Source organism: Manis javanica, chromosome 15, assembly GCF_040802235.1.
Source record: "Manis javanica isolate MJ-LG chromosome 15, MJ_LKY, whole genome shotgun sequence".
Lineage (NCBI taxonomy): Eukaryota > Metazoa > Chordata > Mammalia > Pholidota > Manidae > Manis > Manis javanica.
This window is the reverse complement of record NC_133170.1, coordinates 41,614,634-41,686,722: the sequence shown is the minus strand read 5'-3', so window position 1 is coordinate 41,686,722 and position 72,089 is coordinate 41,614,634. Positions and strand designations below refer to the sequence as shown.

At 40.7% G+C, this 72,089-nt stretch overlaps 1 long non-coding RNA gene across 1 annotated transcript; it reads right to left on the bottom strand.

Annotated features, from left to right (window-relative positions):
* Positions 1-37,832: 37,832 nt before the first annotated feature.
* On the bottom strand, positions 37,833-48,005 carry LOC108396024 (uncharacterized). Its single transcript, XR_012125752.1, has 3 exons — positions 45,458-48,005; positions 40,633-40,865; positions 37,833-38,660 (listed from the first exon to the last, which is right to left on the bottom strand). It is a non-coding gene; the product is annotated as an uncharacterized lncRNA (long non-coding RNA).
* Between the last annotated feature and the right edge of the window lie 24,084 nt (positions 48,006-72,089).

Below are 72,089 nucleotides of genomic sequence, written 5' to 3'. Positions count from 1 at the left end.
CAGTCACTTAGAAGTGCTCCACAGAAAATTGGTGGTGTCAGAGAGGAGGAAGCCTGATGAGAGGAAAAGGTACAGACTGGAGTCTCGGTGCCTGGTACCTTTTACTCTTATTTCCGACTGAATTCAGTGAGTGTGGGACCCTTCTCTCAGGTGGGCTTTGGCCCATTATCCCCATTCTTGGTTTAATGGTGGTACAGCATTTGTGGCTTAAATAATTTATACTCATCAATGGGAGCTAAGGCAAGGTGAAATTGGGTCTCATTTGAGAAAAATCCTTAGTAATGACAGACAGGGGAGAGGTTAGGCCATCAGCTTTTAATTACATTCTGTCTTCTCTTGGCTGTCTCCTGCTTTCTCTTCTCCCCCTCCTTTAACACATATTTTAAATAAAGTTTAATTTTTAAACGGGAGGCACCACTTTGTACTTAGTGCAATTTCCTGTTGCTCTGGCTGTAACCCCTTGACTAACTCATTCCTGAAAGTCATAACACCGTTTCTTCCTTCTCATCAATTGGTACCAATTAGACACCTTCTAGGTAGAGAAATAATTTGCTTAACTACATAAGAAAATGGCCACTTCAAGCCCTTTAAGAATTTTGGTTCTCAATTACCCAGCCTTGCTTCTCCCGTGAAGTGATAATTAGAGTCTAGATGATAACTGGATTACCAAGGACATCTCTCCCGACAGTCGTTAAACACCTAATCAAGTGTTAAGGTCGTAAATTATGCATTTCTCAACAGCATTCAGACCCATTTGAAAACAATTTGAAACAGTTCAAGGGTTCCTAGATGGTCTTCAGTTTTACAGGGCTGTGAAGGGTCCCGCTTAAAGGAATTACCCGCTTAGAAGAATTACCCGGTTAAAGCAATCACCCACTTAAAGGATTCAAAGTGTAAGTAAGGCTCTCTCAGTTCTTTAACCGGCTACAGATCATCATTTTTTAAACTGACAGCGGAGTTTCCTCCCACCACATCAGAGAGAAGGCAGTGTTCCCCGCAGTGTCAGCGCACCTCCGGGAGCTTGGGCTGAAAGATGCTGGAGGGAAATTGAGAGAAGGAAGAGGAAAAGCCTTTAACTTTGTTTTCCTTAAGATTTTTCAAAACCAGATCAGCAAATTTAAAGTTCAGGACAGAAAACTACAGACAGTGTTTCTCATTTCTGACTCAGAGGCAGTTTTCTAAGCGGGTTGGGGTGGAGAGAGTGCGAGGAGAGGGGACGGTCCGCAAGAGGCCCCCAAGCCTGCCTGTCCGAGCAGAAGACACGGAGCCTCCACCGGGTCGCGAGCGCCACTGGTGACGCCGGCGGTACTGGGACGGCGCACCCCCGGTTGCCGCCATCCCCATGCCTGTCACCCCCTGTGACCCGGACTAAGGTCCCTGTCTCAAAATCCAGCGTTCCCCATGCTCATATTTCTCAGCACAATTCCATCAATGGTCCAGCGGCCCCTCGCGGGCAGGAATGCGGGGTCTTTAAAGGCACTGGGCGACTGCACTTGCTAGCACCTCCCTTCCTGCCCTGTGACAACAGCAGCCGCACTTTTTCCAGATCCTGACGGAGAATCTGTTTACCAGCTTAGTCTCTTCCTCTTGGACGGAGGAATGGTGTAATTGCAAACGCAGATTGCACCATGTAATTGTACTAAGATAAGGATCCATCTTCAGGCCAGCCCAACTCAATTAGTATATTTTTACTGCTTAATTTGATCTGAAGGGCCTCTCACAAAGAAGAGAAGAATCTTGTCTTCTTGGACTAACAGGTGAAGTATGGCACACATGGTTTTCTTCTCTCTCTCTTTTGCCTCCGTCCATCTCAGTAACGTTCCACACGCTGGAAAAATTAAGAACCAGAAATCCAAAGTGAACACCGCCCTTTTTCACCCCTTCTGCTATGTTTTAGGTCTTCATTCATTGGAACACTCTGAATTGTTTGTGTGACAAATACACTGAGTCTCTCCAAAATGACAATCCTTTATTTCATACATTTATTAGAGAAGAAAGAAATAGAGCAGAATTCATATACAACACATAAAAGATAATGTTTCCTGGGCCAATTTAAAAAGCTTGCTTGGTCTCCTTTCCTAGCTTCCTAAATCCAAGTAACCCATCAGCACCCCTCACCTGCTTATGAATCAATGATGGTTACCCCCAAACAGCTCAACAAAATCCAAACACCACCGGGAGACCTCCACAACTGGGCTCGTACTCACCTTCCCGCCCTTACACTGTCGTCTTCCCTTGCTCCCATCTGCCAAGCAGACAGGCACCCTTATCTCTGTCCCTGCTCCCACCATTCCCTCTGATTCTTATCTCCTCTCCCCACTCCTTGCCAAGTCCTGTACACCCACCGAGAACTAACTCAAACACCACCCACTCTGTAACCAATTGATATAAAATGAATTGTCCAGCCCATGGGCTCACCTGCCACTTTTCAAGGCCTCTGGTCTGCTTTATCACAGTCTTTATGTCTGTAGGTCTCCTGAGAGCTGTGATTATGTCCTATAAGTCATGTATACCCAGTATCTCTAGTACCCTGCCTAGAATAAATGTGTATTTTAGAAAGAAATCAGTGTCTTTTATTTTAAATGAGATTTTAAAGCTGTTTTTAAGAAGTTTCAAGCACTTTTTTAGGTTTTTGTTCAAACCCTAATTTTGAATATTGGACTCTCATGTAAAGCCACTATACTAAAATTCAGAGAAATTCAAGACTTGGTCTTAAAATCAATTTTCTTCTTCCTTTAGTCTTTCACACAGAGTCGTATGTATTTAGATATGTTTTCACTTGCAATCATGTTTGGCAGCGGGTTTTTGCTCTTTGTAAATCCCCGGTGTATATCACAGAAACAAAATATTCCCTCTCACTGGAATATTGGCAGAAATAAATCAGTTGCCAAGCAGACCCAGGTGATAACCTCCTGAATTTTGAAAGGGTTTCTTTTATCAGGATGCTAAAAGGTATATGATAAATCATGATAATCATGATCATTAAAGTGAGGTAGTTAACATATAAGTCATTTGACTTAAATGAAAGCAATGTCCCAGCTGATGTACAGATGAGATATTTACAGAGCTGGGTCAACAAATACATCACTTAAGTGGGTAACATTTCTATAATAAGTCCCCACTCTTGTGCATTCTCAACTCAGGAAGAACAGTTAGGGTAGAAGTTCACTCTCAAACGCTGAGAATCCCCCATGTCCATGTGAGATCTAAGTGCAGTGTGGACACCTTCCCCAGGCCCTGCTCACCTGGGGTAGAGCTCTGCTCCCAGACTTTTCAAGCAGCTCTACTTGCTGCTGCAGGACTGTCCTCCAGCTGCAGCCTTCCACCACTCTCCCCACATGAACGGCCAGGGCTCCAGTATCGAGATGTCCCTGTGTGAAGGCAAATCGAGCTCTAACTTCCCTTCTCAGCCAGCTTCCATGCAGGGCCTCAATCCTCTGGGCTCCCTGACTCTGAGACATCTCTGAAGTCTCCTTTCTCTCTATATCCTAGAAGTTATCATGGGGATAATAATATAAAAGTGTCATTAAACATGATGAACCAAGGAAAGTAGGGCTCGTGAATACTCAGAGACAGAAGCATGAGATGTGGCTGGCGTGGCTCACAGAGGAAAGGAAAAGAAAGCAGACACCAAGGGCAAAGCCACATCTGACATTTGGGGTCATCACATATGAATCATTACTTTATCACCATCCTATGTGCCCCAGACTGAAACCCCTCCAGCTGCCCCTACACCCTACGATCCTGTCCCAAGCGTCCTCTCTCCTTTGCCCCCCTAGAAGGAATGCCCCTAGTAGCCCTAGGGGGTGGGGTACCGTGGCAGGGTAGGACAGCTGTCTTACAAAAAGGAGAAAGGGGAGAATGGGACACGTCCCAGTGTCCTCCCGGTGGATGATGTGCAGTGGTTTGAGGTGGTAGACACCTTTAAGTAAGACTAAATCTTATCATGAGAAAATTATTCCCAAAACGCTCAGTTTCTTTAGAGGCCTATAATGTGTCAAAGCTAAGTGTCAGGGTGGTGTTACCAGGTTGTAAACAACTCTTAACACTTCCAAGTTTCCCTTTATAACAGAGAGGGCAGACCTCAAGCTCAGAGCCTTGACCAGGCTTCTGTCTGCAAGTAGATTTGTAATACCATCGGTTTGTGTATGACATATTTAATTTTGTAGTTTTATAGCTATTTATGGCAAGTGATATTTTCTATTCATTATATTCATATGATCTTCCTTTTAGAACGAATTATCTAACATGAAAAAGTGAGTCAGTTTAATGTAAAATATAAAGTAAATAATAGCACAAGCTTGCAAAATTATAGCAAAAGCTAGAAAAGATGCCTGAAGTTTGCAAAACATCATGACAATCATCAGCATATGGGATTACAAGACAAAAGGCCTGGAGTAAAAATCCCACCTCTGCTACTTTGCCAGTCCTGTGATTCGGAGCAAATGGCATAACCTCTCTGAACCTCAGTTTTCTCATCTATGAAATGGGAATTAAGGTAGTACTGCCACACATGACAGATGAGCCGAACACAGGGGATGCGGCTGGGTAAGCCAGTGGCCTGGTGACAATCCAACAAAAACCCTTGAGGTAAAATACTGTGAACTGTGTCACACATCATTATTGGCATAGCAATTCCCAGTGAAAACACACTGATTGATAATATATGAGTCCCTTGTCTGAGCTGCTGTGACCATCTAACTACTCTCCTGTTCCCACTAGGTCCCCCTAAAACTCACTGTCCACATGGCAATCCAACTGATGTTTCAAATACTCTCTGACCAAAACCCCACCTTAGGATAGAGTGAAAACTTCCGAGCACAACACCCAAGGTCCTTCATATCTGTCCCCCACTTACAGCTTTAGTTTCATCCCTCAGCACCCCTCCTCTTCCAGCAACATGAACCTTTCCCAGGTGCTCAAATGAACTGTGTGCTCCTGCCCCAGGGCTATTTCACCTGCGGTTCCTTTTGCCAGAATTCTCTTCTCCTTCCACTCTACCTGGTAAGGTTCCATTCCTCCGTCTACATGTCTGTCACCTCCTACACAAGGCCTTCCTGCCTCTCCTGCCCCAGACTAGATATCCCTCACAAGAGAATGTGAGCTTGCCCCATCTGAGTCCTCAGCCCGTTGCACAGAAACGGCCTGTTTTCCCTGTCTGCCTCTACCATAGATAGTGATCCCTTTTGCAGTGGTGGTTCTTAAACTGAAGCATAAGAATTATACTTGAAGGCTTAGGAAAACACAGATTCTGATGCATTAGGTCTCAGGTAAGGCCCAAGGATTTTTATTTTTAATAAGCAGTAGCTCTCAAACTTGTCTGCATATCAGGAACACCAGGGGAAGGATTCAAAAACATCTACAACCCAGACCCCATTCCTATGTTGATTAGATCAGAGCCTATTGGTGGAGGGAGTGGTGGCCCCAGTATTAGTATTTTTTAAAGTTCCCCAGATGATTCCAGATTTGAATATTCCTGATTCAGAGTTCTCAAACTTTAATGTGCACGCATGGAGTAGGTCTGTGGTAGAGCTGAGAATCTGATTTGTAACATGTTCCCAGGTGGTGCTGACACTGCTGGTCCACAGACCGTACTTTGAGTAGTTTTAGAATGAAAGTGAACCATTATGCATCAACGGAAGCCTGTGCTATATTTCTGGAGAAAGTCGTTGGCATCATTAAGTGAATACCTGTTACTGCTACTTACCCAGGAGCACCTATACAGAGTTGACCGTATCAGACACAGACGTTTCCCTTATGACTTTCAGTTTAGGCATGAGTTGAACCTCCCTTCTGTTGTCTCTGCCCACAGCATCTCAGGCATCTGGTGGGTCACGTGTCACTAACAGCCATTAGCTTGCCTAGAGGCACATGCTCAGTTTTCTGCTGCTTTGGAGGTTGACTGTGTGTCTCACTGTCATAATTTCCTCAAAGAGAAGTTCACATAGCTTATATAATGTCCAACCTTGTCCAACTTAACACCACATTTGGTAAAAATCTTTATAGCTGTTTCCACATGATAGTTTTTTAAAGTCAGAAATATGATTTTATGCATAGTTGTAGTAAAGCTACAACTCTCACAGCCTAGTAAAGCCCCTGACACAATGTTAGTGGGCAGTGAATTTATGGAGGAAGAAAGGAAGGGAGGGAGGGGAAAGAGTGGATGGCAGGCAATAAAAATAAAGAAAGGGAGGGCAGAAGCAGCTGAAAGAAATGAGATTGTGTCCTGGTTGCCCTTTATCTCCAGTAGCACCGCTGGGTGCCACCCTCGCCAGCCTCTCCTTCCTCCAAGCTCCTTTTTGCTATTCCCACCTGATCACACTCAGGGCCACACCTGGGCAGCCGCAGCCAGCCAACACTTCCTGCAGTGACCAGACACACAGGAGCCCAAAATACCCACCTCCTTCTCACTAGGCTCCTTTGCAGACCTGGGGGTACAGACTGGGGTTGCGGGTGTACAATGGGCCAGCTCTGTCCCACCCAATGCCATGCATATAATGAGGCTAAATTTCTTATAAGTTTGAAATAATTAAAGGTCATCTTCTAAGACCATAGACAGCGCATAGGCCAATACTTGAAAATGTTTAAATTAGTTACCCATATTTCAATTTCCAGAGATTTTCTACAAAAATTTGGATTTCCAGTTTCCCTCCAAAATTGGAAGAATCTGGCAACATGAGACCAGTTTTAATTGGACCTCAGGGGAGTTGCCCCTTCAGTAGGGTCATGTGCTCTCCCTTCTGTTTGCCACAGAAGGCACCTCTCTTTATCATCCCCTAGTTCTCTATCCAAGCACAAACGGCCATTTGTCATATTTATTTCATTTTACTTGAATTATGTTTGCCTTCCATTGACCATTTTCATTCACTACCATTATGTACCAGCTCTTAGAGACCCGAGAGTGTGCCATCTGCAGACCGCACATGTAGAACAAATGGCCTCCTGTACAGCACTTACCTCCATACCTTAAACTAAGCTTGCACTTAGCCATTCACTGCTGATAACTCATGTCCAAAGAGAAATGGGGAAGAAATCAGAAAAAAATCTGAACTAACCCTAATTCTCCAGAAATGGCTCTCTATCTGTCCTTTTTCCTGGCTACAGGCATGAGCATTTGCTATAATTATTCTCCGCTCCCATTATCTCCCAGGCTCTTTACCACTGCATGCAGAATTTGGCCACGAGGTAAACCTGTTGCCCTCCCAAGAGATAGTAGTACTTATCAGGACCTTTTGTAGAATTCTCAGACCTTTTGGGATTGACCCACAGTTTCTGCACATAAAGCCCTCCATTATCACCACTACTGTCATTATTGTTATTTCGGATTAGGCAGCCCTTTCAGAAGTCTTGCCAACCACATGCAGGTGCCACCTCCGAGCCTCACCTGGCCCAGCACGGTGATGCACCTGGCTGTAGGACAATAGCTCAGCCTGCCGAGTCTTGGGTTTTCACCAGAGCAGAGACCTGCCCTGAAACATTCACTTCTCCTGTAAACAAGGGCCAGGGCCTGGATTCCCAGGAGGGCCAGGGCTGAGCAGGTGTCTTACAGGGAACACAGCCTCTGGATCACAGAACTATAAAGCCCCAAACCACGCAGAAACCTGGGAGACCAGATTCTCTCTCTAGAGAGAAAGGGACATATAGTATAATTCAGGGTCAGAAGCTAGGTTCCCATCCCAGCTCTCACCTTACAGCTATGTGAATCTCACACAACTTTTTGATCTTTGCAGTCTCTAGTTCTCATCTGTAAAATGTGGGTAATTCCCAATCGATGATAATATACTGAGTTTTATATGTAAATACATCTGAAAGTACATATGTAATATATATAAATATGTATTTATTGTGAGTGTCAGGTATATAGCAAGCCCTCTATTCACAGTCAAAGACGGGGCTTCATCACTACTCAAGCTTATAGAACCACCCACAAGTTCACTGCTTTAGCTGCAGACCCAGAGTAAATAGAAAAGATGCCCCCAGGCAGCAGTGGTGGGTATAAATATCTCACCAAGAGAACAGTTTCCACTCAACAGCATTCCTGCTGTTCTTGTCTTATCATTCACCACCTCACTGACCCCCAACCACATGCCTTCCAAGGGAGCATGAGCTTTTTCTCTTTTTTGATACTCAGCCTGTGTCTCTGCTATGTGCATTAGACAAGTTTACCCCCAGCAAACGGTCTGGGCTTATGAACAACAACACTCTTTCTTAATCCCTTTATTTAGCTTTAGCTTTCTCACTTGGCACCCCTAAAAAAATAAAAGAATAGAATAGAATAGAATAGAATAGAATAGAATAGAATAGAATAGAATAGAATATTAAATTAAAACAGAAAACAAAATCAAACTAGCTCAAAACCAGCTTAAAAGACAATATATTGATTTTCCAAAGAAGAAATTCAGATGGCCAACAGACACATGAAAAGATGCTCCACATCACTAATCATCAGGGAAACACAAATAAAAACCATAATGTGATATAACCTCACACCAGTTAGGATGGCCAACATAAAAAAGACTAGGAACAACAAATTCTGGCAAAGACGTGGAGAAAGGGGAACCCTCCTACACTGCTGGTGGGAATGTAAACTAGTTCAACCATTATGGAAAGCAGTATGGAGGTTCCTCAAAAAATTAAAAATACAAATACCATTTGACCTGGGAATTCCACTCCTAGGAATTTACCCAAAGAATTACAAGTTCTCAGATTCAAAAAGACATATGCACTCCTATGTTTACCGCAGCACTATTTACAATAGCCAAGATATGGAAGCAACTTAAGTGTCCATCAGTAGATGAATGGATAAAGAAGATGTGGTACATATACACAATGGAATACTATTCAGCCATAAGAAGAAAACAAATCCTACCATTTACAACAACATGGATGGAGCTGGAGGACATTATGCTCAGTGACATAAGCCAGGCAGAGAAAGACAAGTACCAAATGATTGCCCTCACTTGTGAAGTATAACAACGAAGGAAAACTGAAGGAACAAAACAGCAATAGATTCACAGACTCCAAGAAGGGACTAGTGGTTACCAAAGGGGAGGGGTGTGGAGGGAGGGAGCAGGGGATTCAGGGGTATTATGATTGGCACACATGGTGTGGAGGGCATCATGGGGAAGACAGTGTAGCACAGAGAAGGCAAATAGTGACTCTGTGGAATCTTACTACACTGATGGACAGTGACTGTAGTGGGGTATGGGGTGCACTCAATAATATGGGTGAATGTGATAACCACATTGTTTTTTCATATGAAACTTTCATAAGAGTGTATATAAATAATAACTTAATAAAATAAATAAATAAAAAGAGAATGTATTGAATCAGTGATTCAAAGGGAGGGTTATACACAGGACCAGCAGAGATGGAGGTAAGTGTCAAGAAAAACTGGAAGCATGGAATGGAATCCTGCCAGGACCCTCTCCATTTCTTGTTTATCCTTCTCTCTGCACATGCTTTATTCTTTCTCATGGCAGAACAGCAGGAAACACGGCTACTGCAGTTGGGCGATCATTTGGGAGACAATCATTAGAGACAGACTTACATCCTTTCTGATACAAAATTTTAAAATCCCAGGAAGAGCGCTGAGCAGTCAGCTTTGGACAGGAGCCCACTCCCAGTGTCACTGGCTCTCACCGGTGTTGAAAAAAGAAACAATGGGCCCCAAATGGAGTCACTTGTGCTAAGCTCCATGTCACCAAACCAAGACTTAATACCCAACTTAATTATAGTTTCAGACTCCCCAGTAATAGAGTCTTAAAGTAGTTCATCTGGAATTACCTGGTCAGCACTAGTGATGCACTTGGCTTGGTAGGCCCCTGTCATCCCTTAAAGAAAGGTGATCTTGCCACAAAAAAATCACCTCTTTGCTACTATATCTTCCTTCTCCCACCCACTTCTGCTTATTAAAATCTCATGTTGTACAGGTCTTTAGAGTTCCTTTCTATCCGCTAAATGGCTTGCTGCCTGATACATGAGTCACTGAATAAAGCCAGTAAGATCTTTAAAATTTACTCTGTTGAATTTTGTTCTCTAGCAGTATTGCTGGCAACAATAGGATCTGAAGGAAGCTTCTGGTGGCCTCAGGGGCAAGAAGCACTGGCCCTGGTACATGCAAACACCCAGAGTTCCCTGTCTTTCTCACCACTGCCAAGGGCTGTGGGTAAGTTCCTCCTGGTTCAGAGCTCTGCTGTCTTTGCATCTAGCTTCCAATCCAACTGGCTTTCCTGTCCAGGTAGGGCAGCTTGAGCTACCAGACAGTTTCCCCTGGAACCTGAGCCCCAGCCCTTGGTCCAAACAGCAGCTCCCCAGGTGGCTGGAATCCTCAGCCTTTGGTTTGGTCCCCAGATTTCATGCTGGGAACTGCTGGCAGTCCAGTCTTCAGTTCCGTGTTTGACAAAAATCCCAGTCTGCAGTCCACACTTGTTAGGGTCTTGTGGTGGACTCCTCCCTCCAGTCCCCAGTTCCATACTGGTACTTACTGGTAGTGCACAGAAGGCCTCCTCTTAGCCAGTCTGAAGCAGCATCTCTTTGATTGCTGCTGCTGTGTTAACATGTGCTGTGTTAATGTGCACATGAAGTAAAAGCTATTGCTAATGGGAATCTTGGAACCTAAAACTGCAGAATTGGTGGGCACAGGTCAATAACTTAAAAGCTGTTAGAATGCTCACCACCTAACTTCTAAGATTCTCATGTTAGGATAAGTTGGTAATGGAACAGAATAAATATACACTAGAGCACCCACCAACCTCAAGAAAATTTCTATGCAATGAGGTACACCGTAAAACACCACACAATCCCCAACCCAGGGGCACATCCCCCTCAGGTATTAATTTTTGCTTTGTGAGACCCAAGGCTTAACTAAACAAATGCGATCTTCATGTTTCAAAGATTTGCACAATCCACCTTCCAGAACAACTTTTCATTTTATTTCTAAAAACTGTGGTCCTAGAAGCTATAGATAGCTACAAAAATGGCAAAATGTACAATGGCCTAGAATTACAATGGCCACTCTGGGGAACAGTCCAATGAGACAAGATCCTTCACTTAAGAAGAGCACTTGAAAGTAAGTGTTCCCAAACAAGCAAACAGAATGGTTCACCTATTTTAAGTGGCATGCAGAAGTCTCAATCATGCCAAAATAGCTTCATTGAAATATTCATCATTAAGTACTAATGAAGAATTAAAAATACAAGAGATACTTAAAACAAAGGCTAAGAGGCTGATGCAATCCCTACTACTCCCTCCATCCTCCTTTACTTGAGTACGCTTTCTGTGATCCTCTTTCTGAATTCTTTCCACTCTAAAGAGACTGTACAACCATAAACAAAAGCCCACCAAGTCAGTGGCTTTACTACTGACACCTCCATACCCACCCGCAGAGGTGGGCTCCCATACGGATCATTCCGTGGGTTGTTGAGACTCAAGGGACTTTCTGGTAAACTGCTATGTTATTCCTTTAAACAGCCAAGGGAAACTAACTTGAAATTAATGGAAAACCTTGCCAAATTCTGGTAGATAACATAGCCTGCAGACAGGATCCTGGAAAAGTTGGCAGAAGCCAATGAAGAAGGGTGGGTGAGAATTCTTACCGAAGTAAGCTTTCCTGAATTTCTCCTCTCTGTCGTGCCTTGTCAAGGCAGCGAAATAAAATTTTATGTGATCTCTTCCTTTCCAAATCCAGATCCATTGGTTTTTGGTTCTCTCTCTCACTTGGACAGTTCATATTTTCTTGTTCGTCTTGTTTTGTATCCTGAGAACTTGACTTGGTGACCATCAGGTTGGGGGCCCTCAAATACGGCCAAACATGAATGTGGGATGAACTCCATTTGTAGCGAGGGCCTATTGCCAGTGCTCAGAGGATTGTCGAAGTCTTTGGTTTTCTTCTGGCTATCTTCAAGAGTGGTTCTGGATATTGGAAGGAAAAAATCTTTTGCACCCTCTATGGGGACACCTCTTCAACCATGGAGTTGTCTAACCCTTCCAGAATATTTACTGTTTGTCCAGTCTGAAACCTGATAAGATATTTGAAAGGACTTTTTTGTAAGTAACTCTATGGTCAGAAGTTGTCCATATTGGAAACCAATATTTAGAGCCTAATAGGAACATATTTAGGCCTCTTCCATAAGCTAAAATGAAACTATATACCTAGTGGGAAAGGAAAACCTTCTGAAGCTTTTGTGGACATATTTACTAAAACATTCCAAAGACAAACAGCTCTAAATCCAGAATGTAGGAATCTTCTGATTTCCATCTTAGTTGAAGATTTTCTCCCTGACATAAAGAAGTAAATTGAAGATAATGTAGTTGGATGGGCAGATCAACCCCTTGATATCATTTAGGCTACAACCCAATTCTTTGAGGAATTAAAAGCAGCTGTCCTTATCTTAAAAATCTTTTCAAAACCAGAAATAAAGGTCTAAAAAGATTCAAACTCCACCTACCTTTACCATCCCCAATTCCTAAGTCTGAAATGTTTTTTAAGAAGAGAAAAGTGGATTTTTAAAAATACAAAATTTTACTGAAGCTTCCTTGCCCAAATCCAGTCCACAGCTTCCATAACATAACTTGTGATATTTTTCTCTCGATGATACTGCTAAAATTAATTCATAAAAGAACTTTATTTAATTGGCTTCAAAAACAAACAAGTGCTTACATGAATCAAGGATTCCTAAAGCTCCCAGAAACACAGAAACTAACCCAAATGTTTTACAAGTTCATGTAATCTGAAATATTCTTTAGTAAGTAAGCTAGTTAAAAAGTTAGTTCAAGTTTGTTGGTTTAATTAATATAAGCATATCCTTAGAGTTATCAGCATTAAGTATAGTACTTTAATTCTACCTATGTTTCCTAAAAGTCAAATAAGCTTATGTTATCTCTGTTACAAAATTTGTTAGCAAGAAAAATAAGATGATGGCTAACTGCTTTAATGTCTCATGCAATTTTCATGAGTAATCTAAGTATGATTGTTAAGAACAAGTGAATTAAATGTAAATGGAATAAGAATTTATAAGAGAAATTTTCAACAATAATTATATTTTATGATATGTCTATTTAGATAGTTTCCCTAATCTTTTAGGTAACTTGAAATCTTAGAAATTTTCTAAATTAAATGAAATGATGGAAATCATTGGATATCCAGATCATTTCGAAACAAGATAAAACACAGAAACATTACTGAACACATTGATACACTTGTCCTCTAATTACAGAGAAGCTAAAGATATTTGGATCTGTCAGTAAACATGCCTTGTGCCCCAGTAAATAAAATTATACAGTGAGAAACTGTATGATTCTAGAGGTTATGCAATGTATTCATAAACTTGCCAATCTGAAGAAAATGCTGTTATAAGAAACAGTTCACAGTTACTTACTTAGTTTTCACTGTAAGTTAAGGCTTCTAAAGGTTAAGAATTATTATTAATATATGTAATTAAAGCTACTAGAAATTATAAGGGAAACAACTCTGTATGCAGAGAAGGTAGAATGTATTTTTGGCCAAGAAAATGTATAAGGTGTGGAGATACATTGTTATTATTATTATTATTATTTTGATTACTGAAGAATGGGAAAGAGGAATATAAGGACAGACTATGGATATAGAAAGTTGGTAAATAAGAGAGAAAATTTTACTTTGTGTAACCAAGATAGCTAAAATTAAGTTACTACTATAAGAGTTTTAAAAATAAGCTTTATACAGTAGACTTATAGACAGTGAGAAGTGACTGGTGGTTACCACGGGGGAGGGTTTGGGGCAGATGGGTAGGGTGGGTGAGGGGGGTAAAGGGGCACAAAAATTCTCAGTCATAACATAAGTTGGTCATGGGATTAGTAGTACAGAATGGAGAATATAGTCAATGATTCTATAATATCTCCCTATGTTGACAGATAGTAACTGTACTAGTTGGGGTGAGAAATTAATAATATGGGTAACTATTGAACCACTGTGTTGTGTACTTGAATATAAGATTGTATATCAAAATATTTCAATGAAAAAAGCTTTATATCATATATATACTAATGATATAAAGTTTTTTTCTTTGAGATATATATATACTTACATAAAACTGGAACTTAATCTTCTTTCATTTGCTAGAAGGAAAGTTTTCTTGGTCTATTAGTTTATTCCTTATAAGAGAGTTTAAAAGGTTTTTCTTTACCTTTTAGGTAATCTGCCTAGAAAATAACAATTCTGTGTTTTATCAAAATAATTTCCTATGCTTCATGTTATCTTTACTAGATCTTTAATTACTTAAGAAAACTTAGTCTTCTCAATATTAAAAAAGAATGAGGCTTTGCTCACACTTATGTAACCTTCTGTATTTGCCTTTAACATCTTCTATCACCACTGGCTAGATGGATATTTTTAACAAACTTCCCAAAAATCAAATTCTAAATCAAGTCTTTTTTTTAACCTCAAACTAACTTTGGGATATTTCAGGGAACCCCTGGAATATCTCAAAAGATCTGTTCTCTTTTTTCATAAAAAAGAAAGATATTAAACTAATTAGGCTTATTTGATATGTTAAATTATATGGGATGCATTGTCAAATAGTAATACTAATCTTTTTTATGTTGTATTTGTATAAGTATATGTGTTTCAGAAATTGTGTGAAATTCTTAGAAATCTGATATATCTTAGTTTAATGTTATCAGTCATAATTCCAGTTTATCTTAAAATGCTGTGCTCCATAAAAATAACCAATTTTCCTTGTCAATTCCATTATACTGAACTCTCATCAGATCTTTCACCATGGGCTTTTTTAAGTCTTTTGTCCTTTACAGATAGTCACTACTTTACTCTGATACTTTTACAAAAGTGAGACTCATGAGAAGTTACTTACCAAGTGCTACTGGCCACTGACACTGCTGCAAAAATAGAAGACACTGACTTTTGGGTACAAATCTCACAGCTGAAGAAGGCTCCACCTGACATTTGGTTCTGTGCAGATGGTAGAGACCTCCAAGTCAAATTGATAAGGAAGAGAAGTAGCAGATATCAAGGTAGACTACTTCCTCTCCAAATGCTGGATCGAGACTTCATATTTCAACTAAACATGAAACCCTTTCTTCTCTCTCATTCCTTTACTCTGGCATCAGTCCAGAAAGATACTGCCATCATCTGTATCTTCCAGGCCACTGATTTGTCATAAAAAATTCTGATCTGTTCATGATACTAGAGACAGCTTTGTCCTCCCTGTGATCAATTTTTCTTCCATTCCCAATGTCACCATAAACTACAATTGATTTCCCTTAGAAACCAGAGTCCAACTTTCATGGCTCCAACATCCAGTGCCTTGTTTTTACTTTTTTCTACTTATAACTGTACTTGCCCAATTAGATGCAAATACCTATGCAAATCATGACACTTGTGCCCCCATGTTCTTATTATTATCTAAATTAGATCTACATCTAATCATGAAAAGACCTCACCAGCAACACCCATCTTTACAAAGAATTCAGAACAATTTTTTATTTCAGGCTATAAGATTTACTTCCAAATGTGCTGAAAACACAATTAACTGCTAGCTTGAATGGGCAAATTCAGAAATCCCTGTGTGAATCCACTAACAGTGCCCTGACCCCAAAGAGGCTTAGTGGGAGTGATTTCTGCCCTGACAGGATTTATCTTTGTCTGTGGCAGTTATCATTCTTCTTGGGCTTAGATGTCTGGAGCATATCCAGACAATGTCTCTTAGGTTATCTAACTGAGTTCCTAATTCCTCACAATCGAACTAAGATACCTCAATGGTCAACTCCCCTAAATTTACATTGTCAAGTTAGAAAGGACCTACCATGTGTTCATGACCCAGGATTCTCTTTCTTTGGTAGGTCCCTACTTCCCTAATTAGGAGTGAGTACAAAGGAGGCTATGACCAGAAACCTCTCCTTAACTCTTGAAAGTATTGTGGAATTGCCGCCGATACAATAGCTACACAGGAAAGTGCTTTAACTCTCTGGCCAAAGTTGCTCCCGACAACACAATAGTCCTTGATTATCTTTTGGCTGAGCAAGGAGGTGTCTGAGCTGTGGCCAAGATGACCTGCTGTGCCTGTATTAACACTTCTGAGGAAGTTGAAACTCAGCTACATAAGATCACCACTTGGCTTTGCAAAGTGGCTCTTTCAAGGGGCCTTCCTTGACTTATGTGACTTTGATTGTTTTGGGTCCTGGGGAGTAAACTCTGAAGTGTGCTCCAGATGTTGGGAATTATCCTTTTTATGACAATCATAGTCATCTCCCCTGGTGCGTTGTAGTCTCTCAAAAGCTTTAAATGCATGTTCACAGCCACTAACCACCAAGCAAATAATCTTCCTAAGATTAGAGGGTCAGAAAAGACAATAAAAGAATGACCAACTTTAAAAATATGAACCTGAAATCATGGCCTGTGAATTCCACAGACATTCACAAAAAGATGTCACAACCTATGAACACCACAGAGAGGATCAGCAGAAACTGTGAGAACTTCAGAGTGGTGTCTGGGAGTGGTGCTAATGCCTTAAATCTTGGTAAAATTTCTCAGTTTAGCTGAGAATCTGATCAAAAGGGGGGAATTATTTAAAGAAAGAGAAAACAGGTCCAAAATGGAGTCACTTGTGCTATGTCCCATGTCACTAAACCAAGACTTAACACCTAATTTAATTAGTTTTCGTCTCTTCCACAAACAGAACCTGGAATTACCTGGTCAGCTCTAGTTAGGTGGTTTGCTTGGTAGATGCCTACCATCCTTTAAAGAAAGGTGAACTTACCATAGACAACCAGCTCTTTGCTCATATAACTTCCTTGCCTGCATCCTTCTGCCTATAAAAATCTTTGATTTTGTACAGGTCTTCAGAGATGCTTTCTATCTGCCAGATGGAATGGTGCCCTATTCATGAATCACTGAATAAAGCCAATAAGGCCTTTAAAGTTTACAACATTGGATTTTGTTTTTTAACACTGGTGAGAGCAGAATACTGTGATTAGAAGATCCACTCCCAAGGCAAACCAATTTTTGGTCAGAATATGAGCTCAAGTTAGAACATGGAAGGCCCTTTTGTCAGCATATGGTAGGGGGAAGGAGAGATAATTATCAGAACAAAGGAGGCCCCTATGACAGAACATTAGAGAATAGAATTAAGCTACCTGTTTATGAATCTTTCTGGGTTATCAAACTTTTAGCTTCTCAAGGGCAGGAAGAGGCTAGTGCATCTGTGTATCTTAGTAAACATTCAGAAATATCTGTAGGACTGAACTGAAATGCATGTGACAACTTCTAAGGTTATGTGTCCATCCCGGGTCCTATATGTACAGAGAAAAACCTAAAGCAGCTGCAGAGGTGAGGACCTACTCTGTGTGAGGAAGAACTTTCTAACAAATAGAAATGTCTGAAAATATAAGCAGGGGCTTCAGGAAGTTGAGGGTCTCTTTCAATCGAGGACTTAAAGCTCAAGAAAATTATCATGTGTCAGGAAAAGAGAGGATATTCACACACTGATGTAGCTGCCTTTCCAAACATTTGATCTTATCATTCTGTAAACTCACCCATGGGAGACAAACTCACTGTGCCTAGACTAGGCATCCTGGGATGCAAAGAAAAGGAAAAATTGTCACAGCAATACAGCCAACACTTCTGATGTTCACGTCTGAACTCACCCTCTGATGTGACCCTCTCCTCCCCCCAGCAATGGTGGTCACCGAAGATGAATCAAAACACTCCCTCACCTCAACACCAGGACCTGCCTGCTTGCAGACCAAAGCATACCCAACTTGGAATTTCCTAATTCTTATTCTACCCTAAGACCTGAGAATCATTTAATCACATTAAGTGTATGATAAATAAATTGAAATTGTAAGCTATTTGGACACCATCTATTTTTCTCTTCCATATATTTTTGTTTGCTTTTATTTTGGTGAGAATATTCAAGCTCTACTCCTTTAGCAATTTCAATTATACAAAACAATGTCATCAATTATAGTCACCATGCTATATATTAGATCTTTGGACCTTCTTACCTTACAATTGAAAGTTTATACCCTTTTACCAATCTCTCCCATGTCCCCTGATCCCTAAGTTCCTGGTTACCATTTTTCCACTCTCTGTTTCTGTGAGTTTGACTTCTTTGTTTAGAGCCCACATATAAGCGATGCCATGTAATTTTTGTCTTTCTCTGTCTGACCACTTCACTTAGCATAATGCGTTCAAAGTCCATCTATGTTGTTGCAATGGACATAATTTCATTCTTTCTCATGGCTGAATAATATTCCATTGTATACATATTCCACATTTTCTTTTTCCACCAACCATTGATGCACACACACGTTTTTTCCATGTCTTGGCTATTGTGAATAATGCTGCAATGAACAGCATTATGGGCATGCACATATCTCCATAATATCCTGTTTTCATTTACATTGGATATATACTTAGAAGTGGAATTGCTGGATCATAGGATAGTTCTATTTTTAATTTCTTAAAGTAGCTCCATACTGTTTCCTACAGTGGCTACACCAATTTACATTCCCACCAACAGTGAACAACGATTCCCTTTTCTCCACATCCTTGCCAACACTTGTTATTTCTTGTCTTTTTAATAATATCCATCCTAACAATTATGTGGTGATACATCTCTGTGGCTTTGTTTTGCATTTCCCCTATCATGAGTGATATTGAACACCTTTTTGTATACCTGCTGCCCATTTGCATGCCTTCTCTGAAAATATACTTATTTGGGTCCTTTATCCTCTTTTAAATTGGCTTTTTGTTTTTCTGCTATTGAATAGCATGCATTTGGTCATTATTTCCAAAATGTTTTTCATCTGAGACCTCCCTGATAAGTTGATATCTTTGATTTTTATAAGCATTTTCATTGACCTATTTTCTTCACACAAAGTTCTGCATACTTGAGAACCCCCTGTAAAACAGAATCCTGCACTGAAATTACTTGAAAGAGGTTTTCCTTACTCTCCAATCACTGTAGAGGGAAATGTGATGAATGCGACCAGCATCACCTCCATGCTGAGAGTCCACCTGGAAATTCTGGGCAGGTACAGGAAGGAAGAGCTGTGGTGGCATGCTGGAGCCAGATCCTAGTGGATAGGAAAGCCAGTTGCTAAATTTTCAGGCATTTTGTGAGCCTGTTGTTAACCATTGGTACTCTGAAATTAGTCTTGGTGAGAAAATTTATACCTCAGAAGTTGACAAATGCCACAAATCAGGCTCCCTACCCCCACTCTGCACTCACCAGCTTACCATGGCTGGTTGGATCGCTGCACCGACTCTTTGTCAAACGACGGACTGACTTTGGCACCAACACTCAGCTAAACCATTCAACTCTCCTCATGCCTCCATCAGGCAGCTGACTGTCTTCTTCTGGCAATATTAATATTCACATTTGTATCAGGTTTCTTTTGATGCATTATAGCACACAAAAATAAGTAGGTTGTGACCCCATTGTCCTGAACACATTCTCCTATATTCTTCTAGGACTTTGATGCCTTCTATTTTTTTTTTAACTTCAACATATACAATTTTATTTAAAAGTCTTATGAGGTAGACATTTTTTTTGAGGGGGGGATATAGCACATATTTCTCATTTTCTTTCTTTTTTGACTTATTTTTTGAAGTATTGATGATATACAATCTTTATATTGTTTTCAAATATACAACACAGTGGTTCAACAGTGACTCATGTTATTAAGTCCTTACCCCCACTAGTGTGGTTACTATCTGTCAGCATAGAAAGATATTACAGAACCATTGACTATATTCTCTATGCTGTACTACTATCCCTATGGCCAACTTATATTACGACTGTCTGCCCCAACCCCTCACCCATGGTAACCTAGTTACGTCTCAGTGTCTATGAGTCTACTGCTGTTTGACTCATTCTGTTTTGCTTTGTTTTTAGTATGCTTTCTCTTTTAATGGTGCTAAATGAGAAAAAAATAGTCACCCATTTAAAAGCTGTAATAATTTTTCTTTTGAACCCTGTATACCGTTGGTGGGAATGCAAATTTGTACAGTCACTATGGAAAATGGTATGGAAGTTCCTTCAAAAAAATTAAAAATAGAACTATAAATTAAAAATAGCAACCCCACTCCTGGGTTATCAAAAAGATATTGGCACTCCTATGTTTATTGCAGCCTTATTTATAAAGCCAAGATATAAAAACAACCTAGGTATCCATAGATAGATGAATAAAGAAGAGGTGGTACATATATACAATGGAATATTACTCAGCCATAAAAATGAAATCTTGCCATTTGCAACTACATAGATAGACCTTGAGGGCAGTATGTTAAGTTAAATAAATCAGACAGAGATATATACTGTATATCACTAACATGCAATTTTTTAAAAACCTAACTCAGAGAAAAAAAGCCTGTCTCATAGAAACAGAGAGTAGAACGGTGGATATCAGGGCTGGGATGGAATAAATGGGGACATGTTGGTCAAAGGGTACAAGCTTCCAGTTAGAAGATGAATAAGTGCTGAGGATCTAATGCACAGCATTGTGATTATAGTTAACAATATGGTACTATGTACTCAAAGGTTGCTGAGAAAGTATATCTTAAATATTCTCACCACAATAAAGAAATAATAATTATGTGCTATGATGGAGGTGCTAGCTAATGCAACAGTGGCATGGTGGTAATCATAGCAATATATGTGTATCTTACCAACACATGGTACACCTTAAACTTACATAATGTCATATGTCAGTTATATTTCAATAAAGCTGGAAAAAATTAAATAAAATAATTTTTCTTTTCATATAACATATTTTCAGGGTACCTAAGCTTTTTGAGATTTGTTGAGAACAGCTTTAAAAGGAGCAAAGTGTTTGTGGAAGGAGCAGGAGAGTCTTTATGAAGCTAGACATGTATGCAGCTCATCTGAGCTTCAGTTACTCAGTTAAAGTGGAAAATTAACACTGATCTTTCAGAGTTGCTTACTAAAGAAAAGGAATGTGTGAAAAGTGGCATATAGCATTTGACCAATATTTAGAATCTGTCATGACTTCCAAAGGTACAATTTTTAGGGTCTTCCATGTCAAATAGATGAGCACTTAGGGTGCCTCCTACATTTTAGTAGGAACAATAAAAACAGAAGAGAGAATTTCAGAAGTATGGCTGTGACCTGCTTTGGCACAAATTTATGTAGCTTCTCCTTCCCCAATAAAAAAATAATTCTGAGCACATTTCAAAAATTCTATTCCTGAAACAGTGTGTTGTTTGGGAAAATCCAGGGTCAGTGAACATACCAGAAGTCTTGACTTAAAGGTTTTGGACAATTACCACTCTGACCCTGTGCTGACACCTCAGAGTTGGGAGATGGTGGAAGGGAGGCAATGAGGAGCTCCTGGCTGCACAGACAGAAACCCAGAAGCCAGTGGCAATCCCACTGGGCTCATGAGAGAATTCTGTCTCTTTCTCAGCCACACAAAGCTTGCAGTCTGAGAGACCCTAAAGTTAGTGGGATCTTGAAGCCCATCTGGTAAATAAGCTGCAGACATAGGAAAGAGAAGTGGACGCTATTATTAGACAACTTTTCTACTCTTTAAAATTCATCAGGGTGACAGGAGGCCTAGTGGAGACTGAGGGAATGGGACACTCTGGCATCGTAGGGTGTTTCTTCTGATCCCTTTCTGGCCACAGCATCATCAGATTTCCAAAGCCTCCTTTGAGTGCCCTGCATGGCTTTGGGAACACGCAGGTACAGATCTGGGCCAGCAGTTTTGAGGCTTCAGTGACCATCCGTCTCAACCCAAGGCTGTGTGAGAGGTTACATATGGTAGGACAGATAAATTAGGGTCAAAGCTGAATACAGCTCAGAACTAAATAATTTCACATGTCACAATGCCAAGTAGGTGCAAGGTACTCAGCATGAGAGATTGATTGTTTATTTTGGTGAGATTAGTGTTGGGATTGGGTTGACATGTGAGTTGACTTTAGTCTAGGAATGGGTGAAATATTTGGAATCTTTTTGGTGTCTCTCAAATCAGAATCACATGTTGAAAGCTGACCCTCTGGTATCTAAGTTAGACCTGACTTTAAACTGTCCAACTAGATTATTAATTTCTTCATCAGTAAGACCTATCTCCTAAAGTCCTTTATCCTCATATCTTCCTCTGTGCTCTACACATAGAAAGTGCTGGGTCAACACTTAACTTCTATAATTTGCTTTTTAAAAATGTGACAAGACCCTCAAAGTTGTTCCTGGGTGGTTTTTTGTGAATCAGAGAGAGGACCGAAAGGTCTGGGAGGCAGAAACCCAAAGTGCCTGTGACTTGTTTAACTGCCTGGGCTGTTTATTTGATATTAGTCTGCACAAGTAGCTGCCATCTGTGCAAATCTGTGTAAGAAATAACTAGTAAGACTGCCATCTTGAAAACCCTCATTGAAGTTTTTATACTTTGACATCAAATTTGCACTGCTTGTTGCACCTAAAGGGAGCGCACTGTGGAGACGCTTCCCAGAATCTGGTGAAGACCTTGCACAGAGGTGTTCCTGCTTATCGAATTAAAATGATAAAGACATAACTAAGAAAATTAGCTATGCACAGTCTGGCTCCAATTGGCCCAATGTGCATCTACGTGTGAGCACCTCATGACATGTTGGATTGACTTCTCCAGGGCGAAAATGCCCAAGCAGTGTGGTTCTGCTTTCTCCTTGATGCTGACAAGCACCCCAGAGCAAGTAACACCCTCAGCAGGTGTCATATCAAAACAAAATGTCTCTTCGTAGTGCTGATGGACCTGGGAAGATGAGAGACAGGATCATGAAATGCTGGAAGATGATATGCTTAATGAGTCTTTCCTGGTTGTAAGGTATTGTTTATGCCATCCAGTCGAGCCACTTCCTCCATACCAGGGTGCCCACAGGGTGTGCCCTGAGACTTGGTGATAATTGCAGGCTGGCTGGAGGCCAGAGGCTCAACCTCAAATAAGAGCCGACATTACATTGCCAAGCACCTATTAATTAGGATTAACCCCCAGGGATGCCAACTCAGGAAAACTTCTTCACAAATAAACATCTCCATATACAGTTTGTAAAGAAAGCAAACTGCTCATTTTCTCAGGCCAAGTCATCTGGCTAGGTAGCTGTAGAAAAGATGCTTTCACCCAACCTCGGCAAGGGAACAGCAGACTGAAAGCCCTAGAAGTCAGGGTGGGGCCATGAAACCCCCACAGTCCACCTCGTGGTCCTGTTCCTGAAGCCTGTCTTCCTTTCACAGGACTTTAATTTTTTTCTGGATATTATCTGCTTGTGGCCAAGATAGGAAGCCGTTTACACAGTAAATAAGGGATTTACATCATCTGACATATATTTAGGCCATGAAGGAACTCATATGTCAGTTACCTGCTTATTGCCAGAAAAAGAATTCTGTTTTTAATTTACTAGACCTGCAATGAGTTTTGTTTTACATACGTCAAAATACACTTTTGTCCAATTGTTTCCACTTTTTCTCCTTGTAGAGAGGCTCATGGTTTATTCTGAGGCCAGGGAATGAGTCAGAAAGCTCCCTTGATGCAAAGATTAAGAGACTGAAGAAACCCTGAGGTCCCAAATGTCAGTAACTAAGTCTAGGGGGTCACAAAAATTCAGGGATGGGCCCACATCATGTAGCAAGCACCTGCAATACCTTCTTTGGTTTCTCGTTGACAAGTATGGACTCCTCAGGGTATGCCAAGTGGATGGCAGTGCAGGCAGCAGAGGGGGTTCAGAGGTTTTGAACCTGAATATATTTGGAATTTTAATTTCAGCTTTCCTTTGTCTTAACAGTTAAGCCATTAATAAGAAAATGGCCACTTAGATAGTTGGATGATTTGGAGGCAAAAATCCCCCCACAAAAGGAAAATGACAGTTTTGAGGCCCGTGAGGAACCTCTTGGAGCTTCGGCCTTCCCACATATAAAGAAGTTGCTTAGCTTGTTATAATGGAAGGAAGCACAGGGAATCAATTTGCAAATATTGCAATTGGATAGTTAAGGAAAATCTGTTCTCTGTTTCAAAGTGTTTAGATCATTGTATTTTTTGAGAAAAAAATACCATAGCTCATTATAAAGACAAAAGTTTTGCTTATAAAGTATACCTATAGGATACAGTGTAAAATATGCTCTCTAACCACAGGGGGAGGTGAGTAAATGCAAAAATATATAAGCATCTGCTTGATCAAAGTAACTCTACCAAGATGTTTTCTGATCTAACTGATATAAAACACATTTTATGGATACCTGACTTCTATTTTAATCTTTCATCCAACATATAGATGGATTTTTACTGAGCTCCATGTCTTAAATTGAGTCTTCATTTTGATCAACTTTGTAGTATACATAAATTAGCAAATGTACACAGCATCTTGCTGTTAAAAACAAGGTGTTTCAATGAAAACATAACCTGGAAATCAAGCAGTATTTTTTGTAGGGAAAAGACATTGGTTGAAACAGCAGTGTCTTATTGACATTAAAAACAGTTGACATAACTCTGTAAGGATGCTGAAATTTAACTTTTGTATGTTTTTATTATACCCAGAGCATCAAAGATAACAGAATTTATTCATAGAATGGCAGTCATTGAATTCAGTTTTCTGGTACAATTTTCTTCCCATATAAACTCATAAAAAATGTGATGGGTGAACCATTATGAATGCTTAAAGCAGCCCCTGATGTATGCCCACACAGAAAGAACAGATAGATTGCAAAATGTTTATGCCTTTTACATTTTTTACAGTATTAATAAGAAAACACTGTGATTACCAATCAGGAAAGACTCCAGAGTGCTGCTTGTGAAGTGCACCATTACAAAGATTTATATCTGTATCTGGGGAGTAATACGGAGCATTGGTATTTTAAGGAGTTTAGTTTCAAAATCTCTTTATTCAGTGAAAGCCTGTGAGAGTGAAATATCTTTATTCCTGTGGCAGAAGAGTGTGTGTTGTAGATAGTTGATGATCTACATGGTATGGAGAAATAGATTTGGTCCCCAAATATTCACCAAAACACTTGAAAATGGATTACAAAAGGTCTATGCAACTCTTCAGCCACATCGTCAGTCGGAGTCAGAGGGGAAGTGGCTGTGGATCACCTGTCCAGTGCTGTCCCATGTTGGTTATCCCTGACATGGGCCCTACTCTGTGACAAGGACTTGCAGGATCAGCCCCACAGAGGCCCCAGGCCCACACAGAGGCCCCAGCCCCACCAGGGCAAATCCATCCCTCACTTTGTGAGATTAAATGTTCCAGCCATTTAGAGATGCCTAATAAAATCTTAGGGGGAAAGGGCCCATATTATTCCAAGGTACTTCTATTATCCCTAATAGTTAGGATATTGAGAGTAAATGCCCCAGTGAGGCTCGCGCTTTCTAGTTTATAGCTAAGAGTCTATACGCATTTTCCAAGTGTCTGAAGCAACACCCATGTGGAGTTCTACCATCAGTTCTGCTGCTCCTGATCTCCAGTGTGACAGTGTGACACAGCAGGGTTAGCCTAACATCAACCAGAGCCTGTCTTTAATAATGCATTCCGCAGCAGGTATCAATAGTTAAGAGTTTTATTTGTCTCAGTCAAGTCTGAAAGTAAGGAGGCCAGGGCTGGTGCAGCAAATCAAGGAAGGAATTGGGCTTCCTCCATCCTAGGGCTGCACCACTCTTATTAAGCAGCTCCCGCTGATGGTAAGACGAGCGCTGCATCTCCAAACATCACCTGTGATCAGGCAGAAGGAAGGGGCAGCGGAACGGCAAAGAGCAGGACACCTTCTCTGCCTGAGAACAGATGTTGTGTTTTATATGGGAAGGGAAGTGCCCTTGACTGCTCACAGCTGCAAGGAAGTCTGGGAAATCAGGTTTTGTTTGTGTTTTTTTAACTGGGCACAATACCACACTAAATAAAATCAGGGTTCTGCACGAATAATATGTCAGTAAGGAATTAGTAGAGTCAACCACAACATTTATTTTTTAAAAACCTCCAGCAGTTTAAAAAAATAATGTCTAAAGCTATGTGGTCTCATACAGTAACCATGTGGTACACTGAGTTATTTCAGTTAAATTAAATTAAATTAAATTAAAACTCAGTTCCTTACATGCATTAACCACATTCAAATGCCCAGTAACCCCATGTGGCTAGTGGCTGCCAGCTTGGTGATGCCCAGAGCCTTCTTCTCAGAAACTGGGTGCCAAGGTTTTCTAGAACCCATGTTTCCATTCCACGCCATCTTCTTCACCTTTGTCTTCAGCGGGAAAAGGAGCATGTCCCCACCATTTCTGTAACATACTTGGAGATCATTGCATCACTACTAGATTCCCGTTGTCTTAATTCAGGTTCCTCCAAAAGCTGAGGCAGAGAAAAGGCTTGGATGTACCAGCTTACATGGGAGGTGCCACCCCACAGGAAAACAAAACAAAAGAAACAAAAACCTGAGTGAAGGAACCTGAGAGGGAATCTGGGAAAAGGACAAGTGCACAAAGGTGGGTCATCAAGATGGCTGCTGCAGGCAGTGTGGGCTCAACTCCTCTGTCACCTCAGAAAAAAATGCAAACCAGCTCCTGGGATAGTCTGTTCAAAGCACAGAAGGCTGGGGCACAGGCTCCCACATCCTGTTGGCTGAGGGGTGTTCCTGGGGTGTCAGCTCCCCTTCCCTCCAGGCCACCTCTGTGTACTGACTGATAGGCTCCCATAGTTCTGAAGAAATCCTTGGGCTGCAAGTGGGTAGATGTCTGGCTGCAGCACAGGGTGGCCCTGTCACCACCCATCAAAGCTGTGTCTGACACCAGGGATGAGTCTAGGAGATGAGACACATCTCCCCAAGATCTGCTGTACCCCTCCACCCACACTGCTGGAGACTCAATGTGAAGCTTATTTCTCTTTGTAAGGGATGTTGGCCCTTCTCAATCACAGGCAGTCTGAGGAGCTCACTAGTTTACCAGTTGTCTTGCCAATGGGTTTCATCCCCAGGAAAGTCCACATTCAAAGTGACCAAAGAAATGACAGTGGAATGTTCTTGGGGTGAAAGGATTATATCCAACTTTGTTTCCACTGTGGCAGATCAAGCACTAAAATCTGGTTCACTCAGAGCAAGTCTGCATGCAGGAAGCCAGTCTTTGCCTCTGGGTCCCTCTGTTTGCACAGCCGTCCTCTGGGTCCCTCTGCCCACACAGCCACCCTCTGGGCCTCTGTCCTCAGTGCTGCCATCACTCCAGCCTCTGCTCTGCTCTCAGGTAGGCTTGTAGCTGTGCCACCATGTCACATGGGGCACCGGGCAGGGCTCTTTATATAGAGCCAATAATGATGCATTGCCCATGCATGTGTAGTGAGCGAGCCAACCGGGGCCAGGTGAAACTCCTAGCCACAGGAACCTTCATTTTATCCACACCAATAGATATGGGGTCATCGTTAGCCATGATTATTCTTTGTATCTTTCTCTTTCTCCACCTTATATAACAATGATTAAGAGCTTAAATCATTAGATACTAAGTAATTTAAAAAGAAAAAGAAGTGGTAGCAGCCACCACTGAATTAGTGTCCCTTACAAAATCTATTTTACATCAGTGTATTTAGGGAATTATATGGGGTTTTCCTATAAGAAGAGCAAACACCTCTAGACCAAATCATTTGCCCTGATCCTGCTTTTGGGCACACAGCTGACACTGACTGGGCTGTGATTTGAAGGATTCCAGGCATGGCTCCTCTTCCATAATTTATCCCACCCATCCATCCACCTCAGTCCAGAAGTCGCTGATTTAAGAGCTTTGCTCTGGAGTCAAAGGCTCTGTATCCCCAGAGTTCTCTGTTACCACCAGTTACTCCTGGAGAAGAAGGTCCCTCATCATTGGGAGGAACTGATTTGAGGTATGTATGTCTTTATAATCTGACATTTGGGAGATGGCACTGGTAGAGCTAAGTTTATGGAAGGGGAACTTGATCATGAAGCCCTGCAGAAGGTATTGTAAGATACAGAACAGCCTAAGTAAGAGAGCCCCTGTGGGGAAAATAGAAGTTCCTATGGCCAGGATCCTCACCTGACCCTAAACTATCTGATGATCTAATTGGCCTGCTGCTAGGCTACTGTTCCCACACCATTGACAGTAAGCTATTATTGACTGAGTCACTATATAAAGAGCACCGCCCAATGCTCCAGGTGGAGGCAGAGACGGAGGTGGTTTATGGCCCTGCAGACTCGATTCTAGTGCTTTTTGTACCACTGGGAGAATAAAGCCAGGTATAAACCCTTTTACTCCAGGAATGTTCCGTTGCTATTTCTCAGTCTCACTGAACCCATAGTGAACCTGCCTGGGCTGGAACCCTCAGGCAAGACAGCTCCCCACGGCTGCACTGAACTTGCCCACCTCTACCTAAAGCAGGAGCACTGGCCAAAAGCATCCCAGGTAACTTCTCATTATTTTGTTTTGTGCCAAGAATTACCTTTGATAAAACTCATTAACTTGGGTAAAACTCAGTAATAGTGGATAAAATTCATTAACTATTTCTTGAGCATCTACAAAGTGCCAGGCTGGGTACTGAAATCCAGGTACACAGTGATGACCAAAATAGTCATGGACCTCAAGGGGCCCACAATTCTAATGGGGAAGACATTCAAAAATCTGGCAAATAAACAAATAAGGACCACAGGGGGAAAAAAAGGTCCTGTGTAACCTACCCTCTAAGGATGTGACACTTAAGCAGAGGCCTGAAAGATAGGGTAGGGAGGAAAAAGAACATTCCAGGAAAAAGAGAATTTATCTAAAGATCATATGGATCCATCAGGAGATCAGGGTGTCCATCACACAGAGGGCAGGATGCATGTGGAGGGACAGTGAATGGACTGTCTCCTAGACATTCAGCCTTTTTACTGCACAATTCTAGAGCACTCCCAGTTCTTAGTATTTCAATTCTATGCACCCTCACTGCCTAGCAGTAATAAAAATAACTGATATTGTGTAATTTCTGTATGGTTCAAAAAAGGTTTTCATGCTGGAATTTATTTATTTACTATTATTAATATTGATAAGTATGTAAATAATAACATTTGAGGGAAATGCTTGGAACTTTGGGTAGATTATCTCAGTTAATTCTCAACACAGCCCTTTATAGCAAGAATCATTATACTCTGTAGATAAAGAAAACAAAGCTGAAAGAGGTTCAAGGTTGAGCCCCAAGGTTGCACAGCTAATAACCTAGATATATTGGATGCTAAAATCCATGCCGTGGACCAGGGGTTGGCAAACTACTGCCCATGGGCCAAACACTGCCCACCACCTGTTTCTGTCAATACAGTTTTGTTGGAACACAGCCACGCCCATCCATTTGTGTATTGTCTGTGGTTGCTTTCCCACTACAGTGGCAGAGTTGAGTAGTTGCAGCAGAGACTGTATGGCCCATAAAGCCTAAAATATTTACTATCTGGACATGTACATAAAAAGTCTGCTGCCCCCTGCTCTAGACACAAGGACTTTTATGCAGAGACTCTTGGAATCCCCTCAGGATAAATTCTCTAAAATTACAAGTATCTGTTTTTAGCTGTGTATTTTTTCTAAGGAAAGGGTCTATGGCTTTCAGTAGATTCTCAAAAGAATTTATAACTTAAAAAAAAAAGTGCTCCATTGAGCCAGAAGATGTTTCAGAACAGGGCTCAAATTGTGTGTGGTCCCCACACCAGCAGCAGAGAACCTCCTGGGAAGTTGGGAACCACCTCCCAGGAACTTGTTAGGAATGCAAATTCCTACCAAATTAGAAATTCCAGGGATGGGAGCCGGAATCTATGCTTTAACAAGCCCCCTAGGTGGTTCCGAAGCTTCCTCAAGGCTGAGAACCTCTAAACTCTCTCACCTTAAAATCGAAACGCTCCAAACCAAAGTCAAAATGTTGAATGTCAATACATCAGAACTCTTTAGTTTAACCATAATTTCTTACATTTTCTGGGGTGGGAGGAATGGTTTGTTTAAACAGATACTCAAAGTTGTCAACTTATGTATGGCTATGACTATCAACTGCAGCTTTTAAAACTGAACATTTAAGTTCATCCGAGATTTGAAATTAAAGGACATTTCAGTACTTGTCTTTCTTGCATTTCAACACTGGACTTTCACTTAAGCTGTTCAGACTGATTGTTAATGGCCAACTAGGGTGAAGCCCCCTGCAGACGCCACACTGTGAAACACATACTAGAGACCACCATCTGGCCCATTCTTTTTTAGTGACAAGTGACAAAATGGTCAAACATAAAAATTCACTGCCTTAGAACTGGAATTTTCCTCCAACACACTAGCTGTGGCAATTCTACCCATCCTGGCCACCATCTACAAACTCATGCTGGCCCAGACCTGGGCTGACTCCCCACCACCGTCCCTCAAACCCTGTCTCATGTTCTTCTCTCTGCTATTTGTTCATTTCAGAGCTATTTCTTTCTGACTCTGAAGTCATTATTGTCACTTTAGAAATGGGAGGCATATAAGATTGTGGTTGACAGTGTTTAAGATTACAGTTTTAAATGAAAATGTGATTATTCAGGAGACTCTCATTATACCCTATTTTTAATTCTCTAATTTTATTTTAATTCTTAGGACTGCCTGACAAGAGTGGCTTTCTCTTCTGTTCTCTTCTGTGTGTTCAGGCCATGTGGGGGAGTCCTTGCCCTTGGTCTGGATGAACTTTCCTGGAGAGATACCTACCGCCAGAGAGATGAATGTGAAGTGAACCAGCTGCCCAGTTCAACCGTCACTGCACAGCGTTGTCTTCTAGCCTGGAGCCCCATGCAGGGTTTTTCATTGTCTACACCACTCCTGCAGCGATTCCAGAAGTTTCACATAAAACTATCCTACACCTGCATAATTTAATAATTATTATATCAATATTTAATTACCCTCCACCTGCATAATTTAAATCAATTTTTTTGCTTGTTTTCTCCATTTGGAGCTCAGGGTGCAGGAAGCAGGTGTGCTGATGTTCAATGTGGCATTTTCTGGAAGATTCCCTTTACAGCATTAACAAGACCTCACTGGCTGGAAGCAGAAGGAAGCATTGTGTCTGGGTAGTTGGTGCAGGTCACCCTGTCTGGTAAGGAGCCTTTCGGTGGTTAAGCGGCTCTGGGCTGTACTTGCCCACAGCCACCTGGAGAAAGTGCACTGCTCTACCAGTTACTTTCACTTCCTCCAGAGCCTCCTACCTTGTATGTCTACTCTCTCTTGCAGCTCTTTCTTCTTCAGAAACCCACTAAAATCAGTAGTCTGGAAAAAACTCCACCCCTACCAAATTCCCTCTTATTAGAGGGATAATAACAGGAAATAGTGCCAGGCACTGTCTGGAGTGCTTTCCTTAGATTAAATCGTATGACCCTTGGGACAATCCTGAGAATATGAGTATTGTCCCCATTTGCCAGATGAGAAAACTAAGTTTAGGGAGGTTAGGTAATGGGCCCAAGGTTACACAACAAGCAAGTAGTAGGACTGGGATTTGAATCTGAGCAGTCCGGGTCCCAAGTTTGTGTTAGTAACCACTGCCCCTGAAAATGACTCCTGGTGTTCTTCAAAAACCTCTTCTTTGTTTACAGGCAATATCCTCTAACTGCACACAAGAATGAGCTCTCCCCTGGGGCTCCATGAGCCACCTGCCATAGGAACTGAGGTGGACCAATTCAGGTCCCTTCTCCAGGTTTGCTGACACAGTCTGCCTGGTGGCACCCAGGGCACTGACATGATTGATGGACTCCCAAGTGAGCTGGTGCCCATCAAAACTTTAGAACCATTGATTCATCCTCAGGAATTTTCTGAGTTTTGCCAGTGGCCACTTGGTCCCAATAGTACTTCTATGTGTCTTCGGTGTTTACACGGTCCTCTGTTGGAAACTTTTCTGCTCAACAAGCTTAAGACCACATGTTGGAGGCCCCAGTTGTGATCTGATTTGTGCTTCACCCCCACTTGTGTAACCACAGCACTCAGAATGTCATGACTTGAGGTCTGAGGCTTTGTCCATTCTGAAGGAGTATTCCTGGGGCAGTGCTGGGCCATTCTTGGCTGACAGCAGTGGTTTATACAGTCCCGGGCTGAGGAAGCGAGAGAGAAGAGAGGGCACTGGGAGAAGGGAGGAAGGGGATGAAGGCAAAGAGAAATATAGCCCACTCCCTCTTGGATTGGAACACTCGCCATGACCCCTGTGCTTGTCACCTTAAACAGGAAAAGTTCTGCATTTCTAGAAGTCACCAATTCCAGGAAAGAATGTCTATGTTTATAACAAGGTGCAAAACAAACAAAAAAAAAAAGGGGGTGTCTTTTTTCTTTAATAAAAAATAGGATGAAGTATGTCTTATTCTTACCGAGAGGCCCACCTCTAACATTTGAACAAGAATGCAATAGAGACCCATATATGTCCAAATATTTAAAAGTAACAAATCAAATGACCAAACCATTAAATAAAATATGTTTTCTTTTCTTGCCTTGACAAATATATCTTTATAATGATCTGGAAGGCCTGCTTGAATTTAGAATTCTCCAGATCCTCAGAGCTCTATGTTGGAACATGGAGGTGGGGAAACATGGCCTCTGAATTCTGACCACAGCTTGTTCACATTTCTTCCCACCTCTGGTTTCATCTCAGCTATGAGAGGCCAGCACGCAGAAGTGTGAACACACAAGTCTGCACGTCCAAATTTTGTCCACATGGCAAGCAAATAGCCACCCTGCAGCCACCTCTCGGGGCTCAGTTGTCAGTCCATCTTCAGGAATAGAAGACCAGGGAAGAGATTCACCAGGTCCTGGAAATGGGCTCAGGTGTGTGGGGGCCAAAAAATTCAAGATTACACAACAAGCAAGTATGTCCCAATATGCGAAGCAGAGTCTAGACGGTGGTCGTGACTGGGAGTGGGCACCGTCTTCTCAGCCCCACAGACCCTTTAGCCTGTCAGGAAGGCACAGCCCAAGGAGACCCCGAGGGGGCCCCTCTCAAGCAGGGCTACTCAGAATGTGGTCCCCGGCCAGTAGTAGCATCGTTCTGTAGCAAATTGTTAGAAATGCAGACTCTCAGGCACCACCACAGAACTGCCACGCCAGAAACTCAGCGGGTGGAGCCCAGGAATGTGAGCTGCAGCAGGCTCTCCTTAACACTGACGCAAGCCAAGGTGCGGACCCTGCTCTGGTAATGTACAGGGCTAGGCCCAGCCCCTGGCCCCCTGCCCAGGTCTAAGGACAATACTGCTTATTTGTATTTTTTCTGTCTTTCTTTTCAGTGCTTCTCACAGATTGAATGCACATTTCCCCCAACTGCATTCATCTACTGAAATGTTATCTGAGGCTCTTATCACCTGTCACTTTTTCCTCTCACCTGGGCCTCCAGCTGTGCCCTGACCCCACTCCTTAGCATTATGTACCCCTCTGTTGTGTAATGTTATAACCACGTGTGTAGTTACTTTGTTGCCTCTTTTAAATTACAAGGAACTGCCTTTTCCATCATTGGGTGCCCAGTCCAAGGTCTTGAGGAGACCACAGACTCCATAAATACTCCTTGACCACAATCACAGAAAGAAGAGAGAAAGGGATTTAGAAAGGAAAATAAAGAAAAGTGGCCTGAGCCAAAGGGAAAGAACCTCCCCTTTTCCCATAATCCTTTTTTTTTTTCCTTCCTGCTACTCCTGTTTATGCAAAAAAGATGAATTCCTCTTGGGGCTGTGCCACTTCCAAGCCATGTGACCTTCACCAAGTTACCAGACCTCCTGAACCTGTTCCCTCACTTTGAAAAAATAAAATGTGGTAATTCTGGACTCGGGTGGTGTTTTTGAAAGCATGTTACATAAGAAGCACTCAAAGAGAGCCAGCTTCCTTTCTCAAGGCCAAGAATTGCACTTATGTGGTAAGCACTCAGAGCAGGCACACAGTTTGCCTTTTAGGGCAGCACAGGTCCATTTAGGAAAAGGGGTGTTTTCTTGGGGCATAAAAGCTGTGGATATTATCACTGGGGGTCAGGTCCAGGACCAGATATCCAGATTCTGAGTCCTAAAGTTTGTACAATTTCGGAGACTCATTACAAAAAAGCGTATCTTATTTTGTCAGTTTTACCCAAAGATGTGAACCCGTGTATTTGCTCGAAACAGTCAGGGAAGCGAAGGGGAGAGACCGCTCTGGGGGCAGTGGAGAGAAGGGTCTCTAAGCTCGTGTCTTCTGCAGACTGCCTGCAGTGTCTCTCATAAGTGACCCTGCTTCCCCGGGGCCCGTGCGAGGGTCCTCCTGGGGTCTTGTAGGCGACCTTGCAAGAGAAAGACCCTGAAACAGGCTTCGTTATTTCCACAATAAACCTGTCTGTGGCCAGTCCTCAAGGCAATGCTTGCTCCCAACGTTGAAGCAGATACGTGCAGCATGGTGGTTAGGACTGGACCCCAGCAAATGAAATTCAAGCTGGCCCAAGTCCTTTTTCCATTTTCCCTTCAGTCTTGCCTCGATGGAACTTTCCCTTTTCTTTGTTCTAGAAGAGTCTCTGGGTGGATGAGTCCCTTTTCCTTCACCTGCCTCCAAGTACATCTCTGCCTTCACACATCACCAACCTAAATCTCAGGGGCAGCACCCTTTCTTGGTGGCATCTTAATCTATTTGCCTCTTTGAGATTCTGCCCACACTTGTCCCCAGGCCTGTGGCTAGAGAAGTGGCTGGAGACCAGGAACCCCATGTTCTGCTCCCCTACTAGCCAAGGACTCATGGAACCCCTCAAGCAAAACACTGGGGCCCTGGATCTTGATTTCTCACACTGTAAAATGGGGTGCATTAACGGGCACTCCCCTCACCCCCATCTCCAGACATCCAGTGAGCTGATGGGGAATGAAAGGTGAATGAGGTCATGCTTTTTAAAGATTTGGCACTCCTGAGTGGAAATGCAACATTTAATTACAAGGAGGATGTATTCTAAGGGCTAAGATTTTATTTCTTTTTTGTTTTTTAACGAAAGATTCTGGTGCCAAGTGAGCCGGAGCTTGCGTGTGCAGGACTCAGCACTCAGAGCACGAGGGCAGCTTATCTGAGAAGAACACGCTAAGTGCGGTTAGAACAAGGGAAGGGTTGGAAGGGAAGCAAGATCATTATCAGCTTCGTTGATACTTCAAGGAAGAAAGAAGAAAGAAAGAGAGAGAGAGAGAGAGAGAGAGAGAGGTGGTCCTAACCAGAGGAAACACATAGAGGAGAGCAGGCAGGGGTTCAAACTGGGACATTTCCAGAAACGCTCCACCTTGCCCAGCCCTGGCCTTCCCTTATTGATTCAAGCTGGGATCGTGATCTCCTCTGACGCTCACAGCTTCGAGACCAGGCCCCGGGGAAGCCGGGTCACTCAGGAGAAGCGCCATAGCCAGTCTGCGGAAGAGACAAGTTTAGGGACCCTTCCCTCCACTGCCCTAGAGACATCATTCCCGTTCGCTTCCCTGACTATATAGCACAAATCAGACTAAGAGGAAAGTCTATGATATGCCAGTTTTTTAATCCAAGTATATGTCATGCTGGTATTATTAGAATTTTCAAGTGTGAGACCTTCAAGGTCTGCTTTCAATAAAATGTATTTGTCATGAACAGCATGGCTTCATCCAACCTGGTAGCAATTTGTTAAACTGCAGAGCGTTGTGCCGTAGCTAACATATCCCTGAACCTAGGCACATCGAAGGCTGACAAATAGTACGGACAAGATTATGATTCAGTGAGGAAGGCTTCCAGGAAATCCTAGAGGAGTCTGTGAGTAAAGCCATCCTGGAGGCTGAAGGGTGGGGAGTGGGGGTTTAGCTCAACTTAGAGAACTAGGGAATTCAGACAAAGGAAATTCTAGAGCATGGCCAGCATAAGGAACTGCTGTGGGCAAAGACCTAGACAGAAGAATTGGGACAATGAGGTCGCCAATCTGGCTAAATTTGAGACCTGGTGTACAGAAAAAAGTGTGCAAGGGTGGGAAGAGGGAGGGGCCACCCCTGGGAAGGCAAAATCAAATTTGGGCAAAAGGAGAAGAGACTCCATTGTGCCGGTGAGAGGAGTCAGAGATATGGGCAATGGCACAACACCGGTGTCCGAGTTAACCTGGCTGTGTGCGCAGTAAGGAATCTGGGGCAGGAGGGGAGTTTGAATGCTGTTCAGGCATGGAGAGATCTCGGACAGGTTACACAGGTCCATCACTCTCATGGGTATCACTCCTTTCACAGATAGGGAAGAAGGAAACTTCGCCCACAGCCCAGACACCAAAATAGTGGCCACCGCATGCATCAGGGGCCATCCGCATTGAACCTTTGGGGATGTTCAGTTTGGAAGGGCTGTCACCAGCAAGATCCTGCCTGGGCAGTATTAACGTGCAAGGGAGGCGCTAAAATTGTCACAGGAGTGATGAAAATGGGACTGGAGTCAGGATTAGCACCACTCAAAGTCAACCCCAGCCTGCAGCCCCACACTGCCCAGCCTAGCTGCGGCCTGCACACAGAGCAGAGAGGAAGTCTGCAGCCACAGCGGCTGTCTGCCTCTGGCCGTTCACCAGGGCCTGCCCTGCTCCTTACACAACCACAACTGTCAGTTGGAAAAGGCGGTATGACACCTGGGGAGCTTCAACCTTAAAATATAATCCATGAGCCCTTGCAAAAACCACCCTCTTTGCAGGCTGGTTTATGACTCGTGGCTTTGGACTTCCACAGCTCTGCACCTAGTGAAGTAAATGCAGGAGTGGAATATGTTTTAATAGATGTTCAATCATTGTTATATATTATGTTTGTGTGTGTGTATGAGTGCACACAAGCTGAAGGTACCCAGAAAGAGTAAAGAGAATGTCAGTTAATATCTGCAGCAGGGAAAAATTGGTCAAATTTAATTTGCTCTTTGAATAGTCCAAGACATTGTGCCTTTACACCCACCAAGCTTGCTTATGCAAGTGTCCCTCTCTGTGAAGCATTCTCTTCTCTCCACCTACTGACATCCTCCTTGCCTTTCAAATTCCTTCTCTGCTTGCCAGCCTCCTTCTGCAAACCTTCTGCCCACATGACACATCCATAGTATTGCTAAATTAACCGCCATAATATTGTGAAGGTCCTACTATATGCCCAACATTTTATCAGATGTCAGGAAACACAGATGCCTGCACTCAAGGAACCCACAGTCCATTAGAAGAAATGTATGGACCAACAGCTAGCTAGCCCTGGTAAAACAGGGCCGGTGACCCAGCAGTGTGCACATATTAAACGTTAGCCCTAGTGCCTGCTAGAGCTGCCGCTAAGGGAGCAGCTTAAACTGCTACATTCCTTCCACAGGACCCACTGCCTCCCAGTTGGAGCTCATTGACCAGCGAAGGGTAACAAAGCCAAGGCTGGCCAACTGGCAGGCTGGTCAGCAGCCTGGGAAGGGGCTGGGTGTAAACTGCTTGGTCCACACAGAGTGGAGCCAAACAGATTCCTATTCTTGGGAATTCAAAATGGACTACATGGCAGGAATAGGGCAGCAAGCAGCAAGAGTGGAAGATGCAAGGCTGCGAGGTCGGAGGAGACAGAACAGCCATGATGTGCCCAGGTGTGCAATACCCACAATAATTGCTGTTTATTGAGTGTCTACTATGTGCCAGATGGTAGTAATTTCACTTTCTTCAGGTCTCAGTTCAAACCTCCTCTCCTCCCACAGACCATCTGGCCCTCCTGACCCTCTCGCCTCTTCATCTCCTTCACAGCCTCACTACTCAGAGTGTGGTCCATGGACGAGCAGCAGTTTCATTATCGAAAGGCAGCAGCCTGGCCCCACCCTAGACCTACTGAATCATAATGTGCACTTTAACGAGATTCCTAGACAACTTGTTTCCACATTAAAGTTTAAGAAGTGCTTTATATTAGTTTATATTACTTATATGACTTTATATTGCTATGGCAGTCTGCAATTATTTTATTTTTCACAATCATTTTGAATGCCATCCTACATGTGTACAACCTTTTATTATTTTTTTTTATTATCTATTGTCTGTCTCCCCTAACAAGACTTTTAGGTTCCAAAGGACTGGGGTTTTTTTGACCACCTCTCTTCTTTATCCCCAGAACTTAAAACACATGGCAGGCATTTCAAAACTGCCAGTCGAATGAACAAATGAGTGAATAATTTTGCCCAAACTCCCAAGCTAATCAACCATTGAAACCATGACCCAGGACTCCAAAACCCAGTAGACAGCTTCCAGTTTAAGTGTTCATTCCCCTGTTTCTGGGAGTGCTGGAGGCTGATGGCTCTGAATGTAGCCCCTCCTCGGGAATCACCCCGGGCACCCTGCACCCAAGAACTAGTGGACGGGGGCATGCAAAGGCTTGGCCCCTCTTCCCCCAGTGCAGGGCGACTCAGAAGGGCCACCCCAGCTCCTGTGCTCTTGCGGGGGCGGAGGCCTCTGTGCCACTGCACACAGCCCGGCTCCTCCCTCTGCCCAGGCCTCTCTCCTTCCCTCTGTCACAGCACTCAGTCCCCAAAGGCATCCCCCTTGATGCCCTGTACCCAGATCTCCATCTCAGCATGTGTTTCCTGGGGAGTCCAACCTGACATATGGAGAGAGGTAGATTCATATTGATGGTGGGCGGGGTGGGAGGCTTTTAGGTGAAATCCAGGTGCCCCTGCCAAGGGGCTGCCCTGGATCATTTCCAGATTCCAGGAGAGTCGGTTTTTCCTCCTCTGGAGTTGCCGCGATGAACACAGCTGCATCAGAGAGGCCCGAGGAAGAGTCCCTGAAAGTTCAGAGGAAGTGAGACTGATTTTAATGCCAAAGATAAAGAGACTTCTAATTCTGTAAAAACTGCCTCCAATACAAGATTTTAAAGTCAGGTGCAGATAACAATATGCAGTAGGCACAAAGTATACGTGCAACAAATACTTAACAGATAGTAAGGCACCAGAAACAAATATCTAAATACCAACAGAAGTATAAATAAAATGAAAGTTTTTGTCCTACTGAAAGCAAGAATTAGAATTTGCGATTTAGCCCTCAAGTGTATAACACACTCAAACTATAGTATCAACATTCAAGAGTGGGTGAATTGGCCTCAAAGAATATCCAAGAGGGTTTTTGGACACTGAAGCACTTAAAGAACCTACAAAGTGATCCCATTCAATAGTCCTGAAGGCAGAGTTCCAGAGAGAGGGGAAACGTTGATCAAGGCTGGTATCTAAATAATGATCCAATTTCAACCATGTGTCAATCGATGAGTTACCTCATAATGCTTCAAGACACAACAGTTTACCATCACCTTCCCACCTAAAATAACTAAAACCCAGAAACAATATATATAAAACACAGACAGCTTTTAAGACATTAGATGTCAGAGCTCAAAGGACAGTGAGCCCTAAGAGGCAGGAAACAAGTAAGATGAGCCTTAGGGCTACCCCAGATTACTGCCTGGAGAAAGTTTCTAGGCTATGGAACAGGGCAGGAACTGCAGAGGCCCAAAGGGTCCCTCCCAGGTATTCAGTCCTTATGTGTCAAGAGAGTAAGAGCAAAGAGTGTCCAGTAATGGGAACATTAATCCTACATGAAACACAGCTCTGATCCCACCTGACAAAGCTTAAAAGCCAAACTCAGTAGTATAAAAGTTGCTCTAAGTAACTTAACTGTGTCTTAGAACAAAGCTCAGAGATACAGAAATACAAAAATATCTAGCACCCAACAAGATAATATTCACAATGGCTAGCATCAAATTAAGAACTACCAGATACACAAAGAAGCAGAAAATGCAACCTATCTGGGTCAATTGAAACTGGCCCAGAATGCCACAGATGATGAAATTAGTAGACAAGGGCATTAAAGCAAACAGAATAACTGTATTCCATATATTCACGAAGCTAGACAAAAGACTGAACATGTTAAGCAGACACAAAGGTATCAAAAAATCAAACTTTGGGAAATGAAACACAGTGGACTGGGGCATGAGGTCTGCGCCAAGAATCTTCACAAGTCTGTGTGCTCTTCCCGGAGAAATGGAAAGCTCAGCCGGCTCTCCTCTCTTAAGCCCCTCCATCCCCAAAGAGAAGGCTGAAGGGCTGCTAGTCTGAGCCCTGTTCAGCAAAGGCAGCCCTCCTGGCTTCCTACAAAGGTCAGCATTTAGAATTTAAGAAGCAAGACCAGCAGCCACAAAGGGGCAGCAGTTCTCTTCCTGTAAACAACCAGCACCAGGCAGAGCAAGGGATGGGAAGCCAGAGGACACGAATTCTGGTCCCCTCTGCCCCGCCAAGCAGCTGTGTGTCTTTAAGCAACATAGGTAACTTCTCTGAACCCCAGTTTCTGAATCTGTCAAACAAGGACAATAATGATAATAATACTCACTTTGTAAGATTGTTGTGACAGTTCAATTGCATTAAATGCATCTAACAGCTCTTTGTAAAGTCCACATATTTGTAATCACTTTCATATACCACAAAAGCCAGGAGATATGTACCTGCATCTGCGGGTATGTCACATGTCCCTCCTCAACCCCCAGCCCCACCCCCAGGAATCTCTTAGTCATCTTTATCTTTTGATTAGCATGCCTCTGACATTCCTGGGGGCTTGTTAGTTCATAGTAAATAAGATAAGAGTAAGTAAGACATTATTTGAGCTAAGAATGGGAGGAAATTCTAAAAGCTTGCTTTTCTAGTTTTCCACCTTGTGCAACAGACCACTCCAAACTCAGTGGGGTAAAACAACCACCATTTTATTGCTCTCACCAGTTCTCTGGGACAGGATCTGGATGGCACACAGGGGGATGGGCTTGCTGCCATACCTCCTGTCTGGAGCCCAAGCTGAGCAGACTTGAAGTGCTGCAGGCTGGGGTCATCTGAAGGTGTCTTCTGTCCTGTCTGCACCCAACTGAGATGACTTGAAATCGGGGTTCAGCTGGGTCTGTTGTCCGGGGCATCGTCACATGGCCTCTCACGGGTTTGGGCTTCTCATAGCATGTCTAGGTTCCAAGAAGGGTCATCCAGAGAGAGTGTCCAGAGAGGGAGTGTTGGACAAAAACAGGTGAAAGTCATGGCGTTTATCCCCTAGTCCTGATGTCCACTGTTAGTAGAAACACTTACAAACCAAACCAGATTCAAGGGCAGCAGGGGGCAAGGTGGGGGGATGACATAGACCCCCTTCTCAATAGGAGAAGTAGCTAAACATCTGGGGCTGTGTTTTAAAGTGCCAAACTGGATATCTAAATTCTGCAGAACAAAAATAACATTAAGGCTTTTCAAGTTTCCAGGACAAACGATGGTCAATGGCGCCATCTCTCCCTAGGTTAATCTAGCCCAAGAAATCCTTGTCTCCGGGAGTCCATCTGCCTGGATGATCTGGATCATCATTTGCATTAATCACTGTGCGTTGTCAACTAGGACTGCAAAGGCCGGGTAGCTGTGACCACAGAAATCAGGCTTGGCTTATCAGAGGCATAACATGCAAACCCTCTTAGTGAACTACTAGCAAGACAGAGCCAATTGCAGAGTTGAGCTCTGAGCTTAATTCAAATAACCCTAGGACACCAAAAAGAAACTATTTTTTCCTGAAACAAACTGAAAATCTCAGAAAATTTTCACAGACAATATGTTTGTATTAGAACCACCAGTCTTCAGGGACTGTTCCAAAGAAGGTCAAAGTTAATAAACGTTTGTGTAGGGTAAGCAGCATACACAGGAACAGGCCTGTTTCTGCACGTATTGATACACAGGTACTTCTGGGGTTTGATACTTCCGAAGTCTTACCAAAAGAATCATGAGCCCAGTCTGAATTAAAAGGATCTGGCTTACTGTTTACTGTAGCATAAGGTGGGCTGTGTTAGGATGCAAGGTTTCCAAAAAAGTTAGCACAAGAGCTTGGGAAAAACGCTGCCCTTGGAAACATGCTGAAGTCCCCTGAAAAGCTGACCTCAAACAAACCAAAGGAACTGTCATCAGCTGGAAGGACTGTGGTGAGAAGCCCTGCTTTTGGTTTGGTTTGAACAAAAATACAGCCCTTGATTTAGAAAGAAAAGCAGAATTACCAAAGGCAATTGCCCTTGTGAGATGAAAAGACCCCCAGGATGGTGGGAGAAGGGGCCCCACTAGTGCCTCATAATGGAGAAAAAAGCAGTGACATCTTCCAGTTTGGTATTTATCCATGAAGTGTGCATGGAGACCAGTGGCACAGAGAGCAGCAGTCCAAGATGGTGGTTGGAAATGTGGGCACTAGGACAATCCACTTGGATTTGAATTCAAATTCTCCATTTACTAACTGTGTGACCTTGGGCAGTTACCCTGTCTCCCCTAAGCTTTACTATCCTCATCTATAAAATGGGAAAAACATTCTCTCAGAGGGTTGCTGACAATGTATGTAAAAAAATATAAGAGTGTACCGTGTTAAGAATGCATCCTTAAGTCTGCTTTTGTAATTTATTTTATCAACAAAAGTCACCTATAATCCTGCTACCCAGAAGCAATTTTTGTTAGCATATTAGTATATTTCATTTTGTATTGCTGCAATGTATTTTCTCTCTCTGAGGTCTCACTGAGGGTATAATTTTGCAAGATGTATTTTTCCTTTCTCATCACAGGATAGGTATTTTCCATGTAACTAAAAACTCTTACTAAACATCCCTTTGAGTGGTTGTGTAGTCTTCCACTCTACACTCGTATGACTTTCTTAACTATAAAAGAAAGATTTCTCTAGGACAACCACAACAAAAAGGGCTCCATTCTTTCCCTTGGGAGAGAAGAGGCTGGGAGCCACCAGCATTTCAGGGGCTATTGTGCTTACAGGCTTGAGACAATGACAGCAGCTCAGGTTTTGAGGCAAAAAGCATTATTAAAATACAGCCCTAATCGGCCTACTTAAGGAACACGGCCTGAAAAGCAGTACAGTGTTCCAGATTTCCGAGTGCAAATTCTTGCACAGCTCCCTCCACGATATCACAAACCTACGACTTTCACAAAGAAGTGATTTCCATTTTCTGATTTTCACTTAAGGGTCTCCTGTTGTTCTGAGAAGTTCTTTTTTAGAAAACATAAGAAACCATGGTTGTTGTGGTTAAAAATTACCTTCCTACACATCACAAATAAAGCTATTTTCTTCTCTTTCTTAAGTGTTCTGAGAAATCGGCAGGTAATTAAGGGAAGATACTTATTAATAAACATATATATGCTCAGCGATTAGCGGACCTACATGAATGAAGGTGGAAAGTAATGCAGATATTTTCTGCTCACACAACACAGTCATTGGGTGGACTAGCTTTCTGTTTGACCGTTTTAAAATCTTAATTGTCCATCTTTGTTTTGGCCATTCTAGCCTAGACAGTTAATGTTCCATAGAAGTGCTTCCTACCTTTGTCATTAAAGCTCCCTATGCTTCTGTTTGGGGTGTCTCTTTCCACAGACCACCAAGACCAAACAGAAAATGCCTTGAGATGCAAACAGTCCCTGAATTATGATACCGATTACTTTTTATTAGTAGTAAAACAAAAAGAAGCGAGGACAATTCTGTCTATGCAGAGCAGTTAACATAAATAATAGTAAAATGCTAAAACTATAGCACTACTTACACAATATTAATTTAATTCTAATAAAAAGTAGGTTTAGGTATTGCCTCCATAACCAATGTGGTACAGTTTTGCTTTCATCCAATATTTATACCCAAAAAACATTTTGGTTTAGGAAATAGAGTAGTGATAAAAAATTACAGTCTTTGAATATTGGGCTTTGACTAGTCCCCTGCTGCCCTTTATTGTATGTTTCAGTAAAATACAGTACATCTTGCTGTTTTATTTCATTGTTTGTGGCCCGTGCAAAATCCTATTGTCCAGCTGCCCAGCGTAAATGAACAACAAATCAGAAGAACCAGAGAGACACTTTCACTGATTAATCTGAGTCCTGAATTTTCCTTTTACTGCTAAATTATACCTTATTGCAATTATTTATACACATTGTGATTATTTCTGCAAAATACAGGGACGTGCCAGTCAGATAGCACTCCATCTTAAAATCTCAAGCCCAGTAAAGAGTTCAGCTTTTGCATTCTAAAGCTGAAGGGTTTTTTCCCTAAAATTATTAAATCAGTTGATTATAGAGCTTAAGTAACCAGGCCTTTTTTTTTTAACTCAAGGCCCATACTTCACTTTTTGTAAATAATGACCTAAGAGCTTTGTCATAAATAGAAGTAACATAATTTTGTCATGAACAAAAAAATAAAAGACAAAACAGAGTGAGGGTATAATCCATATTTCACCCATAGAATGATTTAGAGCTAGATAAATAAGCTATAGTGCATGTGAGGAACTACAGAAAATATTAGAGCAATCAAGTTTGCAATATAAAATCAATACATGAAAACACTTCTGCTACATTTAGGGATCTCCTTTAGAGTTACCTGATAAAGCAGAACATATGCTATCTAAAAAATCTAAACATGAAGGAAAAACGATGTTTCAACCAAATCAGAGAGATTTCTTTTTCAGGGCCAGGTGTATATAGACAACAGAAAAACAGAGCAGCAATGTATGGATGCACGAATTGCACACTGCACAACCCCAGCGGGATGTTCAGGGCGAGCCATTCACAAGGATGAAATGTCAATGGGGCCTTGATTAAATCTCATTATTTTGTGCTTTCTATTCAGGAATGTGTAATTGCAAGAAAGTTAGAACAAAATTTGCTATTTGGGGGCCTAAGTTGTTTTAGAAAGTGTGGCTGAGACAAGATAAATTGACAGGTAATGTCTGAAATCCACTATGATGAATGTCACTGGCAACACAAGAAAAAAGTTAAATTTCTACATTAGAGGAGCCCACCTATAGTTGAATTGCAGGGGAATTTTTAAGGTATGTAAAAGAACAATTTAGAAATGCTTCAGTAGCATTCACTGCCAACTATCTACTAATAGACATGTGCTGGGTCACCTGGTCATTTTTCACACACGCAAGTGAACCTGGCCGGCGCTCCCTCTGCCTAGTTATACTGGAGTAGCCATTTTTTATACTTGAAAGTAACAAAATAATACTTCTTTTCAAGAATTATACTACTCAGCTTTGTCACCAATTCAGACTCACCTTTTTTTACCTCACATTTGAATTAATAAGGTTTAAGTGCATCTGGGAGAGGGCCTTGCACGTTTACAACTGCATTTTAACTCTAACATGTATGTATAATAAAATAAGTTGAACATCCAGATAGCAAAACAGTTCAGATGGCAAGTTTGTATTCATCTCTATTGAGTTTGTCAGTCTCTTCTTATTTAAAAAAATATATTTATATTTTATATATATAGTCTTATCATCAGCTATTTATAGGCAAATATTAATGACATCTGAATGATTAAACCACGAGTGATCTACATATGTTAATACATGCTGGAGAAGGACTTTTGACTCTTTAATACACTGGTTTCCTTGGATTGAACAAACTTGCCTTGACTATAGCTGATGCCAACTATTTAGCCATACATCAGGATCAACTCGAGATGGATTTCATAAGTGTAGAGCAACTCTGTTTACCATAATTGGCAGGCCCAAATCTTTCCCCACACATCCTCCTCTAGGCTTACCGGTGAGCACACACTGTATGCATAGAGCCAGGAAAATCCAATCCCCACTTTGTGTACACACACACAGGCATTCAGATATTCCATCTGGCAGCTTGCGTTCAAAGTAAGAATTCCTTTTTGCGACGATGAGTATGTCCAATACATCTCAATAAAAAAAAAAAAAGAAAGAAAGAATTCCTGTGTAGAAAAGGAACCCCTCCATGGCCTATCTGTGCCATGGGAAATGGCTGGAATTCTCAGAGTTCTAAGGTGCAGGCAAATGATTAAAACGTCTCCATAAATCACTGCAGATTCAAGATTTAAATACATACTAAAAATGGCAGGGACTCTTGGGTCTTCTATTTATAAATGCGGCCCTTCATTTTCTCTTGCTTCTTCCCCATCCCCTGCCCTTTGGATCACAGAGAGAATTCCAAGCCCACAGAAAAACAATGGTAAATGTTTGCATTGCTGAAATTCATGCTGGTGCCATAAGTGGATTTAAGGCGGACTGGGCTCTATAAACAAAATAAAAAGATGGCATCTAAATGAAAATATGTAGAAAAGATACTGGGGGAAAAATGCTTCAGAGAAGCAGTCTGGTTAGTTGTAAAATGACTTTAAATTAGGCTTTAAAAAGGATTGCTAAATCTTGACACATATATGAGCAGCTTATTATCATGCAATTGTGCAGTAGTTGCTTGATCTTGTTACTGATTCGTCACATATGAATAAATGATTAATTACCAGAAAGGCTAAAACAGAGTAGAGTGAGAGTACTGAAGCTCACCCTGAAAGAGGGGCTTAAACACATTTATTGCCCTTTAAGTGCATTTCATTAAGGCCAATTAAGGACTTTCATGTCTTATTAGAAAAATGAAGTAGATTTATGAGGTTTTCGTAGGTTGTAAATGCTGGGGCTAGCAGATACAAAACCGAGCAGAAATGGTAGTTAAGAGCTAAGAAAATATATACAAATGCTCCCAGAAAGCAAATATTTAATGGCAGTTAAAAAGCTGGTTCAACATGAAGGCGATCCTTAAATAAAGGAAAGGACATCATTTTTTAGTTCCTATCATCTACTCACTAGAAACCTCAGGGTTGTACATGAGGAAGGTTTCTCTCGGCAGTTCGGGCACCAAGCAGGGTGGGATAAAAAAACCCAGCTAACCTTAAAATGGCCTGACAGCCACTGAGTCCTTTGTCAAAACAAAAATACACACCAGTATGAAAATGCTTTTAATTCCAGGGTAAGAAACACATTCTTGAAAGGGAAGAAGTGCAGAAGTAAATCTAGCAGGCATGGTTGTTAATAAACAAACAGCAAGCAAAATTCACTGGCGGTGGTTAGAGCCACAAGCCCAACTTCCCACTCTTCTGGTCCCATCAGATGGTGTCAGAACATTAGCCCTGCCACATGGTTATTACACACCCTGGATTTTCTTGATTCGTTTTCAAGGAAAATTGCCATGACAGGTTAGCCAGCATTTTCTGTTGCCCTTTGGGAACAATTATCACCCCCTCACCATTCCAGCCATGGGTTGATCTATTTACTCAACAGACAAGCAGCATCTTTACTCTTTCACACACACACACTTAATATTTTCTCAGGAGACTCGTGCAGTTTTGTCAAATGCAGAAACACACATTTATGAATGTTTGGTAAAATGCACATTTTTACCTTACACATCATGATGGAAAGCCTCAACTGTTTATCACATACCCTCTTGGATAAATAATTTAAAACCATATGAAACTTCTTCAAGGAAATACCAACTGAAGATGTACAGTAACAACTTTTTAAGCTCAAATCTCTCCTCCTCTAGAAAAAAAAAAAGCATATTGGCAAGTCAGTAGATTATCTCTTCTTGATTTTTTAAAAAAATTCAAGAGAAGTGCCATACAGCACTTAAAAGATGTCCAAAACTCACCAACAGTTTTGCAGCACACACACATTACTTTAAAGTAAACTTCTTGGTTTTGCTTGTTGAAACTCCATTTGCAGCCACAGAAAAGACTGAACATAGAAATTTAGCACTTCTTCCAGAACATTGGCATATTTTTCTGCTGAAAACCTTTAAAATGGTATTACTAGAAGATCTAACAGTGGGAAGTCAGATTAACTGAGCTGTTTTAGAAGAAAAGATGAAGAGTGGTCAATGATATTTATAAGGGTGAAACTTGTGCAATTGAAGGTAAAGTCCTGTAGGCCCAGCCCCGCCAAAAAGAAACAAAACACCTAAGACAGGAAACAAAATATTAATTCCAATGTCCTTAGCATAACTCTGTTTTGCTCCATGAATTTGATTTTCCAAACAAATAATGGCCTGGACAGAGACCTAAAGCAGCTAGCCATGTATCTGTTCAGACTCTGCAAAGAATTTTATTGAACTGATATGTGATGAGCATCTGTCCTTGGTGATTTATTCCAAACAGCAGAGATGTTATAAAATGAACACATTGCATCTCCAGCTATAAAAGAGAAACAAAATGATCTTTTAGTTAATATCCAATCAAACTTCAAGACACCTTATGGAACACAAGGATTTCATGGGATCATTTCATTCCATTGCACCTTTTTCCAGAATGCTAAAATAGGATTCACTTAAGAATTTCTAAAATGCAGAGCTAAATATGTATATCTGGGTTGGTTTATTCCAGATCAACAGATGCCACTTGATGTTTATTTTTATTTTGACAACCGAAAATGCAGGCCCAGGCTAGGGTGCTAATTACCAATAAGTTCTTATTAAAGAACCAAGAGTGCTTTTTCAGAAAGTTCAATACCCATTTGGGCCTCTGGGGCCCTGTGTTACTAACAGGAGTAGAACCTTTTCAATTTCTGGATTGGATACATTTTGTCAGGCACAATAGACATTTCTGGAAGAATTGCTGCTAAAAATGAAAAAAGATAAAAGAGGTTGGATTTAAAAGCCTCCAAAGATTTCTAGCATGTGAATTTTTTTCCACAAAAGGATTTTCAGATGTCTTCGGTACAGATGAATCCCAAATAGATTAATGCCCACAGGATAAGCCCTGAAACATTGAAATTACAACTGGCACCCAAATATTTTCTCAATAAAGCAATTTGAGATTGTCAAATAAAAACAATAAAGGTTTTGTCTGGTCTATAAAACTTAGTTTGAAGGAGTTCATTAAAACTAGGGAATTAAACTTTCAAGTGATGAAAATGTAATTTCTGTTTATATCCATCTCAGAACAAAAAGTCTCAAATTATTAGAAGTTAGAAGAAAATGAGATTTTAATATTAGGAAAAGAGTGGTTTCTATTGAATCACAGAACTAAATCTGCCAACCCATAGAGTGGGGCTGTGATAAGGGAGGGTTCAGCATATTCACACAGAGCTGGACAATTTCAAACCCACCATGGACTGACTTCTCTCTGAATTTTCTAAGTTGGTCGTCCATAAATCTTCATTGTAATGAACAAGCTGCCAAGCCTTGCCCTTTCCTTTAAGCTGTTTAAATTCTAATGAAACTCTATAGGTAGATTTTCACTGGGCATGCTTGGCATATACCTTGTCCACATGGCCGGGCAGTATCTGCTGGTGCCACCTTAGGGTGGACAGTTTTAAAATAGAGGGGTGACTTTAAGCAAATAGGTATAAATCTGTTCAGCCCTTGTACGTTTCATACCAGTTTTGGAAAAACCTCCAGCCTATTTTAAGGCAATTAGCAGTATTTCAAAGGTGAAGATTTATGAGCTGAAAGCAAAGGTCACAAACCACCAGCTTATGGGTGACATTTCAATCATATATTTGTTTTGGTAAGGTCACACAGTGTTTTTAAAACTGGTAAGGTAAGAGTTAAAACTCCGGAGATTTTTATCAGGTTTCTGACTTATTTTGAGAAATTAGAATATGAGACACTGGACCTGAATTCTCTGTGACAGGGTACGGCCGGGGCAGAGTATGTGCCCTTTCTCCAGCACCCTGCCCGCCCCTTCGGTCCTTAGTGCCTTATTGCTGCCTGCATCTCACCTGCTTGGCCTTTGAGTTTGGATCCCAGGCTCAAAGTTTCTTATCCCTTCCTTCTCATCCCTTAAAATCTGCACTCAGTTCTATCAACTGTTAACCAGGAAGAAATAAAAATGAGAGCTGCCTTATTTAGGGACTGTGATGTACTTAAAAGTTGATTAAAAAATAAAGTTCTGGATATTGGCTTACCACATTTCAATTCCCTATATCAGAAATCAGCAAACTATGGCCCACAGATGGACCAAATCCTGCCACCATCTGGTTTTGTAAATAAAGTTTTATTGGAACACAGCTGTATCCATTTGTTTATATACTGTCTATGGCTACTTCACACTCCAACTCGAAAACACCATGTGACCTGCAAAGCCTGAATATTTACTATCTGGCCTTTTACGGAAAAAGTGTACCAACCCCTCTGCCCTTGTACTCTAGATTTAGATATGAGCTCTCATTTCTAGAGCCTGAAAATGATGCTGAAGCTTCCCTTAACTACTGCTGCTCCATCCCAGGGTGTTTTGCAGCTGCTGAGGTCCCCTCTCTGTATCAATAACTGTTTATTGCCTGGGTGGGTGTGGCCACTGTTTCCAACTTGGAAAGTGTTCCTTTGATAGAATTATTTCCTCAATACCTGTATACTTAAGGGTTGAAATTTCCTCGTTGGCCACCTCAGGAGATGCCTGTTTTGACAGTAATTTAGAAACTGGCTAAATCTTAGCTGAATTTTCTAAAATAATGCATTAAGGTGTAAACCTGAAGTCTCTCCTGTCCACTGTTTTATTTAGCAAACATTTAGTTGTCATATGCCCTGTCTGGCACCATGTTCTGTGTAGCTCTGAGGCTCTCAAGAGTGCAGGTCTTCCTGCCTCATTAGAAGTAGTAAAGTCAATAAATATGAGGGTCAATGAGTGAGACAGAAATAGCACCAGTCTGTAGCTTGATGGGTGGTATTCTTCATGCCCCAACCTACATAAAATCTTAACACAAGCCAACATCCATTTAGCTCTTACTCTGTGCCACATGATGTACCATCAATCTGTCACCTAACATTCACAAAAATCCCATGAGATGGGTATCTGCATCCTCCCATTTTATAGAGGAGCAAACTGAGGTTTAAAGAGGTTCAGGAATTTACTAAAGGTCATGAAGCTGATAAAGAGCAGAACTGAAGCTAGAATTCAGGTCTGTCTGACTTCAAAGACGTAGCTTCTGGTGAGAGTTCATGAAACTGGAAAGATTGCCATTGGGACAGGCTTCTTTTCCAGTGGCAGAAATTGAGCAAGTGAATAACCATTCAGCTCGATGGGACTGCAGACTTGGGATTTTGATGCAAGGTTGCTCAGATTCCTGACAGGTTATTTAGACACTGTGCTATATGGAGCAAAACATCTTCTGTTAAGCTGGAATTCATCTTTCCCTTTGATCTACGTCTATGATTCTGATGAACAAGAGTCATTCACAAGGAGAACAAATATCTACAGATTCTGGCTGATGAACAGATGTCAGGTGCGTCTCAGATGTGCCCAGATATTCCAGAAGTGAGTATTTCTGAATACTTTGTATATATTTAGCTGCCAATCTAGTTGGTCAGCTTCTCAAGTTGATTTCCATCTCTTAGGTAAGTCTGATGTTTCCTTTTATCAGGAAACTGTCCATGAGCCCCGCCAAGGGGCTGTCGGGCATATTGCCTGACCTCCTCTCAACCTCCACCGCCTCACAGGAAAAGTGTGGCCCAATATCCCTCATCCCCTGGGAACTCAACTCGATGTGTATTTGTTGACAAATACTATAAATACACTATCCCCTGTAACCTGAGGAACCTACTCTCCCGTTTGTCAAGTCAAAAATCTGCATAAAGAAACAAAATCCTCCTTCTTCCTTAGTTAAACACCACAGCATGCATGGGGACAGAAAGTCAAAGGAGCTGAAGAAGAGGAGCCTTCCGGGATTTCTCATGTTCCTGTGTTTTTTGGTTTTGGTTTTGTTTTCTCTTTGTTTAACTCAGTTCAGGATCTTTCCTATCATTAAGAGGAAAACAAAGGTTTGTGTCTAAAATACAAGCTTTTGTATTTCACTTTACATCTTCCTACCTAAAGAAGAATGCTCCCATTCCATGCCTTTCTTGCTAACAGTGGCTAGTAATTTGAGAGAAAACCCCCTTTTTAGCGGTGAAGACACAACATCTGAGCAGGTGCCTGGGGAGGAATGTGTCATAAAGGCACATTCCTCATAATCAAGGATAATTCAAAAGGGAAACAGTGACCAAACACCCACGGGAGCCAACAGAAGCCTAATCCTGAGCCCAGCTCTGCAGACGGGGACACAGGCTGCTACAAAGCCAGGGCAGATGCCAGGGAAGGGACCAGCCGCAAACCGAACAGAAGTCCAGTCCAGAGCTTGGCATCTGGGTTCTTCAGCTGCCAGCTTTGCCTCACGAGTAGCCACAATGTTTGGCTCCTGTGCACAAAACAACAGAGGCTGAGGCTAAAGAGGTCCATGCTCTGTCCTGCCAGCAACAGGCCGAGGCAGTGCCAAGAGAGGGCTGCAGTTCCATGTGGGTGCCAATGTGCCTTGGAACAGCTTTTGTATTTTCTAAAGGGACAAGAGAATTCCCGAAAAAAGAAAAGACCATATTCAACACTCAGAACCATTTCTCCTATTTTCCTTTTTCAAAAAAAATGCTATTTCCATCCACAGTCCTTTATTCACAAGGCTAATGGGCCAGGTATCTTTCTGCTTCTCTCCTGCATCCACAGTCTCATATCAAAACCAAGCTGGCAATGTGGTTCACACAGGTTTTAAACTCCTATGTTTGATGCCCCCATTATTATTTGCCTTTATCCAGTTTGCAGAAGAAATCCTCCATAGAATGTGTTGAGTGGGGTGGGGATGCAGAACATTAGTGGGGTGCTGTCTTGGTTATGGGCTGAGTAAGCCATTCTGAACAGGGGACTGCAAGAGGTTTCAAATCCAAGGCACTAATTGTAAGGAAATTTTTCACTGCTGTTCAACTGGGAAAACTGTAAGGAAACTGGAAAGCGAAATGCCGGTAATGAAATATACCACCTACAGACCATGATTTTTTGAAACATCAGAAAACCAGAGAACAGGGTGCTGGTGGGAGAATCCCTTTGTCCATTGATGTTAGATGAAGAAAGAGAAAGGAGAAAGGCAATAAAGAAGTCAGGAGAGAACTCAGAGACCCTTAATTGTATTGCCCAAATGAGTGCTCAGAATAGTCAACCAGAAAAACTGAAACACAGAATTTTTTTGGTAAGAAAATTTAAAATCTCTAGTCATTGTGGAGAAGATCTTGATTTTGTCACTGCATTCCAGATCTCATTAAAGATGAGTGAATTTAGGAATATGATAGGCAACATTTTCAACATAAATATCAAGGACATTTTGTTTACTGATGGGGAAGTTACTGGCTCTCATTATTCTTTTCAAAATCCAGATTAATAGATACTAAGGTCAGCCATTAAATCTCATGTAATTATTCTTACATGACTTCTTGATTATTAATGATTCTCTGGGGGAATACCTGAATGACTGACAAATAAAACATAGGGACATGCCTTTAACATTCTAAAATGCAATTCTTACAAAATTCTTGAGAAAAAACAAAGTTCTCAGGGTAGCTGTGAGCACCTCAGTATTCCCTGCCATGGACCAAATGCCACACTCCACTGGTGACTCATGTCATAGCTCCCCTACCATCACAGGGCTTTTGCTTGAGTTTTTCTTCCTGTTCCTCAGACTGACCTTCTCCACCACATTTTTTAAGGTTTAAGTAAACTATAAACTTGTCTACTGTGGAGCTCAGCATCTGACCATATTGCCGTCTAGCTCAGCAGTCCTCGTGTAACTTACTGACACAGCGGCAGTCTCCTTGGAGGAAGGGGTTAGGACTCCAGACAATAGTCATGACCCCTGATCTTCCTACAAGCTGGTGACAACCCCATCCTTCTAGTAGTTGATACTATTCTCTTGTTTATCTTCCACAATATCTGCTCCAGGGCTGGGCCCTTGATAATAACTTGAAATTTTAGGAAAGATTACTTGGTTTTCAAGTTGGAATTTCTCCCCACATGGATTTTATCTCTATCAGGAAAAATAAAGTTTTATTTCTATCATGAGAAATAAAGCTTTTAACAAGATAAGTTTTATACCTCTGGTCAAAAATTATTTTTATGCTGGATTAATATAAATTAGGAGGTATTCACTGTGTACAGAGAAAACTGGGGTTCAAAGAAGAGAAAGCTTTGTTCAAAGGAGCTTAAGTGTAGAGGCCATGAGCATAGTAACAAACTCCTGTGACTTTATCCACATACTTACAGTTAAAAATGGACACAGGACCTCATTGTGTTGGCTATCAGCACAGTCTCTAGAATCCCACAAAATATATTATTATTATTATTATTATTATTATTATTATAGTCCACCTATGGGATTTTTCATTGTTCAAAGGCATCTAAGTCCATTTAAACAGTATCTTGGAGGAGAGGTGCTCAAGAGGTTTCTCTTGAGAAGTTCCCAGCACCAGTTTTCACTTGAAAGTGTTACTTTACTATCAAAGAAAAATAAATCAAGAAAATCAACAGTAAATGCTAATTTAATGCCTGCCTTGTCTGAGGACTGTCCCTCTTAAATGTTTAAGAGCTTTTATTTTATTTTAACAATAACATCATATTAAAATCCAACACCAGTCTGCAAAATTAACAGCTAGCAAATGGAGCAAAGACAACAAAAGAGAAACCAATGGGAAGTGTGTTAAGCATTTTCAGCAAAACCAACCAAAAGGAGATTTATTCTGAAAAAGACATGAGTATCAGCATCATTTTATGTCAAATGTCAACATGTCAAAAATAATGGGTTTTTTTTGTTGCAATAATAAAATAAAATCCCTTCTTCTATTATCTTTCTTCACAAATGCACATGCCACATAAAGCAAGCACTTCTGAAATGTACCATTCTACTTAGGAATAGCATTTATTCTCCCAGTGTGGTTTGGGTACCTGGTGATAGAAAAGATGTTGAAAACCATTTGCCTTTAACTGTCCACTGAAAGTGATGGCCAGTTGCTAGGCTGTGAAGAGACTTTAAGCTGGGTGTCCCTCTGTCTTCCCCCCTGACTCCATACTTCCTAACCCTGACCCACCACTGCCTAGTAAAGATGTCTGTTTTACAACAAATGAAAAAAGATGACTCTGTTGAGAAGTAGAATCTATTAACATGTTAAGATATTGCCACTCATAATTTATGCATCCTTTCTTTCCATGGTGAGACAGTTTTTTGAGGTTAAGAAGACATAGCTGAAATGGCAACTGGAAGGATGAGTTCCCCGGGGGAGAACCCACTAAATGCAGCCAAAACAGGATGCTTGTATCCTGTTCACACAATCCCTCTTCTCACAGATCATTCCGGTCTTTTGCAAAGGCCTTCACCATGAGTGAAAATGAAACTCATATATGTACTTTCACCAAGAAATGAAATGGTGCTTTAATTAAAAAAAAAAGTTTCCTTGCTTTTCAAATTGGCCCAGTGTGGATTTTAGTTTTCTATGTATCACAGGAAATAAAGCTTTAGGCAAGACAAGGATATTTACACCTCTGCCAAAAATTAATATATTTTTAATGGTAAATTAACATCAAAAGTTTTATACATATTAGTGATGGTCTGACCTCCAACTGCTCACAGTCATGTCCAATCCACACACACAGAAGGAGAAAATCTGTCTGCTATGAATGTTCAATTTGTTCAATTCCCTGCCATGTTTTTTTCAGCTGTTAATGCTGCTCTGTGAGCAAATGATGACTTTAGTGGGAAAGAAAAACCAACAGGGATAAACTGCTTTACATTTTTTGAGGTGGTAATTTGTAATTTAGGTATGCTTTACCATCACACTTACTAGAATACATATTTATATATGTAATTTTAAGCAACAACCCACTCCTAGAAATTGTTAATCTTTAAAATAAAATCTTCTGTTGTTTTGAAAGCACTGTGTCTGCCATGTTGGAAGCTGAATCTTCCAACTCAACTCAAACATTTACTGAACGTGTCAGACTTAAGGGGGATTTCTGGCTGAGAGGGGAAATGGGTGGTGGCAGGAATTTGCAAAAATGACATGTTCAGGTTGATAAAATTCAGTTGAGCACCTACATGTATGCCTCCCAACCTAGTTTCATATCCTGAAACTCTAGGTCAATTAGAAAATATCTTGAAATCTGTCAAAGTGCAAAAGACCAAGCTAAGTAGCCAATAAAAAAATGGCCATCCCATCAACTGTCTTTTTTTTTCTTTTTTAATTAAGGTATCACTGATATACAATCCTATGAAGGCTTCACATGAGCAACATTGTGGTTTCAATATTCACCCATATTACCAAGTCGCCCTCCACACCCCATTGCAGTCACTGTCCATCAGCATAGTAAGATGCCATAGAGTCACTGCTTGTCTTCTCCGTGCTGTACTGCCTTTCCGTGACTTACCTATATTGTGATTGTGAATTATAGTGCCCCTCAATCCCCTTCTCCCTCCCTCCCCACCCACTCTCCCCTACCCCTCCCCTTTGGTGACCACTAGTACCTTCTTGGAGTCTGTGAGTCTGCTGCTATTTTGGTTCTTCAGTTTTGCTTCACTGTTATACTCCACAAATGAGGGAAATCATTTGGTACTTGTCTTTCTCCACCTGGCTGTTTCACTGAGCATAATACCCTCTAGCTCCATCCATGTTGTTGCAAATGGTAGGATTTGTTTTCTTCTTATGGCTGAATAATATTCCATTGTATGTATGAGTCACATCTTCTCCATCAACTTTCTTTTTGTTCTTTCTCTGGGAAATCCTTTTCTTACAACAGAAAACAAGACCTCAGATGGAGAAAATGAAAGTCTGAAGTTAAAGCCAGTCTCAGTAATGGGAACCCCAGCAAAGACAAAAAGGGGACAATTAGCTCTACCTCCCCAGGAAGAGTCAAAACTCAGAGGTGAGAGCCTCACAGAAGCCAAGTCTAAAGATTCACATTTAAGTCCTATAAAACCTCAATTTACACATTATTTGGTGTTAAAAGTTGTTGAGATTTCTCCTTTGAACAGATTTTTTTACTACAAAATGTATTCTTTAGTAAATTAATTCTATGTCACCATTTTTAATTTACATTTAAGGACATTTCAAAATTTATACGCTTGCAGGAGTGCATTGCAAAAGTCTTCCAACATCCTCAGTTGGTTGCAGGACCCCATCCTGCTGCCGCTGTCCTTGTGCGCGGCTGGTGGCTCACCGCCACCTGACCCGCTGGTCTGCTGCTCTTCCCGAGTGCTCGCTGGGGGAGTAGCCCAGTGTGTGGGCTTTGGTCACTTCTCTTTTCTACCTACACTTACTCCTGGCTTTAAATAGCATGTCTGTGCTAATCACTTCCCAATTTGCAATCTTTCCCAGGATCCTGTTCTGAACTCCAATTGCCTGCTCACTACTACCATTCATAGTCTAAACTCTTGTTCTTTTCTCCCAAAGCCTACTTCATCCATGGAATTCCTATCAGCTGGTGATGACTCCATCCTTCCAGTTTCTCTCTCTCTTTCTCTCACAGCCCTTGTCTACCTGGGCAGCAAATCCTGTTGGCTGAACCTTCAAAATATTTCTAGAATCCAACCTTTTCTCACTACCTCCACTGCTACCCCATAGTCCAAGCCACTATCATCCCTTGCCTGGATTATTGTAACTGCGTCTTCATAGGTTTCTATGCTTCTAACCGTGCCCCATGTCTACTCTCAACACAGCAGTCAGAAGGAACTTTTGAGAGCACAAGTCAGATTGTCACTTCTCCCTTCAGAATCCTCCTTGGCTCCCATTTCACTCAGAGGAGAAACAAAAATTCATATGATAGTCTACCATGCCTTTTAATGGCTCCCAGTTATGGGGAAAAAAAATCATCCCCTCCCACCCTTTCACTCCATTCCCACAACTCTGACTCTTTTGGATCCAAGTATTTGTGGTTCCTTCTTCTTGGGATGCTCTTGCCCCAGGTTATCTCTGTTTGTTTTTACTCTCATATCATTTTCTCAAGAAGGCCCAACCTATCATAGTTAAAGCTGCAAACTGCCTGTCCAAACTATTCTACTTTACTTTTCATTTTTCCATTGCACATATGACCTTCTCTTTCCATTGCACACATGACCTTCTAGTATGCTATGCAACTTTCTTATGTGGTATGTTTATTTATTTATATATTGTTTTATATTTTATGTATATATATATATATATACACACACACACACACACACACTGCTTTAGAATATATATATATACACACACACACACACACACTGCTTTAGAATATAAGCTCTACAAGACAGCGATCTCATTTGTTCATTTCACTTATATGTCCTAAGCACCTAGAACAGTGTCTGGCTCATAGGAGGTATTCAATTTTTTTTAATGAATTTCATTTGATAGATGTATACTGAATATATAAATGCTCCCAGGCATCAGGCAAATATTAATTAAAAGTCCCTGTCCTCATGCAACTTATGTCCTAGTAAGGGGAAAGAGAAAATTAACAAGTAAATGAATAAACAAGAGAATTTGAGACTGCAATAAATGCTGAGAAAAACAACCAGGGTGATGTGAGAGTTAGGGAGAGACAAATTTAGATGAACTGACCCAAAAAGGTGTCTCTGAAGAAATGACATGATTGCAATCTGGATAATGAGGAGGGACAAGACCACAAAGACCCTAGGAGAGAACATTTTGGGAGAGGGGACATGTCAATAAAAGATCTAAAATGAAGATAACAGCCTATAAGGAACAGAAAGGAAGACAACATGGCTGATAGAAGTCTGTGGAGTGGACAAGCAGAAGATGAATTTGAAAAGCAGGCAGAAGCCAGATTACATATGCTTATTATGCCATGGTAAAGAAATTGAATTTTAGTGTATGTATAACATAATCTGATTGATCTTATAAAAATTTTATTCTGGCCCCCTGTCATGATAATTGTTGAAACTGGTTGAATAATCTGAGTCCTACACTATTTTCTTTAAATTTGTATACTCGAAAATTTCCATAGTAAAAATGAGAGCTGTTTTAAATATGCTACTTACTGGTAGAAGTACTAGAAGAAAACATGGTTAATTTCTTGATAAACCTGGAGCAGGTAAAACTTTCTTATCCACCCACATAAAACAAAATTGTCATAGTGAAAACAAACAAATGCCACAAGTAAAATCAAAATACAAATGTCAAACTGGAAATAAGAATTTGTAGCAGGTCACACAGGGCAATTTCCCTTACATACAAAGAGGAGCTCCTGAAAGTTGACAAAACCAATAATCCAATAGAATAATAGATTAAAAATATAAACGAGCAGTTCAGAGAAATGAAAATATTCTATACCTTGCTCATAAAAAGAGAAATTCGTGTTAAAACTAAAAGATCCATTTCCCACCTAACAGATTAGAAAAAAATTCAGATCATAACAGCATGATCTGATGGGAATTCTTTGAGAAAACAAGTGGTCTCCTAAAATGTTGGTGGGAATGCAAAAATTGTATAACCCCATGGAGATAAATTTAGCAGTATTTAGCAAAACTTCATATTCATATTCTATCCAGGAAGGCCACTTTTAGGTGTCTATTCCAAAATGCACTGGGAGAATGCAAAAAATATAACCACAAAGCTAATCATTGTGGTGTTATTTTCAATAACAAAAGACTAGAAATGACCCAAATGCCCATTATTGGGACTGGTTGTTTAAACTATGGTACATCTACAGCATGATATAATGCAGTTGTAAAAAAGAATAAGCTGTTAGAAGTAAATCTCTAAATGTTGATATAGAATCATCTCTAGATACACATTACTAAATAATAAAAAGCAATATGCAAAAAAATTTATTGTATGCTCTTTTAAAACTTTGATTGATGTTGTATGCTAACTATAAACATATTATGCAAAAGAAGAAAAGATAAATAAGATTTTTATGCAGCTGTTTATATTTCTGGGAAAAAATATTTACAAAAGAAAAATTTTTTTAATGGTTACCTATGAGGGAGATAGAAGGCAGAATGGAGAGGACATGGATGGAAGTTGAACTTCTATGAACATATCTTGTTATATAGTTTTGACCTTGGAACCATATAAATTAAAAATGAAAATAAAATAAAAAAGGAATAATCAATGCTTCAAAATAGAAAACAGCAAAACATGAATCTAACTAAATATCAAGTTGGTGGCATAACTACTCATAGAAACACTTTACTTAAAATGACTCTCAAACACTCTACCTTGCATGTACCTCCCTAGTAGGATATGTTCTCAACAAAAATAGTCACAAAGAAATCTTCTTTCATTCAATAGTCTTATTGTTAGTGGTAATACTAGCATTATTTTGAAACCAGTAATATTATATTGTAGGATAAAGCAAATAATTGTGCCCTTATAAACCAAGATATTTTTGTATATGAGAAAAAGTATATAATCAAAGTTAAGATAAACTCCATAAAGTGAAGTTTGAATTGGAAAATCCTCATAATATTCTTCGTCTTGCAAAACTGCACATATTTCGTAGTTCTGTCCACTTCAAAGACCTGAAAGCAATGGAGAACCAAAAGTAATAGGCACCTCTAGCACCCAGAATTAACGCTTCTAAATACCAATTGCCACAAAAGAATCAGAACTTTTTGGAAAAATTACTGCTTTTAGGTCTGTGGCAGGAAATGTACAAGATAAGCTTAGAATATCTTTTGTGCCAGAAGGAAGGAAGCTGTAAAAGGCTAATGGAGTCATCATCTCAAAAGGCAAAGGAACCACCTTGAAAGGGCTTCCATTGGGTTAAATGGTACAATTTGAGTACTAAAATGAATAATGACCTAATATTTGAAATATATCAAGTATATAACAATCCATAATTCATAATATTGATATGAACTCGTAAATCATCACTGAAAGTTGATAAGAATTAACTAATTACTCTGGATATCAATTAATACAGTGAAAGAATCCAGCATTTATTCTGCCTTTTCATACAAATTGTATGTTCAGAGTAACCAAATAATAAATAAAAGGAAATTCTTCTTTAGAGAAAAAGTCCAGCTAATGAATACAGAAGGAATGACAGAATTAGATAATTACCATTTTTGCATCACATAATGAAATAATAAGACAATCACCAATGAAGTGCTGCACTGATTATTCTCCACCGGCCCCTCAGCTCCATTCTCTGCTTCTCCCTGCACTGCTCTGGGACTCCGGAATCTGACCTGGATGAACTGCTTCACACAGGTTCTCAATGGGGTCCAGTCACTGGGAAGCACTGGCAAGAAGGGTGCGAGCTGCAAGAGATGAGTGTCCTTCCTCTGACCCCAGCTCAGCTTCGTCCCTGACAATGGCTGCTTTTCCCTTTGCCTGCAGTTCCCATCTTCCATGCTCCATATCTTACCTGGAAACATTCTCTCCTTTACCTCTTCAGGCCGAGGCAGTAGCAGTTCCTTTACATACACATAAATAACCCGAATCTAATCCAACGGATGTTCCAGATCTAACTCCCAGATTACAGGAAATATGAGTCATTGGGGAAAAATTTAGATGACACAACGAGGAAGCAAGCAGTCAAACCCAAACCATAAGACATTTTTGCAGGGCAAATGACTTGGTTTTTCAATAAACCAGTGAGAAATGGGAGAGATGGAGGCATAACCATAGGAGATGTGAGGACAAAGACCCAAACACAACACGCAGACTCTTGGAGATAATCGGGGAAATTTCTTCATGGACTTGGTACTAGATGATATAAATGAACTATTAATTTTAGTAAGTATGACAATGACATATCATGGCTTTTTAAAAATCCTTGTTACATAGACATGAATACTGAAGTACTTGTAAGTGAAATAACAAAATGTCTGGAATTTTGTTTCATATACTCCAGGAAAAAAAAGGAGATGATAAATTAAATAATATTAGCATAATTGATCTTATGACATAGTAAAAACTTCAAAGATATCACAAACAAGGGCAAGAAAACCATTTAAAGTTCCTAAAAATACATTTGAGAAAAGACCTTGGCAGAGAAAATTATAAAGTGTCCAAAGACATTTAAAAGGCCTAATAAATAAATTGGTTAATAAGTAAATGGATAGGCAGCATCAATACAATAAAGAAGCCAAGTGCCCAAATGTGTCTAAAAAGTCCATGTACTTCTAGTCAAAATCCCAACAAAAGATTCCAAGAAACTCAATCTGCCAATTAAATAATGTTTATGGAAGAGCAAAGAAACACTCATTGGAAAACAAGGGGAAGGAAACATGCCCTACTAAGAAACATATATTAAATCCATAATAATTACTATAGTTTAGGCATAGAGATAGGCACATAGACCAAGTGAGCAGTTAGACCAGATCAGACCCAAATACATGTATGGAAACTTGATTTATGAGATAGGCAGTATTGCACATCAAAATGGAAATAAAAGACTGTGGTTGTCCATAAAGGAAAAAAAGATAAAATGAGGTCATTACTTTTCCTTTAGGCAAAAAAAAAATCAATTCTAAAGTGAATAAAAACTTGAAAGTAAAAAAGAAAATGTAAAATCTTCGAGAAAAAAATACATGCTTCCTAAATGATCTTAAAGTTACATAGAATTTCTTTTTTTTCCCCATTTAAGGACAGTTGATATACAATCGTATATTGATTTCAAATATACAACACAGTGGTTCAACAGTTACCCATATTATTAAATCCTCACCCCCACTAGTGTAGTTATTATTTGTCAAGATGTTACAGAATCACTGACTATATTCTCCATGCTGTACTACTGTCCCTATGACCAACTTATAGTATGACTGAGAATTTGTGTGCCCTTTTAGCCCCCTCACCCTCCTCACCCACACCAGCCCCTCCCCCATGGTAACCACGAGTCACTTCTCAGTGTCTATGAGTCTACTGCTGTTTGGTTCCTTCTGTTTTGCTTTGCTTTTACATTCCACACAAAGTGAAATCATATGGTATTTGTCTTTGGGGTAGGATTTCTTTGAAAAATATAAAAAATCACAATTCACAAAGTCAAAAACTAATCAATTTGACTTCATGAAAATGAAGAACTTCTGTTCATCAAATAATACCATAAGCAATAAAAATACAACTCACAAAACAGAAGGATTTTTATGTATTGCATAGAAAACAGAAAAGGGCCAGTATTCAGAATACATAAAGATTGCTCATTAATCACTAAAAATACAAAAATTAAAAAGTGAAAAAAAAATGTCTTATTAATCAGAATTGGTCAAACTATGCAGGAGGAACAACTAAATCTAAAACTTGTTTCTCACCCACAGCTTGTCTCCTGCAGGTGGGGTGACTCATCAGGGCAGCCATCCTCTAGGCAGGAATGCGAAATGCATGCTGCTCCCACCGCGCAGCCTCCACGCAAGCCTCTGTGATCACTGGGTTGGGAGGAGACACGGCGTGGCAGTCGTGCACCAGCCCCTTGGTGCTCTGGGTCCTCTCGTGGCCCATTGGCCAGACCTCATAAGACCCCACTGAGTAGGAAGGAGAACTGGAAACTGGGGGACTGCAGAAGCAAGAGTGAGCAGAAATTCTTCTGGGAGAGGTATAAACAGACATTTTTAGAAGGGGACACAAGTGGCCAAAGAAACACATGAGGAAGTAGCCCAGTGTAGTAAGGGAAGCGCAGCACAAAATCCCCATTAGATGCCATTTACCCACCAAACCGGCAAAAATTTAAGTCTGACTATACCAAGTACATTGACAAGAGTGTGGAGCAAAAAACCAACACTTACTGGTAGACGTGCCAATCAGAACAAACATTTTGGAAAACAGTTTGGCCTTTTCTTGAAAATTTAAACACATACGTAAACTATGACCTGGACATCCCATTCCGAAGTTGTCATTACCACTATTTGCTCTTCTTACCTCAAAAGGAATTTTTTAATTGGGTACCTTCTTATGCAGTTTTCAGTTATCAAAAAATTTTATCACCAATTTAAGTAGTCATAGAAAATGTCATTTCTGGCATATATAAATATCAAAGTGCTTACACCACTCATAAGTGTATCCAAAGATGTCTAAAACCTATAATAATTTTGATAAACAGTTTCCATCATCCATTTAAAATATATGTACAAATTCTTCTTGAAAATCAGAAATTTTACATTGTCCCTAATTCAAGTCCTTGTATGTTTAAAAGTATTTTATTGATCAATTTATCCTAGTTCTCTGCAACGAAAATATATCTGATAAATTAAAGATTTTTAATTTTCTCTATGTTCAGCTACTGTGTGAGAGTGTTCATGGTACCATGGATTGTGGCACTAAAGAGACAGAAACAAATCAAAGTGCTATCAACAGGCAACTGTACAAATAAATTGAGGTTACTCACATAGTAAATGCTATGCAACACCAAAAAAAAATCAGTGAAATATTGCTACACATACCAACATGGACAAATTTAAAATATATAATTTAAGTGAAAAAAGCCAAATCACGTAAAAATATATAAAAGAGACCATATAATACCATTTGCAAAAAAAAAATACAAAGCTAAACAATGTATCATTGACAAAATCTTTGTATTAGAACTATAACAAAAGACAAAAGAATGATAAACCAAAATCAGAACAGTGCTTACAACCCTCCCAATGGAGAGAGTGAAGGATGGATTTAGAACAGGCATAAGAGACTTCAATGATATTTGTAACGTTCTACTGCTGATGTTGAATGTTTATTTTACTATTCTTGTATGTTATTTCTATGCATGAAATATTTTTAATGTTTTTAAAGTGGAGATTTGTGGCTACAAAGATACTGACCAACCCCCCATGGAGAGCCTTCACTATGACACAGGTGATGTGCCTGGGGGATGCCTCGGGCCCTCCTGTCCTTTCTGTCTGAGCATTCTTTGTTGAAACAAAGAAGGAAGGAGACACTATCCATACAGTCAGACCAGCTCTCTGTAAGAGAGCTCTCACATCTGACGCTTAGAGTTTATTATCTGTTAGGATTGAATTTTTTTCTACAAGACTTTATCTACAACTTTGATTGACATCTGTTGGTTCTTTTCAGCCTTTGCTCGTTCACACAAGTAATCTCCAGTATAAATTATCACTCATTCATCCATTTCTTCAATGGACTGTTTACTGCCCCCTAATCTGCACCACATCTAGTGAAGATCACAAAGCAGTGTCTGTTCTCTGGAAGCCTCCAATCTGTGGGACTCTTACTATGAGAAGTCAAGATAATTCAGAGGACCGAACAGAGGAAGGGAGGAAACGAGAGGGGAGAGAGAAAGAAGGCAAACTTTCTAAGAAAAGGAGATGCCCAGAAGTGAAAAATAAGGATTTTATTTCTTTGTTCCCAAAGCACATCCTGTTTGATTACACTTTCCTCCATGTAGTCCCTCAACTTTGCTGGGTCCCTAGCAGTTTAAGGTGTTCCTGATTTTCAAAGGCCATGAGAAAGGAAGGGAGATTGATTGGGGTGTTTTTGTTTTTTTGAGAGGGCATCTCTCATATTTATTGATCAAATGGTTGTTAACAACAATAAAATTCAGTATAGGGGGGTCAACGCTCAATGTACAATCATCAATCCATCTCAAGCCTAATCGTCATCAGTCTCCAATCTTCTGAAGCATAACGAACAAGTTCTTACATGGTGAACGAATTCTTACATAGTGAATAAATTCTTACATGGTGAACAGTACAAGGGCATTCATCACAGAAACTTTCGGTTTTGATCACGCATTATGACCTATAAACAATCAGGTCAAATATGAATGTTCGTTTGATTTTTGTACTTGATTTATATGTTGATCCCACATTTCTCCTATTATTATTATTATTTTAATTTTTAATAAAATGCTGAAGTGGTAGGTAGATGCAAGATAAAGGTAGAAAACATAGTTTAGTGCTGTAAGAAGGCAAATGTAGATGATCAGATGATCAGGTGTGTGCCTATGGACTAAGTATTAATCCAGGCTAGACAAGGGCAGCAAGACATCCACAGATGCAGAAGATTTCTCTCAAAGCAGGGGGGGTGAGGTTCTGAGCCTCACCTCTGTTGATCCCCAAATTCACACCTGATGGCCCCCCTGCGACTGTGCCAGTCTTAGGTTGTTCCTCCCTTGAGGAATCTTACCCGTCTCTGGCTAACCAGTCATCTTCCGGGGCCATACAGGGAAATGTAAAGTTGGTAAGTGAGAGAGAAGCCATGTTGTTTGCAAAGGTTAGCTTTTTACTTCTTTGCAGATTTATGCCCTGTGGCTTCTATGCCCAGCACTTGTCTCCAGGTATCTTTACCACCTGGAGGAATTATGATACTCGGTAAATTCGATATGAGGCACGAATTCTATTTAAGGGTTGTAATTAGGAAGGAAGAAGAAAAGCTATAGATGTAGCATATGAAGGAAACATGGGAGGATTGATTATTTCTTTGACATATCTTCTCGTATAGTACCTTAAGTATGTATAGGTTTTAAACTACTAACTAATTTGCACACACATATTAACATAATAGGAATACGGTGACATAAACAAAGCGAATCTATAATTACCATCCATCTCCAGTGTAGCCAAGAAAACCATTTAGGCACCCTAGGCATTTGTGAAAATTTATCTATGATATGATGGATATTGTCCAACTGTACTTGAACCATCAGACAAATTAAAGCAGCCCATTTCTGGGATCTGTTCACATCCCATATGTTCTTTTAACCATAGTCTATAGTCATGAGATTTTGGAGTGCTACAACTTGCACCCCTCCCAACTCCTGGTTGAGTTCCAACAGTACAGATCCGGTCAAATTCGTTGTCTCACTGTATGCACATGCCAGCCTAGACATCTCCCTCCTCATTCTTATGGCAAATCCAGGAGACGGTGGGCTGGACACAGCCACAACCGCAGCATCGTCCGGATCCCTGTGGAGGCTTTTTGATGATCATACCCCGGCACAAGTCCTCCAGAGAGTGCTGATGCCGGAAGCTCCTCCTCATATCGTATCTTAGTTCATTTTCTGGGTATCCAAGCTAGGCCTTGATCTTCTGCGTAGAAACAAACAGACCCTTTGCCCACACTTTGACATGCCCTCTATACCACTGTGCAGAACTCATTGGAGGTCAGCACACAGTAACTGCTTTTTTTTTTTTTAATTAAGAGAAAGGAATATTATCAGAAAAGTGTACCTCCATAGCTGATCATCTGACACCCTTTAAGTGATCAACATTAAGGATATTTAAAGCATGCGTTGATCTTTGATTTACCAACAGTTTTATCCTGTTAAGGAGTAATCCCCCTTTTCTTTCTTTCTTTCTTTTCGTTTTCTTTAATTTTTAATCTACACTTACATGAAGAATACTATGTTTACTATGCTCTCCCCTATATCAGGTCCCCCCTAACAACCACATTACGGTTACTGTCCATCAGCTTAGCAAAATGTTGTAGAGTCACTACTTGTCCTCTCTGTGTTGTGCAGCCCACCCTCCCCTTTCTCCCTCCCCCCCATGCATGCTAATCTTAATACCCCCCTTCTTCTTCCCCCCCCTTATCCCTCCCTGCCCACCCATCCTCCCCAGTTCCTTTCCCTTTGGTACCTGTTAGTCCATTTTTGGGTTCTGTAATTCCGCTGCTGTTTTGTTCCTTCAGTTTTTCCTTTGTTCCTATACTCCTCAGATGAGTGAAATCATTTGGTATTTCTCTTTCTCCGCTTGGCTTATTTCACTGAGCATAAGACTCTCCAGCTCCATCCATGTTGCTGCAAATGGTTGGATTTTTCCACTTCTTATGGCTGAGTAGTATTCCATTGTGTATATGTACCACATCTTCTTTATCCATTCATCTACCGATGGACATTTAGGTTGCTTCCAATTCTTGGCTATTGTAAATAGTGCTGCGATAAACATAGGGGTGCATCTGTCTTTCTCAAACTTGATTGCTGCGTTCTTAGGGTAAATTCGTAGGAGTGGAATTCCTGGGTCAAATGGTAGGTCTGTTTTGAGCATTTTGATGCACCTCCATACTGCTTTCCACAATGGTTGAACTAATTTACATTCCCACCAGCAGTGTAGGAGGGTTCCCCTTTCTCCACAGCCTCGCCAACATTTGTTGTTGTTTGTCTTTTGGATGGCAGCTATCCTTACTGGTGTGAGGTGATACCTCATTGTAGTTTTAATTTGCATTTCTCTGATAATTAGCGATGTGGAGCATCTTTTCATGTGTCTCTTGGCCATCTGTATTTCTTTTTTGGAGAACTGTCTGTTCAGTTCCTCTGCCCATTTTTTAATTGGGTTATTTGTTTTTTGTTTGTTGAGGCGTGTGAGCTCTTTATATATTCTGGACGTCAAGCCTTTATCGGATCTGTCATTTTCAAATATATTCTCCCATACTGTAGGGTTCCTTTTTGTTCTATTGATGGTGTTTTTCGCTGTACAGAAGCTTTTCAGCTTAATGTAGTCCCACTTGCTCATTTTTGCTGTTGTTTTCCTTGCCCGGGGAGATATGTTCAAGAAGAGATCACTCATGTTTATGTCTAAGAGGTTTTTGCCTATGTTTTTTTCCAAGAGTTTAATGGTTTCATGACTTACATTCAGGTCTTTGATCCATTTTGAGTTTACCTTTGTATATGGGGTTAGACAATGGTCCAGTTTCATTCCCCTACATGTAGCTGTCCAGTTTTGCCAGCACCATCTGTTGAAGAGACTGTCATTTTGCCATTGTATGTCCATGGCTCTTTTATCAAATATTAATTGACCATATATGTTTGGGTTAATTTCTGGGGTCTCTAATCTGTTCCACTGGTCTGTGGCTCTGTTCTTGTGCCAGTACCAAATTGTCTTGATTACTATAGCTTTGTAGTAGAGCTTGAAGTTGGGGAGTGAGATCCCCCCTACTTTATTCTTCTTTTTCAGGATTGCTTTGGCTATTCGGGGTCTTTGGTGTTTCCATATGAATTTTTGAATTATTTGTTCCAATTCATTGAAGAATGTTGCTGGTAAATTGAGAGGGATTGCATCAAATCTGTATATTGCTTTGGGCAGGATGGCCATTTTGACGATATTAATTCTTCCTAGCCATGAGCATGGGATGAGTTTCCATTTATTAGTGTCCCCTTTAATTTCTCTTAAGAGTGACTTGTAGTTTTCAGAGTATAAGTCTTTCACTTCTTTGGTTAGGTTTATTCCTAGGTATTTTATTCTTTTTGATGCAATGGTGAATGGAATTGTTTTTCCTGATTTCTCTTTCTATTGATTCGTTGTTAGTGTATAGGAAAGCTACAGATTTCTGTGTGTTAATTTTGTATCCTGCAACTTTGCTGTATTCCGATATCAGTTTTAGTGGTTTTGTAGTGGAGTCTTTAGGGTTTTTTATGTACAGTATCATATCATCTGCAAATAGTGACAGTTTAACTTCTTCTTTACCAATCTGGATTCCTTGTATTTCTTTGTTTTGTCTGAATGCCGTGGCTAGGACCTCCAGTACTATGTTAAATAACAGTGGGGAGAGTGGGCATCCCTGTCTGGTTCCCGATCTCAGTGGAAATGCTTTCAGCTTCTCGCTGTTCAGTATAATGCTGGCTGTGGGTTTATCATATATGGCCTTTATTATGTTGAGGTACTTGCCCTCTATTCCCATTTTGCTGAGAGTTTTTATCATGAATGGATGTTGAATTTTGTCAAATGCTTTTTCAGCATCTATGGAGATGATCATGTGGTTTTTGTCTTTCTTTTTGTTGATGTGGTGGATGATGTTGATGGATTTTCGAATGTTGTACCATCCTTGCATCCCTGGGATGAACCCCACTTGGTCATGGTGTATGATCCTTTTGATATACTGTTGAATTCTGTTTGCTAATATTGTATTGAGTATTTTTGCATCTACATTCATCAGGGATATTGGTCTGTAATTTTCTTTTTTGGTGGGGTCTTTGCCTGGTTTTGGTATTAGGGTGATGTTGGCCTCATAGAATGAGTTTGGGAGTATTCCCTCTTCTTCTATTTTGTGGAACACTTTAAGGAGAATGGGTATTATGTCTTCTCTGTGTGTCTGATAAAATTCCGAGGTAAATCCGTCCAGCCCCGGGGTTTTGTTCTTGGGTAGTTTTTTGATTACCGTTTCAATTTCTTTGCTCATAATTGGTTTGTTTAACTTTTGTGTTTCTTCCTTGGTCAGTCTTGGGAGGTTGTATTTTTCTAGGAAGTTGTCCATTTCTTCTAGGTTTTCCAGCTTGTTGGCATATAGGTTTTCATAGTAGTCTTTAATAATTCTTTGTATTTCTGTGGAGTCTGTCGTGATTTTTCCATTCTCATTTCTGATTATGTTGATTTGTGTTGACTCTCTTTTTCTCTTAGTAAGTTGGGCTAGAGGCTTATCTATTTTGTTTATTTTCTCAAAGAACCAGCTCTTGGTTTAATTGATTTTTGCTATTGTTTTATTCTTCTCAATTTTGTTTATTTCTTCTCTGATCTTTATTATGTCCCTCCTTCTGCTGACTTTAGGCCTCCTTTGTTCTTCTTTTTCCAGTTTTAATAATTGTGATGTTAGACTATTCATTTGGGATTGTTCTTCCTTCTTCAAGTGTGCCTGGATTGCTATATACTTTCCTCTTAAGACTGCTTTCGCTGCATCCCACAGAAGTTGGGGCTTAGTGTTGTTGTTGTCATTTGTTTCTATATATTCCTTGATCTCTATTTTGATTTGTTCATTGATCCATTGATTATTTAGTAGCATGTTGTTAAGCCTCCATGTGTTTGTGAGCCTTTTTGTTTTCTTTGTAGAATTTATTTCTACTTTCATACCTTTGTGGTCTGAAAAATTGGTTGGTAGAATTTCAACATTTTGGAATTTACTGAGGCTCTTTTTGTGAGCTAGTATGTGTTCTATTCTGGAGAATGTTCCATGTGCACTTGAGAAGAATGTATATCCTGTTGCTTTTGGATGTAGAGTTCTATAGATGTCTATTAGGTCCATCTGTTCTAGTGTGTTGTTCAGTGCCTGTGTGTCTTTACTTATTTTCTGCCCGGTGGATCTATCCTTTGGGGTGAGTGGTGTGTTGAAGTCTCCTACAATGAATGCATTGCAGTCTATTTCCCTCTTTAGTTCTGTTAGTATTTGCTTCACATATGGTGGTGCTCCTGTATTGGGTGCATATATATTTAGAATGGTTATATCCTCTTGTTGGACTGAGCCCTTTATCATTATGTAGTGGCCTTCTTTATCTCTTGTTACTTTCTTTGTTTTGAAGTCTATTTTGTCTGATATTAGTACTGCAACCCCTGCTTTCTTCTCACTGTTGTTTGCCTGAAATATGTTTTTCCATCCCTTGACTTTTAGTCTATGCTTATCTTTGGGTTTAAGGTGAGTTTCTTGTAAGCAGCATATAGATGGGTCTTGCTTTTTTATCCATTCTATTACTCTATGTCTTTTGATTGGTGCATTAAGTCCATTTACATTTAGGGTGACTATTGAAAGATATGTACTTATTGCCATTGCAGGCTTTAGATTCGTGGTTACCAAAGGTTCAAGGTTAGCTTCTTTAGTATCTTACTGCCTAACTTAGCTCGCTTATTGAGCTGTTATATACACTGTCTGGAGATTCTTTTCTTCTCTCCCTTCTTATTCCTCCTCCTCCATTCTTCATATGTTGTGTGTTTTGTTCTATGCTCTTTTTAGGGGTGCTCCCATCTAGAGCAGTCCCTGTAGGATGCCCTGTAGAGGTGGTTTGTGGGAAGCAAATTCCCTCAGCTTTTGCTTGTCTGGGAATTGTTTAATCCCACCATCATATTTAAATGATAGTCGTGCTGGATACAGTATCCTTGGTTCAAGGCGCTTCTGTTTCATTGCATTAAGTATATCATGCCATTCTCTTCTGGCCTGTAGGGTTTCTGTTGAGAAGTCTGATGTTAGCCTGATTGGTTTTCCTTCATAGGTGACCTTTTTCTCTCTAGCTGCCTTTAAAACTCTTTCCTTGTCCTTGATCCTTGCCATTTTAATTACTATGTGTCTTGGTGTTGTCCTCCTTTGATCCTTTCTGTTGGGGGTTCTGTGTAATTCCATGGTCTGTTCAATTATTTCCTCCCCCAGTTTGGGGAAGTTTTCAGCAATTATTTCTTCAAAGACACTTTCTATCCCTTTTCCTCTTTCTTCTTCTTCTGGTACCCCTATAATACGAATATTATTCCTTTTGTATTGGTCACATAGTTCTCTTAGTGTTGTTTCATTCCTGGAGATCCTTTTATCTCTCTCTATGTCAGCTTCTATACGTTCCTGTTCTCTGGCTTCTATTCCTTCAATGGCCTCTTGCATCTTATCCATTCTGCTTATAAATCCTTCCAGGGATTGTTTCACTTCTGTGATATCTTTCCTGACATCTCTGATCTCCTTCCGGACTTCATCCCACTGCTCTTGCATTTTTCTCTGCATCTCATCCCATTGCTCTTGCATTTTTCTCTGCATCTCCGTCAGCATGTTCATGATTTTTATTTTGAATTCTTTTTCAGGAGGACTAGTTAGGTCTGTCTCCCTCTCAGGTGTTGTCTCTGTGATCTTTGTCTGCCTGTAGTTTTGCCTTTTCATGGTGATAGAGATAGTTTGCAGAGCTGGTACAAGTGACCGCTGGAAGAGCTTCCCTTCTTGTTGGTTTGTGGCCTTTT